Below are 70971 nucleotides of genomic sequence, written 5' to 3'. Positions count from 1 at the left end.
TGTTGGAGCGAATAGCGCATGTACCGAACGCTAAATTTACGTACAGATCGGTTTACCGGATATTGTTGGAGTCAGCCTTAGTAGGTATCAAAATTTAAATAATTGAAGAAAAAACTGGATTTGGATAGTTGTGGTTACATGACCAAAAGCAAATGGTGCACTTTTCTACCGTTCTTTGACTGTCTTTCTCTCCCCCTTCTCTCTAGTGTGGGTGATCAACGTCTGAGATGAGTTTGAGAGTTCAAAAACCGAAAAAGATTGGAGAAGTTAAAATCCCCTCCGATTTCATGCCTCCGAAACTAGCCCTTAGAGTAACGAATAACATCTCTTTATATCTCTCTGTATAGATACACATTTAGTGTCCGTTTAGATTTAAGTGACTGAATTGTAGTCACGTCACATCAAATGCCTGTATAAACGTATTAGGGCTAAACGGAAGACAGATCTATTAAGTCTATAATTAGTTCATATGATAATATAGTAAACATTTATTGATCATGAATTAATTAGGTTCTATAGTCTTATCGTTTAGTCTCCATAAAATTAACTTTATAATTATACTATATTTAATACTCATAATTATTATTTAAATATTTGATATGATATGGACTAAAATTTAAGTCACCGCCACCTAACAGTCTACATAGAAGCTGTATCAAAACAGTACATATGATATCCAACCAATCGAGACAGGGTCGCCTCCAGACGTAAACATCCCAACAGTAAGGCGTCATTATATCATTATTATTCGACCACCGAACCAAGAAATGCTGAAATCGCAACATGATCAGGACTGGTTTTAGAACGGGAAAAAAGTTTGGTGAAGGTTCGGGTTCGTTCTCTTGGAATCTGGACTGGAAACACTTCTGTTCGTTGGAGCCATCAGCCATGTCAGTCTCGTTCCCTTGCCTGAACGGTGAAGGGTGGTAGCTAGGGCTGATTCGCCACGTCATGGCTTGTCGCCAACTACCCCTACATATGCCCTCGGAAGCACAATCTATTTACAAAAAAGTCACCACTATGACGTCACCCGAGAGCTGTACTTACCACGATCACATGTGTGTGCGAACTGCGAACTAGGTCGGAGGTGTTGTAATCTACTCAGTAGTAACGAGATTGAGAGACAGACAAATGACTGAACTGTTGTCTTTATTGCAGGGAAGACAGGTTTATATACATATGACAGGGGTCATTCCCAAGGGGTGTGTCCCTTGGGGATGTGTTCGTCGAGCCCCTTGGATTGGTCACAAAATATTGTAACACTCCCCCTTGATCAATCCAAGTCCATTTGATCATCTGTAATCTGTCATCAAATACTTGATCTCCTCAAAAACCCTGTGGGAAAAATAAGGAGTATACAATATCCTTTGGATAATGAGAATAATCTCACATAGTTTCCAAAAGAAAATATGCTTTGTAATCATCATGTATAAAAACCCTTGTGGGGAAAATCAATGATGAAGCATATAGCTTAGTTGATATTACCTCGTTAAAAACTTTGGATGAGAAAACCTCAATAAGGCAAAACTCATACAAAGAAAAGAGTGTAATATGATGGTTCAAAACAGGTCAAATATCATGGAGAATTACTCCCCCTGATCCTTGCAAGTACTTAAGTCTTCTCGTACCAATCCCCTCAACACATTTCTGAAACGTGGAGTATGGTAGAGATTTTGTGAATAGATCAACAAGATTATCACAAGACTTTGTTTGCAAGATATTTATATCTCTATTTTCCTGTTTCTATCTGAACAACACAAGCTCAATTATCCTTATGGATAATGGTCAATGGTTCAATTGAGCCACAATACGACATTGTTCTCCAATGGACCTCTAGCCCAAAGAACAATAATATGTCTATAGCCATCATCTCAAAAACCCCCGTGGGGAAAATAAATGATGAGACATATAACTCAGGCTAATATTTCTCCAAGATAATCTTGCCAGAAAATCTGAGAAATCAACATATCAGCTGAGTCTCCTTAAAAACCCAGTGGGAAAAATAAGGAGAGTAGTCATACTCTATTGTTGATCCATTTGAACCCTAGGGATATAAACTCATATCCTAGTTCAAATACAACAATAACTATGTCATAATGTATCATCCTTGAAAACCTCTAGGGGAAAAATAGATGATACGACATAGGCCTTGTGTTGATGTTGCCTCGTTAAAAACTTTGAATGAGAAACCCAAATAGGTAAAAACTCATACAAAGAAAAGAGTACAACATGATGTACATACAAGTTCTTCCGATCAAAAGGGAAACTCCCCCTGATCTTTACAAAACACTAAGTCATCCCATACCTACGCTCAAACACATTTAAAAATGTGAAGTAAGGTAGAGATTTAGCTTGTAACTTGTTTTTCATCTAAACAACACAAAGTAATATTATCTCCATAGATAATAAGGTCAATGATATAAAATCATGACCACCACATACCCTCAGTATGTAGTATATCATTCTGTACAGAATGATTAGTGTAAGTGACCGTTAATCTCTGTTGATTGACATTTATCAAACAGTAGGTCCAACTTACCAGAAGTATGTCATTGATCTTGTACCTGGGGATCTTCTATAGATATCCAAGATCAGTATATCCAAACATAAGGAGAGCATGAGTACACCTGGAGATCATAACTCGATCTCATGTGCTGTTAGCTAGCAAATCACTGCAAAGCAATATCCGGCCGGATGCTCTTGCAAGATACAATAGCACATCTCATGATCCGAAAGAATCAAATAACCATGACTCTTTCATATTGAATTTCTTCAATATATGTTGGATATAGACAACTTTGTATCCAAGATACTTAAGATAGTTTACTTTGAATTGGAAATCTCTTTCAATTCATATCCTCTATCTTGAACTCCGTCGATAAGTAATGTATGTTTAAAATATGCTGCACATATTTACACTGAACATACCATACTTTGTGTATCCTTTCAGAAAGAAGGATTCACTAGGTCAAATGTACCATGTTTGACCAGGATGCTCTAAGTCACAAAGACTTTCCAAGCATTGCAAATTTGTGATTGGTGATTATGTATTTGGAATCCTTCAAAACTCCATAAATACCATAATCCAGTGACCACATATGCACATGTTGTCACTACATCTATCAACTGCACAGATAGATGATTTACTGCCCTTTGTATTGTATCGGAATTTTACTACTCATGGTAGAAGAGAATTTATAGCATTAAAATAATGCTTGAGTTTGCGTATAAACCCAATTGCTACTAGCCATGCTTTCTCACCACCTTATTGTTTCCAAGTCCATGAAAACAAACTTGTATCCACAGTAAGATACCTTGAAGTGAAAATAAGTTAACACTTCTTTCCGGTGAGCAAGGCTATCTCTGCAACATTGTATCACTCAACAAGATCCAATGTGAGCATACTCATGCTCTGCTATGGCCATAGTCTTTTAGATCACTTGGAGTGCATATACAATTGCTGAGATGTATGTGTCGACACTTGTAGCTTTTAAATAACACAATTCTCCAGTTGACATAAAGTCATTTTTATGTACCCTTATGATTCCTCGTGAAATCCCAAAACGAGAATCAAGGGCTTCCGATAACCTAGCCTCATCAGTGCGCACTGAGCTAGGTTGTGAATGTCTTCCATTCACAGGATAATCCATATCCTCTAGGTGTCTACCAACACTAGGTTGGTTACCAACGAATAGTTGGTCTGCATTTACTATCTCAGAAGGCCTAGCCTTCAGCTGCTTGCAAGCATCTTAATCCCAATTTGTGACCATACTTCTCCCCCTCTTATTTACAACAACGTTGCAATAGGGAGTTAAGTGGTTTTTCATGTAACCACTCTTTCTGGCACTTCCTCATAGGATTAATTTGAGTGACACCTCATAGTAAATGCACAAGGCGGTCAATTTGCAACTTCTTGCAAATCATTCGAACCCAAAGGTCCAGTTTTAGTACGTGATCCTGAGCCTGAATGCTTACTGCATTCATTATAATTTCCTGGCATTCATTTTGGTACTCGAAATCTCCCCCTAATGCCTGGAAAAGCTCATGATTCAAGCAAGCGTACGGGCCATAAATAGATTCTCATGAAGAGATTCTAAATCTTAATGATCGACGGAGAATGAATTCTCACATAGATCCCCAGTTTTCTGTGTGCCCATATATGTACGCTGCGGTGGTGAGATTGGGAACATACCCAATGTACGCATGGGAAATCTTTTACGGATTCCCACGTACTAAAAACCATAGGGGAACTTGTACATGCAGTACATGCAGTTAATCACAAGTCAGGAGCGTGCAAAACTTCCTGACTCCAACCATAACCAGTTGGAAATAACAATTCATTACTGATGGTCATTAATGATCTGAAATTTTCGAATCTATCACAGATTCATCATATCCTTTATGGATATCATTCTGAATATCAAGACAAACAATCATCATTGTAAGCATATTTGGTAGATTCAGTAGTCTGGAGGCTAATGTGCTCAAGCTTGAGACATTATTACTTAATGGTCATATGTTGTCCGAAGGACACACTTGAGGTCATCATATAGATGCACCAAAGAACCATATAAAGCCTTCAATGTCCATACAATCTCTGTAATGAACCACACTCGTTCCTTTGAAACAATTCAAAGAACTTAACCAAATTAGATCAGATTTTAAGATAAGAGGGACTTAAAATCTCATTCCCAATGATACTCATCAAGTATCTATCTTATGGGAAAACATGACCAATAGAATTGTTCATAACTTTCATTTCATCCCAACAATGGGATGACCAATTCAATCTTACCCAGCATGGTAAGTATCATCACTTGAAAAGTTATAACATATGCAACACTTTGTATGGGAGGATGTATGTAGAATACAGTCCATAAGAAATGTTTCTGAGAAACATATGCAATATCCATCACTATCACCTTGTGTTTCCACATGATAGTAATTTTATGGATATCTCTATAATATGGTAAGGTAAAACTAGGATAGATCAACACATCCTTGATACTACCATTACCAAAGGGGATATGATAATAACATATCATGATATCGCGCGAAGCGACTATTAAAATATTCTTTCCTCTTTCCAAAGGAATATGAGAATATTTTGTTTCCCCACTTATAGAGTTTGTGGTTCAATTCTCCACATTGCATTTTTCTTTCTCAATTGGAAGAATCCCTGTACAAGTTTGCACAACTCAAATCAATGAGTCTTCAACTCCCTTGATGAGTTGGTTCAACTCTAATTGATGAGTTTGTTCAACTCAAATCACATGAGTGATCAACTCCAATCGATGAGTTTGTTTAACTCAAATTCATATGAGTTTTTACACTCAAATCACATGAGTGTGTTCAACTCACATCACATGAGTTGAACCTATCACAACATCAATTATGAGATTATACCAAATCTCATGCATCATTTATATAGTACTCAATAGCAAATCATCTAACAAAGTGGTCTTCTCTTAGAAAAAGAAGTGTTGTTACATGATTATTCCAAATCATGATTTACACAACTAACCACTGTTATCATGTCAGATGGCAGATTGAAGTACACTTCATATCTTAGCTTTCATGAGTAGTAAGCATCTATTGGGATTCCATATACATGATTAGATGCTTAGGCATACAACACTATATCACATATAGTGTAATGACAAAAGAATTTGTCATACTCATTTCTCTTCCCTTTTTAATGTGCTTATATATTTGCTTTCAAGCAAAATATATGAATACAAAGTGTTAGTCTACAACATAATGTAGACACATACTCATAAGTCCACAAGACTTATGATTTTCTTTGCTATTCATTTTGCGCTTGCACATCAAGCCACAAAAGCACATAAGTTCTTTTCATAAGAACCATAAGAGAAAGAGAGCATCTCATTCCCTCAAAAACGAAGAGGTGAATTCCCATATGATGTAAAAATGAAATGAACATATCCAATGAACATTGAGAATAATTAAGCCCATTAGGCGAGTTCATCAAACTCTATTAAGTTATTATCCTTCAAATGGTTTAACCATTTTCTGATGTTGTAATATGCTGCAAAATATATCATATCTTCATATGTTGGAGAATTATAGGTATCACATACAGTGTACCAAAAGATTTTTGAAATTTGGTGGACACAACGTAGATAATCTCCATGAAATGAAACAATGGAGTAGATCTCCCAGTAGTGGGCAAACTTATGCTGCCTGAAAGCATGGTCTCTGGGCAGATATATTCAAGGAACATACCGCAACCAATGCTTAGGACTCCACTACCCTGTGCTTGACCAAATTTTCAAAAACAAAATGGTAATCACCATAAAGGTGAATAACCAACATCAAGTCTCCTACATATCTACTTGGGAGAACACATAGGTAATCATCATAACCATATGATGTAGACCTCTTATTGATGGGCAAATAACATTTTGCTGTCTAAAAGCTTGGTCTCAGGGCAAATAAATTCCAAGAACTTATTGCAGCCAAAGCCTAGATCTCCATCATGTGTTGAAATATCCCAAGTTCAAGATATGTGTCATATTTTGCAAGAATTCATCGTTTAATTAAGTAGAACTTAATTAAAAGAATTCTTTTAGCAGTCACCATGACTGTAGCGTCCAGCCTGGCTCCATAGCCCGCGACGCCTGCTTGGTCCGTGATCTTTTTGGGTTAGCACGTATAGGTAATCATCTCGAAAGATGTAGACCTCATAGTGATAGGCATTTCAAATGCGGCCTAAAGCACGGTCTCTGGGCTACTAAATTCTATAAAGAATTTAGCGCAGCCAGTGCTTAGGACTCCATCACCCTATGCTTTCACCCAAAAACTGCAACCTCATGTTGCATGTAGACCATTCAGTTTCGACTTATTATATGTGCTATGTTTTCCATGCAAACATAAAAGAATGCAAAAACAAAAGCAAGTCGAAACTATGTGAATTATAAATGTAAAAACAAAAAATAATTCAATAAGAAGTCTGCATTTTTCATAATAAAACAGACAACTACCACAATTACATATATCATTAGCAGTCTAAATAACGAATTTAGATGCCCTAACTCAAGTTAGAACTGAATTTTCATATAAAACATAGTCTTGTACTTAAAATTCAGAATTTAAAATAGTAAAATAGGTCATTTTAGGACCAATTTGGTCCCATGAGGGCGGCCCAGGCGCCACCAGGCCGAGGCGGCCCACGCGGCCAGCCTCTAGGCCGGGGCGGCCCAGGTGCGCCATCTAGGCCGGAGTGGCCCAGGCGTGCAGCCAACATGCAGGGGCGGCCCATGCGCTCGGCAGGCCCATTATAAGTGGGGCGGTTAGGGTTTTGAAACCCTAACCGCCCAGCTACTGTAGCCGCTGCCGCCAGGGTGGTTTTTGTGGCCGCCGCCATGGCGCGGAGGCGCTCTCCGGCGCGCGAGCGCTCTTCGGCGGCGCGGCCCTAGCCAGTCGGGTGCGGACCCAATGGCTTGCGGGCCCCGGCGGCTTGGCAGCCCCTGTCCCCGGCCTCCCCCGGCGGCTGTACGGGCGCGGCCCTGGCCGCCCGGCGCGCGGGCGCGCGGTCCTCCGCGGTGGCGGGCGAGCGCGGCCCCCCGGCGAGCGCGGGCGCGGCCTCCCCGGCTGCTCGTGGGTGGGGGCCCCGGCGGCGCGGGCGCAGCCCCCCGGCGCACGCGGGTGTGCGACCCCGGCGGCGCAGGCGAGTCCTCCCCGGCGAGCACGGGCGCGGCCTCCACGGTGGAGCAGCCCGGCTAGGCGCACGGGTGCGGCACGATGGCACAGCCCCTCGACGCGTGCGGGCGCGACCTCGGCGTCCCCGGCCCCGGCCACGGCGCGGGAGCGTGGGCGCACGGCCCCCCGGCTTAGCGCGGCGGCGCGGCCAGCACGGGCGCGGCCCCCAGCAGCGGCGAGGGCGCGCTGTGCGGCTAGGCGCGGCCAATACGGCGCTCGGCGCGGCCCGCCGTCAGATCGGCGTGCTCGGCCGGCGCACGGCGCGGCCTCGCACAGCGGCGCGAGCGTGGGCGTAGCCCCTGCCCGGGCTTGGCTTCCCGGTCGCGTCTCCGCCATGGAGCGCGCGTGGTGGCCCCTGGCCTCGACGGCCCGGTCGCGTCTCCGCCATGGAGCGCGCGACCCTGACCAGAACGAGTGCGCACCGCCAACATAATTCTTTTTTAGAAGATGAAGAGGAACTGTACATCGTACTTACGATTTTTGGAGATCGTAGCCCCTCTTTTTTTTTACTTCGTGTGAGCGGTATATTCTTCTTCCTTTCAACAGCCACTTCTCTCTGTTCTGCCCTTTCATTTGGATCCGACGTTGCTTTGAGAACTGCCAGCGCCATCGTTTCCTTCCAGCCCTCATCGGCGTTCATGGAATCATGGCACACGAAGAACTTGTCAGTGCAGGCTTCATTTCCAAAAACAGCGAGCGATTTGTTCTGTTTTTTTTTCTCTGCTCTCGCGAGCACGTGCTGATAACGTGTTGTAATCTACTCAGTAGTAACGAGATTGAGAGACAGACAAATGACTGAACTGTTGTCTTTATTGCAGGGAAGACAGGTTTATATACATATGACAGGGGTCATTTCCAAGGGGTGTGTCCCTTGGGGATGTGTTCGTCGAGCCCCTTGGATTGGTCACAAAATATTGTAACAGGAGGAACGGAGAAAGGCCGTCCATTGGGCAACTTGAATAGAGCTATAAAAAAGCTAGAGGGTGTTTGTTTGAGGAATCAATTGATTCAAGATGAATTGATGTATTATGAGTTCATTTCTAAAATTTAGTGGGATGACTTGATTTCTTATATTAATGTTAGCTAACTAACTATTACGAAGGAGGTGGTGGTGAATCAACCCATTGCATTCCACGAACAAAACAAAAAAAAAATAAGGAGTGAGAAAATAATAAATTAACTCCAAACATCCTATTAATAAATCACAAGATTGACGAATTTTAGAGAAGTTTAAAATAGGCTGACAAGAAACTAAAAAGGAGGACTGATCCATCCGCCACGTAATAATTTTATTTAATGTTTGGATATATTTTTTCTAAATACAAACATAACTAGCGATACCCGTTAAAAACATTATAGCCATTAAGTTACCCATATTCCTTCGGGTATAGAATCTTTCTCGTAGGTGTACCCATGTGGATAACTGTTTTACTCGTAAGGTAAACCTCGATTCACTTGTAATCTCATCTAATCTAGATATTTGTCGTTGTGTTGTATCGAGGTTACAAATGTTTATACCGAATCTTAATAATCGAACTATGGATTCGATCTTTGTAAAAGAAAAAAAGTATTTATATGTGAATTCAAAGTGAAGGATGATTTTGATTTGTATCGGACACTTGGAGAGACTTCGTATCACCGTACGTACAGACGATGAAATTACGTTTCCTTTCTAGAAATACCGGTGCTCGCTCATGGGCTATAATAACCAACTATCGCAGATTCGCAGCTCCCGTTGACTTTGATGTGTAGATCACGGTGGCAATCCTGCAAAATTGACGCAGAACTGGTGGCACCTTAAGATATGTACGACGATCGACGGTTGAAGTGTCGCTTCCCACAGCTAACCCTCCGTGCCCTTCTCTGGCGGGCCGTCCCCGCATATTTATCGCAACAACCCCGGCCTGCCAAGTGCCACAACCGTAGCCTGTAGCTTCATCCGTTGCGCTGCTCCCGGTTCCATCGCGCGGTGCGGAATTTAACATGGCCGTGCCGGAGGTGGTGGTCGACGGCGTCGTCTTCCCGCCGGTGGCCCGCCCGCCGGGCTCCGCCGGCTCGCACTTCCTCGGCGGCGCAGGTGCGTCGCGTTGCGTTTTGAGGGTCCATTCCCGTGGCCAGTCTGTCTCTAGTTCCTGTAGTACAAGGGAGGGGTACAACTGTAGTTGGTGGCGCAGAGTATGGCATGGCAGCTTCCGGTTGACCTGACCCTTCTTTGGCTTGGCCCGCCGCGCGTGCAGGCGTGCGAGGCCTCGAGATCGGAGGCAACTTCATCAAGTTCACGGCCATCGGCGTGTACCTGGAGGACGCGGCCGTGCCCGCGCTGGCCAAGAAGTGGGGCGGCAAGACGGCCGACGAGCTCGCCTCCGACGCCGCCTTCTTCCGCGACGTCGTCACGGGTGAGTGAGAGGTTCTCGCGCGTGAGTGATGGTCAACAGTCAACACTGCTGATGGTGTTGTGTCATTGTGTGCCCGTGCGTGTGTGTGCGCGTCAGGCGACTTCGAGAAGTTCACGAGGGTGACGATGATCCTCCCGCTGACGGGCGAGCAGTACGCGGAGAAAGTGACGGAGAACTGCGTGGCGTTCTGGAAGGCCGCCGGCCTGTACACGGACGCCGAGGGCGTCGCCGTGGAGAAGTTCAGGGAGGTGTTCAAGCCAGAGACTTTCGCGCCGGGCGCCTCCATCCTCTTCACGCACTCGCCCGCCGGAGTCCTCACCGTGAGTACCAATCTGCTGTCCCCTATCTTTCTCTCTTTTCATTTCCGTCTACTCTCAAGCTGCTGCTGCTCCGATCCGATCCGATCCGTCCCGTTCCATCCAGGTCGCCTTCTCCAAGGACTCGTCGGTGCCAGCGGCCGGCGGCGTGGCGATCGAGAACAAGCGCCTCTGCGAGGCCGTGCTGGAGTCCATCATCGGGGAGCGCGGCGTGTCGCCGGCCGCGAAGCTGAGCCTCGCCGCGAGGGTGTCGGAGCTCCTCGCCAAGGAGACCGCCGCGCCCGCCGACGCGCCGCAGGCGGAGCCCGTCTCCATCACCGCCTGAGGCGAGGAGCGGGCGGGCGAGCGAACGAACCGCGAGGAGAAAGAAAGCAACCAGACGGTTGGGCGGCACGGCGTCTCACACCTGCCGCCTGCGCTTGCGTGCTCCGGACCGGAGAGATGCCGCGCGGGTGCAGTGCAGCCGTCGCGTCATGTCTGTCCGCGCTCTGGCGTCGTGTTCCTGCCTTTCTGGTCGCGTAGTTGTCTTGTGTTCGCTGTTGGTCGTTCTGGGTAACATTTGAATAAAACAAGCGGATTTGTTGCACTTGCACGGTTGCACCCTCTAATTCCCCAGCATGTGTGGATCAATTGACTCTCAGCCAGAGACTTTCGGAGATTGCTTATTATGACGGCGAGACTAATGACGGTTCCTGCTCTACGTTTTCTTGTAACGCTAGGGATAATCTTCTCTGCTTACATCTGACGGCGACGAGAACTAGAAAAACCTGCCCTCCTCAAAAATTTACGAGCTAACTCCAAAAGAAGCACTAAACTAACACGCAAATCAATAGTAGAGGAGAAATCATGTTTTCCCCCAACAGCTCCCTCTTCTCCCCCACCCCAAAAAATATTCAGGTCCTGCATCCGTGTCTCCCCTTATATTTTGCGTGTCTTGATTGCTCCTTGAATCTGTACACCCACATTTGTCTCCCGTGTTTTTTTTTTTTGCCGTGTGCGAGGTGATGCCAGGCTGCGACACTCGAGCATGGTGCCCCCCTTTGTGGAGCTTTTAGCAGTGGTAGAGGTGTTTTTTTTTAATTTGACACATTTTCAGTTTTTAGCATTTGTTTAAAGGAACTGTTGGAGTGTGCACGTTAAGAGCACCCCTGAAATTTATTAACCTGTCACAATAATCATTTTTTCGGGGGAAACTTTTTGGCATGCTTTTGGAGCTGCTCTAAGACCTTAGGTGGAGTGAACTGTTAAGAAACCCTGATGAAGGGTTATGTGAGCAAATATTAATTATACCTCTGATTTTTTTGAGGGGTCTCACGTTTGACGTTTATATATATATATATATATATATATATATATATATATATATATATATATAGAACATGTACTCTCTCTCATAATGAATAAGGCCGAAAGATACCAGAGGCCCAATCCTACATCGTGTCCCTCATGTGTATTTCTCTATCGTGGTTTTGGAAAGGGAAACAAGTCTTCCACAACTTCTCGCGCTTGATCTGTTGATGAGAGGCAGGAGGCGGATTTGGTGATCCGTGGTAATATAGTTATCCAACATGAACTTCCCCTGTTGATGCCGACTATGGTGATGCCACGGTCTCGAATCCCGATCTAATATTGATTCTTGTGATAGTTGATTGTGTAACATTGTGTACCATTATTTGTTACTAGTCGTTTTTATTAGCTCTCTAGTGTGTCTAGGTTGTTGACATTTTTATGTGCTTAAGTGAAATTAAATTAGAGATATAGCAAATTACTTGGTTAACTAAGAATTCAAGCTAGAGAAAATATTTGTGTTCGTGCCGCCTCTTATACTAATTAACTTCACTCTTGTATCTTATGGCTTGGAAAGAAATCTATATAGGGTGAATCACTCCCCCACTATCCATCTAGTTTTTATCACTCTATATATCACATCCTTGCCATGTTATACCATCAAAGAGCATGTAGGTGTAAGAAGGGTGCTAGGATAGTCACCATGTAGGTGCTAGCCTCCCGGTTAGGTCATATAATAACTAGCTAATTGTGCACGAGCTATGATTCGTCGAAGATTGGTGCTACCACATGGGATCGTAAGTTATGGGATTCATAACCAACTTCATCATAGATTGTGTATGCCACTCAAAAGTGAGAAGGCTTATCAACCATCAAAAGGATCCACACACCCTAAGTAACCAGAATTTAAAAGATTTGATAGACTCTAGGGTGAGTCAACATGTCTTAGATGTATGTCCTCAATGTTGTGGTCTTAGTGCCACCTTATTTTCCAATATGCTTATTTATGAGTTGAGGCAACAAAGTATACTCACATCTGCTACTCGCGGAGGGGCTAATTTTGCTATTGGGTGATGGGCTTAGTAGTTTTACCAACATAGTTTTTGGGTGTTTTCGTATGAGATCTTCAATTTACATGTTATGAGTCTTTTAGATTTGTCGTTTTCACTCCAATTTATAGTATGGGGTTCATGTAGAGATGGAACACCCTTGTGCTTACTAGCAGTATGAGGTTCATAGATGTGTGTGTCAAGCTAGCAACCTTGAGATTTTTGTTTCGTGATGAGAGCTATGAATCCCAAAGATAAATAATAGAGTTAACCTTTTAAAGCGTGCATAAGATATAAAATACAATCAGAGGACAAAAATAAATATATAATGATTTTTACCAAATAACTTTTTAAGTGATAATTTAAATAGCGTGTTACAAAGACTCAGATACTCTAATCCTTACCTTATTGGAGTGTTGGTTGTTGCTGAAGCACTATTCATGGATATGGAGGTTCAATTTGTTTCAATCTCCATTGCATTTTCTTAACGTCCTTTATCACATTTCTAACTTCCGTTGTCCCTCTCTTGGGGTGGACTTATATATGTAAGATTATAAAGAGCTTGTTCGGTTTGATGGTAATCCACGTGGGATTGGGTGAGATTGAGTCGGTTTAAATCCATAACAAGTCAAAATCCACCTCAATACATCTCAATCCTCTCCAATCCATATGTAATAGAAATAAACGAACAAGGTGTGAACAACAATGTGTTGACATGGATTCTAGCTATATACTTGCAAGGACAAGACTAATCGGACTGTATACAGAAAAAATATGCAGCGAAGAACATTCAAACGACGGGATCACCATTTTTTCGTTCAACAAACTTTTACGTCGTTCACGAAGATTCGTTCGAAAAACGCAAGTCGGGGGTAGCCTAGGTAGCCTAGATCAGTAAGGCTACCTTCTATCTTTTTTAGAATACAAATGAATGAGTGTTCTAGTGGTTAGAAGTTGTTAGGGGTGGGCACTTTTTACCATAAACCGAACCGAACCGAATCGAAATTTCGTTTTTTCGGTAGTTCAGTTCGGTTTCGGTTTTTGTATCTCAGAAGTTCGGTTTTCGGTATCATAATCGGTTTTCACCGTATACCGAACCGAAATACCCACCAAACTTTATCAATTCTAAAATTTGAATTTTCGATTATATGAAATATGTGAAGCAATTAAATTGTTATTCACTTATTTATATGTGATGTATGATGTATCTCTAAATATTTGTACCTATATAATTTTTACTTTTTAAAATTATGTGTAATCTATCATATAAACTTGTTGTATGTGTTGTCTTGAGTATAAGTTTGGTACTCGGTTTTTACCGAAAAAACCGAAGTAAAAAACTGAAACCGAAGTTCTCGATTTTCATTTTCTAGAAAACCGATTGGTTTCTAATGTCTAGAAAACTGAAAAACCGAACCGAAATTTAAAAAAAACGAAGCCTAGAAGTTGTATGTGGGAGGAAGAGGTTGATGGTTCAAACCCGTGGTTCCATACTAGGAAGACGCACAAAGAAACTACCACATAAATACAGTTGAAATAAGACCCCCTTTTTTCAAAGAGGTTAGCACTTGGAACTTGGAAACTTCTAACTTGCAAAGAGGTAAAACATAATAACTGAAACAACGGACGTGAGCTCAAGCTAAATATTAATTATATTATTAGGCAAAAAAAAAAAACAAGAACCTTGCCTTGTGCCTGCGGGATTTATGCCTTATTATAGGCTGGCCGAATCGGGGTGTTGGATATTGGGCCTATCCGCTTGAACTAGCTTAAACTTGATACTAACAGACATGGGCCTGGGCTTTGTATTTTCCGTATTCGTTTTTATTTTAAAATTTGTTGGTCCGAGCAGAGAGAGAGAGAGATCAGAAATACACTCTGTTAGGTAGTGTTTGGTTGAGGAGCCAAGCAGAACGGAGCCGTTCCATCCCTGATTCTAGGAACGGAGCCGCTCTGTTCTGTGTTTGGTAATCTGGAACGGAGCGGTTCTGTTTTTTGTTTGGTTGCAGAGTGAACGGAACGGAGCGTGACTGTGAGAGCGGGATTGGAACGGAGCGGCTCCGTCCCATTGATTTTTTTGAGCGGAATGGTTCCGGATCTGAGCAGAATATTCCCTAATTGGAGCCATTCCGTTCTAGTTACTTTGTAACCAAACAACAACAAAACTAGGACAGAACGGTTCCGTTCTACTTGGCTCTTCAACCAAACACTACCTTAAAGTTCATGTTGGCAGGATGAGTATATTTGTGCAAGTCTTTTTTTTTATCAGTGCATTTATTAAGAAAACATGCAGTAGCTGTTAAAACTATGAATTGCTAATGTTTTAATAAAACTATGAATTCCTACAACGTTTTTTTTGGACAGAGGGAGCGCTCTAGTGGTCAGCGGCCACACGCGCTCATCGGAACGGAACGGGGTGCAAAAAAAAAATCAGCCTGGCCCAGCAGCAGTCATCAGATGTAATAAACGCGCATGTATTTCTGGGCAGACGCCGTTGGGAACTGGCACCTCTAGGAGCCGAGCCGAAACGGCCGTTGGCGGAGCGTAGAGCGTACGACGATCTCAAAGTTCTGATTTCTGAACGAACCACTAGCCAAAACGGCAAAACCAGGCATGTGTCACTACTCACTAGTGAGTAGCAGAGTGACCACCAACACCAACCAGTGCCCTGGCCCCGTTCAGGGCGGAGCCTGCCAAAAAAAGGCTGTCAGACCGGGGCCCTGCGCGACACAAGACGACGACGCTCGTCACGTGCACGCTGCTCGGCTCGCCCTCTGCAACTTGCCACCGCGGCCGCCGCTGCAGTCTGGCTGACACACGCAACGGCACCTTGCTGCATGCATCCGCAGCGGACTACTGGTGAGTGACGGACGGCTTGCTGCCCCGCGCTGACGCGCAGCAGCGAGGATTTGCTAGGGTATTCCGCCTAAACCATAATAAACACTAGACCCTAAACGTAGCGGACGAGGAAGGAGCTGCCGGCCATGGCGTTGGCGAGAAGGCGGCAGCCGTGAGGCCATCGCCTTAACGGGTCGGTGTGAGGCCCATCCCCATCTCTACCCCCACACCCATGAGAATAGCGGATCATGCAATGCAATCCCAACTCTTGCATCTGTGTGATTGTTGTGCCATAGAAAAGTCGCGGCTAGCTGTGGACTCTTCCGCTACGTGCGAAATGGACATGCATGGAGATACGAACGGTTTCTTCCGTCGACCAGGACGCTGGGGTTCTTTTCTCGCTGCCCGTCTTGCATTGCGGGAATGCGGGATGCTTATGAACGTTATCTGAACCAACCCTTCCGTTTTTTTAGGATTCCCTGGATCATTAAGGACTTTATTTATGACCGCAATATAATCGCATGTTGATCTCTCTCTTTCCGGACGAAGAAAAAAAATCGCAATCGTTTCATACATTTATCACGTATTTGTTCCTGCTGAAAGAGCTAAGAAGGTTAATGAACTGATGCTCCATGCAAACGGTTAGTCATAGCCGTGCTGGCAGTTGAGTATTCAAATCCGATGGGAGTTATTATTAGTCGCAGACTCTTCTACGTCTACCAACGTAGCAATAATTCAGTACCGCGTGTTACATCAACGTTAACTACAATATTAATTTCCTGAAAGGCCTTTCTGTGGTGCAAATACAGACGTCTGAACCTCACCGCAACGTGGGCGGAAAAATCTGAAACACGTCAGGACTTTCACGGTGGCCTGGCAGCAATGGTTCCGATTAAAAAAAATGTGTCGTTTTCCTCCAAGCTACTTGCTTACTACTGTGACAGCTCTATCTACTTCTTTCTGGGTGAAAAGATACTGGAGATCCCGGCCTGCTACTGTGCCTAACTCTGCATTTCAATCTCTGTTATTCACGAAAGAACAAATGAATCAGGTAGTAACACTACATGGGTTGGGGCTGATGTGAGCGCTAAACACAGGAACATGTTTGTTGCATACCATCACTGAGCTATTTTGTCTGATACTCCAATACTACCCGTGAATTCAACCAGCAGCACTTTCAAGAAGACCTGTTTTTCACCCATAGTTCTTTTTTTGGGATGGATTTGAGAGGAGTTTATTTGAGATTACTCTTTACTGGCATGTAAAGCAAAGTTGTGCTCTCTTAGTCTCTTGTATATATAAGGCAGTATTTCCTTACCCCGTAGTCCACTCCACATTTCCACTCCACCGTTTCAGCAGCACCAGCAACACAGCCAAAGCCCAAAGAGGCGGCAGCAGCACAGCAGCTCGGCCTGTTCCCATGGCTCCTCTGCTGTTCAGGGACATGAAGGGGCTGTCGTGCTCGTCCCCGGCGTCCACGGCGATATGCCCGAGCCTGGAGCGGCAGCCGATGGTCCGGCCACACAAGGCCATTGCCAGTGCCAGCCCCCTGTCTCACGTCCCTGCCGCGCCCAGGACACACCGGCACGACGGTAAGAAAGGGCGGCAGCAGGAGGAGCAGCAGCAGCGAAAGGCTGTCGTCGTCGGAAACGCCGGTGGCCTCGTCAGCCCGGCTGGCTCGTCCCGCTACTTGCTGAGCGGCCGCTTCGCCGCCACCGAGGAGATCCAGGAGGTGGAGTCTGCCCCGGCCGTCGACGTCAAGCCCAAGCGGGAGGAAGCAGGTGAAGCTGCTGCTGATGCGAAGAGCGCGCAGGCGCAAGAGCAGGCGCAAGAGCAGGTGAAGTTACTGAATACTCACTAGTATGAGTTATGACTAGCGTGCAGTACTTGTGTGATTCCTTTTATTATTGTTATTTTTAGCTTTTGGCCCTACTCTTCTTGATTAGAAAATGATAAGAGAAATCAAAAGTGAGATGATGTGACCAGTGACAACAATCATATCAGCGTGGGGGCTTTGAGATTATGTGATAGAAAAATCGTAGCTTTATGGCTTACAGGATCGTTATCAGAACTTGATAAACATAGCGTCTCTGATTTTTTTTAAACAATAATATGTAAACAAAGGCGCTTCTTAGGTTTCAAGCCTGCTGATTCGTTTCGTTTAGTTCAGTAGTACCTGTGAAGGAAACATATGCCTCCTGCTAGATTCGCCTAGCTAAGAAAGCATGCATTGGCATCTTAGCAGGTGGTTGTGCTCAAGGTATCCCTGCACTGCAAAGCATGCGCCGGGAAAGTGAAGAAGCACCTCTCCAAGATGGAAGGTGAGCCTGGCAGCTACTACTGTATTTCTTTCAGGATCTGAAACTTCTGTTCGGAGTTCATAGATCACAACTAATCATTGGCCTGTGGGATGCAAGCAGGCGTGACGTCGTTCAACATCGACTTCGCGGCGAAGAAGGTCACGGTGGTCGGCGACGTCACGCCGCTGGGCGTGCTCAGCAGCGTGTCCAAGGTGAAGAACGCCCAGCTCTGGGCGGCGCCGCCGGCGATAGCCGCCTGAAGGAAGGACGAGAAGGAAACGGGGGCCCGGAAACCGAATCAGCAGCCTTTTAGGCCCCCCTATCCGTTGCGGTTGGCCGGCCGTGGCTGGTGGTAGGGGGAGGAAGAGGAGTGCGTGCGTAGGCGTAGCTGGAGAAGGTGTCCGTACGTACGTAGCCAGGCACGGCACGCGTGACGCGTGTGGGGGCACTGCCGGCCAGCACGCTGGGCCAGTGCGACACTGTGAGCCTGCGCTGGTGTGTCTCCTCGACCAGCATGCGTCCACCGCGTGTCCGTGTGCTGCCACTTGAATGCAGATTTGGTTCTTTCCTGTGGTCGTCTTGTGAGTTGTGTTGTGACCCTCCTTTCCTCTCCTTGTTTGCTGTGGTTGGTTGGCGACATGCAGTGGTGGTGGTGGTGGATGCGATCTTGCTTGCTGCTGCTTGAGTGCTTTCATCTGTTTCTGTTATGATGAACAGGTAACTCTGCCTTTTTTTCCCTTCTATGCTGCAAGCCTGTAATTAATATAAGAATGCATGGCACTGCATTGTTGTCTGTTCTTCATGGGAAAATGAGTGGCATGTAGTTGGTGTGTGGGAAACTGAAAAAGATATGAAATCAAGAAGTTTTAGCTCACACATCATGAATGGTGGCAGAGACGGATAATTTCTCTTGTCTCGAATCTTAACTCAAAGAACACCGAAAAGAGTTATGATATCTATGCGCCGAATACGAATGTATAAATACGGAGTAGGATATGAGATTCGAAAAAATCTGATAAATAAAAAGACCACTATTGTTTCTCTTGTTTAAGATCAATGCCCATTGACTGTGTCCCATGCACGCAGAGGATAGATATGAAACGGAGGAAAATATACAAAATAAATTAATTAATTAAAAGGGCGTAAAGGAAAAAACCCAAAAATCGAGAAAGAAATATATGCGAGGAACAACGACCAAGGCCCGTGCGGGTGCGCTCTCCCTCGTCGAACAACCAAAACTGGGCCGGCGTCAGCCCATATCCTTTACTTTCGTTCACGGACTCACTGTTGATCCCGCCTGGGTTTTCTGTCTCTCTCGCTCCCGTCTCGCTCTCCGACGACTGCTGGCCGCCGCCGCCGTGCTGAGGTCTTCGTCGATCACTTTGCCGGCGTCGAGCACACACCAGATACTCACCTTCTCCCTCTCTGCTGTGCGAATCCGAGCACTCAAACCCCAACGCTAGACCTAAAAGCTGTTGGACAAATCCTAACCTAAAAGCTGTTGCACTATTTGGCCCAGTTCCTCGAAGCAAACGCACCGTCGTTCTCTGTTCCTGTCGCGCTCGCCCACAGCCACGCTCAGACGCGCCGCCGCTTGCTGATCCGCTTGACCGCCAAGGCGTCGACCCGCTCGGCTGCGCCGTCGCCCGCTGCCCGCCACGCTCGGCCACGCCGCTTGCTATCTGCTCAACCACCAAGGCCGACCCGCTCGGCTGCGCCGTCGCCCGCAGCCGCTGCCAGGAGCCCCCACCACGCTCGCTGGTCCGATCGACCACGCCGTCGCCCGCGAAGGCGCCTACACCGCTTGGCCAGGCCGCTGTCCGCCACCTGCTTGCCCAGGCACGGCGGCACGGCCGCATAGACGCCCGACTCCTGAGTAAAAGCAGTCGAGCAGGGCAGCTCCCATCTGACGGGTATTTGTCTAATTCTATCTTAATTTCTATTTCTAAGTTTCCAGCCCTTCTATGGAGTGTATAGTTGTTTATATTCAATTGGATTGAAAACTAAAAATTAGGAGTTATTGACGAGGAGATGGAATATGCAAATGCATCAAATCGTTACTAGTTATTTATTGTTGTACTCTATGTTTCACGTTATGTTCTTAGCTATTGTATTGCACAAGCATGTAGTGGAAGAACATCTCGGTTTGTAAACTTCCTTTTACAATATTTTTTCAATGTTGTTTTCGGCTTTTCGCTCCAAGAATTTTGCCCTAGTCTTCACCAAGTCCTGGGTCCGCCAATGTGCACATGATTACAACCATGTCCCTAAGTTTTTTTGCCGGGTCCGCCCCAGTGTTTATGTTGTCTAGTTTAGTCACGCTATCCTTTGTTGGGTCCGCCTCTGGTGTTTACATCGACTTGTCAGTCATGATATTCTCATTGTGTGCAGTGTGCAGTTTTAATTTCTTTTATCAGGGTGAGATAGATGAATATTAGTTCACCAGTACAGCTGAAATTTCATTAAATATGGGACACAACCTTGAATTCAGTAATCCACTAAAACAAGGACAATCACACAATGTAGCTGCTAGAACAAAATGAACAATCTGATCACAGTTTTTACAACCTGCATATTATAATACCATGACCATTGGTGGAACTGAAGTGAAGTGAGTACTGTTTGTTGTGTCTCTCAAATCTCAAGGTGTAGTTTTGAATGAAATTGTTGTTTTTATATTTTATTACCTCCACTTGTTTGATACTTTGATGTTCCTATGCCATGTTCTAGCTCTTTTTCTTGTTTGTTGTTTTATCGCAACAATTATTTTCTATCAATTAATTTTAAGCAATGATCTAAGATATTGTTCTGATCAAACCGATGCTGCCTCCACACTGATAATTGCAACTTCGACATTTCATGATTATGATCCAATTTACATTTGAAGCACCAAACAGGTCAACTGCTGTCTTTGCTTTTGCAGAGTTCTATCTTAATTGTACTGCTAGATATGCTTGGACATTAGTGCCATGGCTCCTCAATACCAAGCTGCGACCTTGATTGCCTCTCCATCTTATCCAAGTGCCATTGCTTGGTCAAGCGACAATCTTGTGGCTGTTGCATCTGGTCATATTGTAACTATTCTGGTAAATACAATCCAATCACTCTGAGATGATCGCATATATGTCATATTCTTAGGGTCATGATAGTTTATATATGGAATATGGATAAGCTTAACATTGCACTAACGATGCCCATTTTTTATATTCAAGAATCCATCTGCGCTTGATGGACCCCGTGGATTGGTTGGACTTTGTCGCAGTGACCCTTTTCCTATAGGACTGGTTAATAGAGAAGGTAAAACTGGTCTTTGCATTAGTCATCTCCCAGAGGACTTGCTTAACTTGAACATTTTTTAATTATTTGGTACAATGAATGAAGACTTAACATCAAGGTTTTAAAGTCAGCTAGTCGACTCTAGTCGCCTGAGCACCGATAAGGTGACTAATCGCGATTAGTCGTCAATTTGCTCGATTAGTCGAGCCTAGTCGACTCCTAGTCGTCCTATAGTCGTCCACCTATAACAGGACCATATGTGTTGGTGTGTGTGTAGTTGTAGCTGTCTAGCTGGACTGCAGGACTGCATGAATTGTGCCAGTGCCACTGTCATCGTTCTGGGGCTGGGGCAACACAGATTCTGGGGAAATGGCTTCAACATTATTACGCTGCCTTTTATTCTCATCTACAGCGGCACAACAATCAAGTGAAGCGCAACTCAAGAGGCCAAGGCGGGCACAATACTGCTCAGTAAGTGAACAGAGAACACTGAACAACCAAAACATTAGAGCAATTACAGTTTGAAGAGGTGATCATCTCGGTCTCTGAATTCTAAACAGATGAGGAGTGGTCGCCTACTCACCTGTTCAGCCATTGAACAGACAACAGAGGAGGACATTAGCGCGCTGGAGGGGGGTCTCTGTAGACTACATCCGTCGCGTGATGCAGGGGGCGCAATTGCTGCTCGAGGAGAGGGCCGGACGGCGGGAGAGGAGGGCGCGACGATGGAGAAGGGGCGGCGACACAAGAGAAGGGGTGGCGGCGCTGGGGAAGGGTGCTCGTGAGACATTGTGTACTGTATTGGTACAGGTAGAAGCGTAGGGCAAAACAGTGTTTGTGTTGTGTACAGATGGTGGGTCGGCCCACATAATAGAGGCCGAATTAGTGGCCCAAAACAGGCATAACTAGTCGACCATAACCCCTAGTCGGACGACTAATCACGATTAGTCAGCGACTAGGACGACTAATCACTACCTAGTCGCTCTAGTCGAGTTGGAGACCCTAATCGAGCTCGGACTAGCGATAAGACCGACTAATCGTGACTAATCGCGATTAGTCGGACGGCTTTAAAACCTTGCTTAACATCTAGATGGACCCCGTGGATTGGTTGGACTTTGTCGCAGTGACCCTTTTCCTATATGACTGGTTAATAGAGAAGGTAAAACTGGTCTTTGCATTAGTCATCTCCCAGAGGACTTGCTTAACTTGAACATTTTGTTAATTATTTGGTACAATGAATGAATACTTAACATCTAGAAGGCTTTTGACACAATTAATTGAAGCTACTTGGTTGAGGTCCTATGGGCCTTTGGCTTTAGTGCGAGATGGTGTGGATGGACCTTCATTCTGGTTGGCACGACTACTTCAAGAGCCGTCTTCACGGCCTGCAAGGCGAGAGCTTTCCATACAGACACATGGTACGTCAGGGGGATCCTCTTTCCCCCATGCTGTTCATCCTGGCCATAGAGCCACTTCAAATGATCCTAGACCTTGAAACTCAATAGGGGTTGCTCAGACTGTTACCGTTGTCAGCAGTCTGAAAAACCGCGATGGGAAGAGGTTCGGGCCGCCGGAACGTAATACCCTACGTCCTATTTGTGGGTTGTTTTGTATTGCTTGAGTTGCAAAAGCAACCAAGTGTTGAGCGGGAGAAAGTCTATCTGAGGAGAAGTCCTTAGGAGCAGCCTGTGTGTGTGAGTGTTCGAGTGGTAGTCTAGGAAGAAGTCCATAAAGATAAAGCCCCCCTAAGGGCCACCCTCTTTCTTTTATAGGCCAAGGGAGAGGGGATTACAACAGTCATTTGGGGTTAGCCTAGCAACCTTACCTAGCCTATTTTATTGCAGAAGTTGTATATGTCAGCCCACGGTTCTGTAGAAGCGCGACCTGGATGTCGCGGATGATTTAGGACGTCACAGCCTCACAGGGCGTGGCGCATGTCGTCCACACTCCTACATTGGTGCACTGGTGCCACGCCTGGAATATCTGGTCCTAACAACCAACGTATCAGGGCCCCTCAGGTAGGTTAGATAAAGATAAGGTTAGTATGGGATAAGATTAGAATTAGAGATAAGATTAGATCTAGTGCTTAGAGATCAAATAACCCTCTCTATATAAGGAGAAGGATTGTATCAATTGAAGGTAAGCAAGAGATTAGAAGGAAATCCCCTCTCTCTTGCCGGCCATGGGCAAAGCGTTGCGGCCGGCCTCCCCAGCACCCCTAACCCTAGCCGTCGCCCTCTAACCCTAGCCATCACCCTCAAACCCTCGCAGCCATCTATTGCCCATAACACAACGAGTGGGCATGATGCACCACAATTACACCTATTCCGTCGCACATGCACAACAAGTGTATGTCTCCACCAACTCTTTGACCAGCCACGACGTGAGTGGCTAGTACACGTGGCACGCCGGTACCAGGAGCCCTCCTAACCAGGGGCGTCAGGAGCCCTCGATGGCCAGGGGCGTCATGGAGCCCAGGGGATACATGGCATGCCAAAGATAGGGACTTGTCGGGGCCCTAGACGCGTGGCTCTCTTGCCCCCCCCCCCACCCCCTCCCCCACTATAGTTGGTGGAGCGGGTGATTGTGGGAGGCCTCCCAGGAGCCTGACGAAGACATGCACGACAGGCCCCCCTCACGTTGACTGATATAGCCATAGTTTTCAAGTCGCCTGGTCGCCAGATCTTTGATGGTGACCGATTAGGCGATTAATCACGATTAGGACGTTGACCAGGCCGATTAATCGGTGACAGGTCGTCCACCTAGTCGTCCTAAACGTCCTGTACTAATCAGGACATATATAATTATACATAGTTATATACACTAAAGTGTATAGTTATATACTATATAATATACTTTAAACAACAGTAAGTAATCAAAACTACAGCTGAAACCAAACTGAATCCTAAACTGGACAAGGAGAAAAGGTGGATCCAATAATTCTAAACTGAAACCAAACTGTGATGGTGTACTACATTCTTGACCAGGGACTAGGTGCTTGATTAGGGACAGGGATCACGGTACCTTTAGATGAGGTACTCATGTTCCTGAGTTCTTGTCTTCTTGATCATAGAGGAGTCGCCTGCCGGAGTTGGTCAGGGAGGAGTGAAGGAGTTGCTGGAGTTGGTCAAGGACTGGAGGAGCAGGCGGTACTTGTCTTCTTGATCAGGGATTAGCCACCGGAGTTGGTCAAGCTGGAGGAGCAGCAGCCGGATGTTTTCTCAGGGAGGAACTGAGGAGTCGCCAGGAGCCCAGGAACGATGGATCAGCAGCCGGCCGGCCAAGGAGAAGAGACAGAGAGAGGGAAAGCAGATTTGGAAAGCCAACCAATCAACTAAATGGTTCCTTTATTATCCCCAATAAATAAGGCGCCAGAAAGGAAAACGAGGCACCAGATTTGGACCCAGCGTTGGCTTTCCATGTTCACACCTTCTGGTCGCAGCAAATACCTAATCGAACGATTAGTCGCAATTAGGCGACGATTACTCGGACGACCAGACGACCAGACTACCTAATCGGGTCGGAGCCCCTAATCCACTTCATCTTACCGACCAGGACAATTAATCGGACGATTTGAAAAGCATGCACGTAGGCACGTAGCAGGGGTCCCGACCACACATTTCCTTGTCTCTGCTGCTAGGTCTTGTTGACTTGACCCCCCGCTGATGGTAGGGCCCATGACTTGATCCCCGCTCACTCCAGTTTGTTGTAGCGCACGGGATACCCGTACCCAGGGACTCTAACAGAGTGGAAAACAGCAGGAAGTCCAGTGAGACCATGTAGGTGTATTAATTCTGCTTGATCTAAAATTTTCAATTTATCTATATTTGCAGATCTCTTGGAGCCATGTTTATTGTCCACTTCCTTAGCGCGTGAGACTGAACCATGTGCCCGATCGATTTCATGGTCTCAACAAGGATTTGCACCTAACTCTGGGTATACAAATCTTTGACATTCTAAATGATCTTCTCTAGGTGTAAGTTTTATGTACAAGCTCATCTCCGTCCTACTTTACTTACATATGTTTATAATATGGATGACTAATATAGGTGTTTGCTGGCTGTTTGCACTATGGATGGTCATGTGAAGCTTTACAGGTCACCAATTTGGGAGCTATGTGATGAATGGGTTGAGGTGAGCATTTTCTGTGCTATTTAAGCAACATTTATTTTATGATGAAATGATTGATTATAAGAAATTTAAGAAGTTGGTCTAGATACCAACCAAATGTCTGCTACAGTGATCCTTATGCTAGATTTGGTTAGTCCATTGTTCCCATGATCCACACATAATGCATATAAGTAATATAACTTTTTTTTTCTCGAACGACGCAGGAGAGCTGCGTGTCATTTCATGAAGAGGGAAAAAATTATATTACAACAGCTAGGTTAGAAAAAAGCCTATAAACTGAGTACACTACCAAAACACACAAAAGGACCTACCCAATGTCTGGCAGCACAGATCGCCACACAGGCCCGGGAATAGCGACCAAGAAAAACACTAAACTGTCAATGCCCTATCTAAGAGAGCCTGTTGGTTTGTAGCACTGGCCATACACCACAAACTACACTTATTTGACACGGTGTGGAGAAGAATTTGAGTGTTAGGCTGGGATCCTTAAAAAATAATTGAATTCCGATGCTTCCAAACTTCCTAAGCAACCAGAATGATAATAGAATTAAGTCCCTTGCGAATCTCCCTAGGCACTCATCTGATGGCCCCCTTCCACTGCCTTGCAAAGCTAACAGCTGTATTCGAAGGTGCCACAGTGACCAAGCCTAGGTGTTGTAAAATCAGGTTCCACAATCTACAAGAGAACATAGGAGATCAGGAAATGCTGTATAGTTTCCTCTGCCTGATCGCAGAAACATGGAACCGAACCGAGGAACCGAATGCCTAGGCTTACTCTTAACCACCCTTTTTGGGATCGAGTTGTATAAGGCGGGTGCCAATTCAGCGATAGTCTTGCCATTTGTCCACTGATCTAACCAGAAGCGGATAGGTTCACCATTTTCCACTACAGACACCATTGCCACATCAAAGAGGGCCTGAGCGTTTTGATGATCTGTTCTGTTTCTTGCGCTCAAAGCCATACGTAACGCCCATCCAAGGGTCTCAAGATTGTGTATGCCAAGTCCCCCATACTGTGAAGGTCTCTGTACTTTTTCTCAGGAGATTAGACAATTTCCAACATTGACTTTCTCCTATCCCTTCCAAAGGAGAATCAGATGAACATTAACTGCATAATATAGTTTTCAGACAAAATTTTGTTCTGTACCACATTCTTATTCCTGTTTGCAATTTAACTTTGTTCTTGACTTCTTGGTTCATGGAATAGCTTTTGTTTGCTCTTAGTTGTCTGTTATTAATTTCCAGAATAAGTTTTTTTGGTCTTTTACTGCATTTGTTTGTTAGGAATGATTAGTGATCACCTGTTCTAGGTCACGGATATTTTGGTGCTTATTAACATTTCACCTGGCCTAGGTCGCAGATATATCACAGTTGCTGTTTAACTACTATAAACTTATAAACTTTGGAGAGGATAATGGTTCTCATTTGACTTCTCTGGTATGATAACTTTTACTCTAGCATGTCATCATACTTTTATCTGAATATGTGGCTAAAATTATGATTTTTATAATCAGAAGAATACAAATACTGGGGAGACAGAGGTTTTAGGATCTGCTTATGAATTGCAAGAATCTCTTTATTTCAGGTGTCCTGGACAGAGAAAACTAAAGCGATCAAGGTGAATTTCGTTTCTACTTCACATTTGCCACCGAGAAAAGTTTCCACATTTGAAATAATAAGATGATCTAAGGGAGCACCATTTAGCCATCATGTAGGATGTCAAGTGCTGATATGCAAACACTTTGTACGAATTCATCCATGAATGTCACGAATTTTTCATTTTAATTTATTTTGTTGCAAGAAGGCAACATTCTTAGCAATCTTTCTGACATCCATATACTGTACCTGAATTTGTTTTCATTGATTTTTTATTGAATATAGAGTTGATGGTTTTATTTATGACGTCAATGAAGTTGATTTAGATGCATCAAAGGATGCAGACTTCTCGATCGAACCATGTTCTAAATCAAAGAAGAAATATTTGAAAAAGGTAGAGATTTTTACACATTTATGCTGAAGTTTTGGTTTATTCTTTTAATTTGTAATAAAAGGGAAACTTCGTTGTTTCATAACGAAAAGGAAGAACGCGAAAGGACTTCTAGCTGAGTTGGTTAGATGGTCTGAGTAGCACTCCTCAGGTCCTGAGTTCGACTCCCCATAGGAGCGAATTTTAGGTTGTGGCTAAAAAACCCCCCTTGTTTGTCCTACGCCAAAGCACAAGTCTAAGCCCCCCAGTTGCGGTCGTTCTCACATGGGCTACGGTACCACTGTGTATGCGTGAGGCAGAGGTTCGAGAGTTTTCTCGACCTGCATGAGAAAGTCTTCTTTTTAATATAATGTCCAGGGTTGTCTTACCCCTGCAGGTCAAGTTTCTTTTAATAAAAGAAAGAACCAATTATTTCCTCTGTTTTTAAATGACACCGTTGACTTTTTAAATCCATTTGGCTTTTGGAGTATTAGTCTTTCCAAAATATTTGTGCTAATAGACAGACATACAAGGCATGCTTAAAGTACTTTGAATGACATATCTAGTGACACTCTTCTCACTTTCCTTAGCTACTAAGTAATTGAATAAATATTGCTGGTCGAAGTCTGAGAAAAAAATTGTGTTTAAAACAGAGGGAGTATCATGCTAAAGGTGTTTCATAGCATAGTAATGACTGTTTTGTGTTTTCTATTTAACATTACTGTGTTTGTGATTCCAGACTGTAAAACCCAGGCATGAAGTAGTTGCTGTAAATGAACGAAACAACACAGGAAATATTAAAGGATCATTGTCCTCCAATGGAGAAAACAAATCCCTTCCTCTTATCACGGCAAAACAGTATGCTTGTCGTGCTGCACATTTGTCTTCCCTTGTAGTTTCATGGTCTCCAGTTGTGTCATCAAGTGATAAAACATCTTGTTTATTGAGGCATTGGTGCATTATTGCTGTTGGCTCTAAATCCGGAAATCTTTCTTTTTGGAAACTACCTAAGCCAGAATATTACACAATAGATGCTGGCGTGGTTACCAGTGATCCAATGCTCATCGGGGTTTTGCAAGCTCACAAATCATGTGTCAGTGTCATAGCTTGGCAAGTTCTTTCTGCGGGCTCTTCAAAATCCTCGTTGCTTTTAGCTACTGGATGCTCAGATGGAAGGTAATCGTGATTTATGTGTATTTCTGTAAATGATGATGTGCTTTCTTCAGCTATACTATCTATAGTTTCTTGTTTGCTTACATGAATTTTTTAGCTCTTCTTGACTCATGACATGGCAAAAATGATACATGGGGATGATCATAAACATAGTTTTTGCTTCTATGCTTGGTGGAACAAGGTCAAAGTTTGTCCATAAGCAGCAGAATGGCCTGTATAGGCATGCACTGAGCTTTTGGTATCCCTGCATTAATATTGAATTGTATAAGTGGATTGCCTACCTTATCCCAATAACTTAAGCTTTTGGGTTGAACTGGTTAGTGCGTCCACTCTTACATGGTTTCAAAGCTAGATGTCTCGATTTCGAATTCTAGCAGATGCTTCATTTGTGCCTTCGTCCCTTTATTTCCACGTTTGCGCCTTTCTCTTTGGCTGCACGTGGGTGAGTGTTGGAGTGTATAAGTGGATTGACTTTTGGATTGAACTGGTTAATGCTGTGACTAACCTGGATTAGGCGAGATAATAGCCGGAGAAGGAGAAGGAGCTGGCCGCGAGGGCAGCACAGCGACGGCGCGCCGCCGCCGAAAAATTGGATCAGGGTTGGGTTTAGACGTAAACCCTAACCTGCTCTGTTACCATGTGACTAACCTGGATTAGGCGAGATAATAACCCCCTCGGGTACTGTAGCATATATATAGGCAGTCAATAATATATGGGCCTTATGGGCCTTAACAAGTGCATCCACTTTAACACTTAATAAATAAAAATAAGAAAGCACTCCCACCCCCCATTTATTTTGCTAATTGCTCTGCTTGATGTTAAACAATCATGCAGCTCATTCGCTGCACTAGATATCTGGGCGGTGGTGAAAATACTCTACTCATATGCCTTGAAGATTCTCATTAGTTTTCTCATAATTTACAAACTTTGGTTATTCCTATAGTATTTATTGCCTTTGGATAGTTATTATTAGTTTCTTTTGTAAACATTATTAGTTTCTTTTGTAAACATTACATATCTAATGTTGAAGATTTGGTATGTTTTTTCAGTGTTAAGATATGGTTAGGGAATATTGAAGGGTTAAATCAATGTGCAAGTGGAGAAGTGCCATTTGCGTTAGTTGCTGTGGTATGTAATATATACCTAATAGAATTCACACTTAGCATGTATAGTTTATGTGTTTTTTTAGACTGCGCATACCTTTAAGTTTCGTCCTTCTGAACTTTGATTTTCTTCTGGCTAAAGTTTTAATTCCAAATGTTTATTTGGCCAGGTCGCCACTGATTTATCATCTCCAGTGTCATCAATCTCATTAGCCATACCTGCCCAGTCTCAACACGAGGTCAGTTTGGCAATTGGAAGAGTATCTGGGTCACTAGAAATATGGATATGGAATGCATCTAGCAACAAAATTGAGATTTTCAGTGCATGGCATGCACATGATCAAGTGGTAATGCTTCACATTGGTCGAGGATATTTTATCTTCAGAAATTTTAAAAAGAAAATGTCTAACAACTAACATCACCATAGGTAACAGGTTTACAATGGGCTATGGATGGCTATTGTTTATTCAGCTGCAGTCAGGTTTGTTGACTTTTTGTATTTTCGCCTATTTGATTGCTGCGCCTTGAATTGTATATTGCATTTTAGCATCAAAACTTGTTCCCGAACATTGGGTTGATTGAAGCCATTGGATTGTTGAAAGTTGGAGAGTCTAAGTAAAACATCAAATAGAGATGCGGGATGTGTGGTGAAAACCACTCTGAGATGAAGTAAGAGTTGACCACTTTAGGCAGCTATGCTCAGCCACGGATCACTACCTTCCTTTCTTTCATATTCTTTCCATTATCTTTTTCTTGTTAGACAACCTTGTTTTTTTATCGAGCACAGAAGAGAACTGTGCATCATTTCTTTAAGAGAGAAAAAGAACAGTAAAAAGGAGGTAGAAGACCCCCCCCCCCCCCCCCCACCCCCAAACAAAAAACACACACACACAAGGGAAACAAAAGAGCAGAGCAGATAGCCTTCGCAGGTAGCATGACCTGCAATTAAGCGACAAAGTGCACCAACAGAAACTTAGGAAAAATCAAGTAATCAACCCCCAACAAGCGATCCAGCCAGCAGCTCTTGGAGTCCTTTTGCACCAGCAGAGCACCATAGAATGTATTCATTTGTGAGTGTCTGCAGTAATATTGTGATGCTTGGACTTGCACCATTAATGATACACTCATTTCTGTGCTTCCAAATTTCTCAAGCCACCAAGGTAATGAGTGAATTAAGCCACCAATGTTTATTTGGATAAGTTGTGTTTCTTAGTCTCAAGTGCACAAGATTAGGAGAGTTGTTGCTGGCATATAGTGTGCTTATAAGCTGAACCGATGTGCTTGTGCAAAGTTAAGCAATACACGAACCTTCCTTCTATCTCCATTTTCTGCCTCTACACTTCCCATTTTCTCAACATAGGGTGTTGAGGTGAACAGCCTCCTCTCACTCCCATCTAGGATCACGATTAGCTCCCACCTCTTACACATATGAAAAAGCTAAATACTTGTCGTGCTTATTTGTTTCAGGAGTAAAATGCACCATGGGTCCTCAAACTTGGTTCGAGTGTTGTCCATGTCCCTAAACTTACTAATCATGTCACATTAGGTTCAAATCACCATGACTTGAGGTAATCAACTTGCATAGCACATTGAGTTCACGATGACATAGCACCAATGTGCTCACATGCTCGGGAGGGAAGAGATGGGACTCGCATATAGGCCCACATGTGTGCCATGTCATCATGTAGTCAGCGTGTCAATATTGAGATGGATCTTCTAGAGGCGCCCCATTAGTCGAACGAAGTTGCAGGTGAATATCCATTGGTGTCAACAATGCGAGCATCGGTAAGACTAGCACGATCAAGATCTTGTATGTACTTGGACTGGGAGTGGTAAAAACTGTTCGGAGTCTGAAGATCCTCAATTCCCAAGAAATAACTAATAGGACCCAAATCAGACATATGAAATTCCTTACTAAGGTGCTTCTAAACATGAGAAATATGCTTTGAATCATCACCCGTCATCAGCATGTCATCCACATATAAGAGAAGTGAAGTGTGTCTTTCAGATAAGTATGAATGGATAATACATGATCATGGTCATTAGAAGAAAAAACAACCTCCTTTATGACAAAAATAAATCTTTCAAACTAAGCACGAGGGGCTTCTTTCAGACCATATAAGACATCACGAAGGCGACATACCCTGAGGGAGCATCAACACCAGGAGGTGGATGTAGGGATGACAATGGTCACATTTTACCCGCTTGCCCACGGGTAAAAACCCTATAGGGTGCGGGTTTGAGTGTGAGCTTATACCCGCGGGTATGGGTGCAGATTTGATTCTCAACCCGACAGGTTCTCTCTTGCGTGTATGAAAATGTTGTACCCGTGTCCGCAAACTGTGTACCCACAATGGCGATATATGTGTCGGTATATATGTGTATATATGTATATATTTATTATACACACACACACACACATATATATATATATATTTGAGTATAAATATATGTGTATATTTTTTTCTCGAAAGCGCAGGAGAGCTGCGCATGTATATAGATGCTATACATAAAATATGTGTGTATATTTATGTGTCCGTGGGTATACCCGTGGGTTTATGATACATGTAGAGCTAGTTTAGGAGCCACAAAACCGGAAGGGATTGGAGAGGCTAAAATCCCTTCCTTATTCAATTTTGAATAAGAAGAGGATTTTAGCCCATCCAACCCCCTCTGGTATTTGGACTCCCAAACTAGCCCGTAGAGGGTATGAGTAGCATATTGTACACGTCGCGGGTAACGAGTACGGGTGCGGGTTTGATATTAAACCCGCGGGTGCGGGTTTGTAAACTCTCTACCCGCGAGTTTCAAACCCATTGCCATCCCTAGGTGGATGCATATAAACTTCATGTAGATCACCATGAAATGCATTTTTAACATCCATCTAAGAGATAGTCCAAGAGGATGAGGCTACAACAACGATCAAAGTACGGACATTAGTCATATGAGCAACCGGTGCAAAAGTTTTATCATAATCAAGCCTTTGAGTCTATTGAAAATTGCGAGCCACAAGACGAGCTTTATATCTCTCAATGGAACCAATAGATTTTGTTTTAACTTTGAAAACCCATTTACATGTGATTGGCACAACATTAGGGGGTAAAGGAACAATGTCCCACGTACCCGTGCGATTAAGAGCAGACAATTCCTCTGTCATAGAAAGCTGCCATTAAGGTATATGTAAGATCTAGGACACCGACTAGAGGGGGGTGGGGGTGAATAGATGGTTTTGACTAAAATCAAGTAATCAACAACACTAGAGAAATTTAATCAGTGCGACAAGAGGGATAAATTCTCTAGCCTATGTTGAACTAAGATATGTTGGCAACCTAGGGTGAACAAGTAATCAAGGTGTCTAGTAATGAACTATGATTCAACTAATCGCAAGCAATTGCAAGAAACAAAGTAATGGACAAGAGAGACGCCGAATTTTTCCCGTGGTCTCGGTGATTTGCCGATCACCCCTAATCCACGTTGAGGTGGATTCCAAGCTCTCACTTGCTCCTCTACCAAGACACCGCTTGATCTTTAAGCCAAGTGGATAAGGAAACACTCAATACCTCGACTCCACAATTGTCGCCTTTGCCGCTCCAGGGAGGTAGGCGCAAACCCCACACAATCTCCTTTGCGGCTTCTTCACAACCTTCTCAAGAGCTCAATGGAGTCACCACCAAGCCGTTTAGGACGCGGCAACCTCCAAGAGTAACAAACCGATGATGATCGCTTGATGTTCCACCTAGTGCCTCAAAATCACATGGATGATGCAACACACTAGGATCACTCAATCACTAACTAGAATGCAATCTCAAGCAATGTGTGTGAGAGTGTTTGGAAAGCTCAAATGTGCTCAATGTATACTATGAATGGCCAAGAGAGCTGCTATACATGAGCGCCACTTCTACTTATACCCCCTCCAAACACTACTAGCCGTTATGGGCAAACATGAACACCTCGAGCTCTACCCACCTGACTTTAATACAGGCGGACGGTCTGCCGATCACTGCTGGACAATTCACAACCTAGAAGTTTGTATTGTCCGAGCTCAAACCTCGGACAGTCCGTAGTACAAACCACTAAATCCACACAGTTCCCTCCTCAAATCGATTTGAGCTCTTTGCGGACGGTCTACCGACCTTGGCCGGATGATCTGCACAACTCAGGGACTTGAGCAAAACGGGACCCTTCCTAGTCAATGCTGCGGACGGTCTGGCCACTAGGCCAGGACGGACTGCAGTACATATACTTTGGACCACTCTGAAGAACATCAATCTTTGGACCTCTCTGAGTTGATCGCGGATGGTCCGGCCTACTGGGCCGAATGATTCGTGTCACAGATGTTAGAGTATATGGATTAGGCCCATGAGGCTAGGCCCATGTGGCCCGTGTATGAACTCTATATAGCCACCCTCTCTAGGGTTGGTCCTATTATTCTATTCTACTTTAATATGGTATCAAGCTAGGGTTTCTTTCCCTTCCCTCCCCTGCCCTCCAGCCGCCGCTGCCCCTCTCCTGCCCTCCAGCCGTCGCCGCCACTCAGCTGCGCGCCGGGCCACCGTGCTCTCCATGGCCGGCGAGCAGCAGCTCTCTCCTCCCCCCTCCTATCTCCAAATGTTTCCTCCCCTTTCCGACTGACGCGGTGGTCGAGCCACCTATACTTCCTCTTTCTGCAGGTACTCGCTCGCCGCCTGTCGGTACTACTCCCGGCCCGGTGCCTTGCCTGGGTCCGGTGGTGTCGCCTACGATGGTGTCGCCTCTCCGTGGGGCCCCGTCTCCGACCGCCCCCGGGTCGAGCGGGGGTGGCGGGACTGCCCCGCTTGCGGGGCCGTCGGTACCGACCCCTCCAGCCCGCTTTGCACAGCCGGTGCGGGTCTACCAGCGCCGACCCCCGGTGACCACGTCGCCGGCCGCGGGACCGCCGCAGCCGGTCCCTCCGGCACGCTTTGCCTAGCCGGTGCGCGTCTACCAGCGCAGGCTGCCGCCGCCGAGGTTCGCACCACCGTCGCCGCCGTCGCCCCCACCGCCGCCGTCCCCACCGGTGACTTCTCCTCCGGCGGCGTCGCCGGTGGCCCAGTCCCCGCTAGGGACACCTACACCTCCGCCGCGGCCACCCGCGACACGTGTCGAGACGCCGGTATACCACCCACCGCTCCTTCACCGCGACCCGCGGCACGTCCACCCGATGGTGACGCGGCACGCGGCTGGTACCCTGTCGCCCCGGGTCCTGGCGGCCACGCCCGGGGACTCGCAGGTCTCTCCGGTACCCTCCTCCGTCCGCACCACTCTGCTGGACCCCCACTGGTGTCAGGCGATGGAGGAGTACGCGGCGCTCGTCGCCAACCAGACGTGGGATCTGGTGCCCCGTACGCCCGGTGCCAACGTCGTCACCGGCAAGTGGATCTGGACGCACAAGCGGTGGGCCGATGGTACCCTGGAGCGGTACAAGGCTCGCTGGGTTCTTCGGGGCTTCACTCAGCGCCCCGGAGTCGACTACGACGAGACCTTCAGCCCGGTTCTGAAGCCGGCCACCGTCCGCACGGTGCTCTCGCTTGCCCTCGCTCGCTCCTGGCCAGGTCACTAACTCAACGTCAAGAACGCCTTCCTGCACGCGCCCTCACCGAGACCGTCTACTGCTGTCAGGCGGCGGGGTTCGTGGACTCCTCTCGCCCTGACATGGTCTGCCGGCTCAACAGGTCCTTCTACGGCCTCAAGCAGGCCCCCCGGGCGTGGCACTCCAGACTGGCTTCGTTCCTTGTGACACTGGACTTCGTGGAGGCCAAGTCAGACACGTCTCTGTTCATCCACCATCATGGAGCCGAGACTGCCTACTTGCTTCTCTACGTGGATGACATCGTCCTCACTGCCTCCAGTCAGTCACTTCTTTGCGCCTCATCGACGCGCTTCAGCGGGAGTTTCCGATCAAGGATCTGGGCGTGCTTCACCATTTCCTGGGGGTCACTGCCGAGCCTCACCCCTCTAGACTCCTACTTCACCAGCGGCAGTACACTCTTGACATTCTGGACCGGGCCAATATGATTGACTGCAAGCCCTGCTCCACCCCAGTCAACACGCAGGCGAAGCTCTCTGAGGCCGAGGTGACCTTGTCGAGGACCCCACCGGGTATAGGAGTCTTGCCGGTGCCCTTTAGTACCTCACCTTCACCAGGCCGGACATCTCCTATGCTGTGCAGCAGGTCTGTCTCCATATGCACGACCCCCAGGAGCCCCACCCCCCGGCTCTCAAGCGCCTCCTCCGCTACCTCCGGGGCACCGTCGACTACGGGCTGCTTCTTCACCGGTCTACCTCCTCCGAGCTGGTCGTCTACACCGACGCTGACTGGGCTGGGTGCCCGGACACTCGGCGCTCCACCTCCGGCTACGCCGTTTCTTAGGCGGCAACCTGGTGTCCTGGTCGTCGAAGCGCCAGCCGGTCGTCTCCCGCTCGAGCGCCGAGGTGGAGTACCGTGCTGTGGCCAACGGCGTGGCGGAGGCTGCGTGGCTCCGGCAGCTCCTCGCTGAGCTCCACAGTACCCTCTCCAGGAGCACGTTGGTCTACTGCGACAACGTTAGCGCCGTCTACCTCTCCACCAACCCGGTGCAGCACCAGCGGACCAAGCATGTGGAGATCGATCTACACTTCGTCCGAGATCGGGTCGCCGTCGGTGATGTTCGGGTCCTCCATGTCCCGACCACCTCCTAGTTTGCCGACATCTTCACCAAGGGTCTTCCGTCCTCGACCTTCGCCGAGTTTCGCTCCAGCCTCAACATCAGTAGTGGCTAGTTGAGTCTGTGGGGGGATCCTATGGTTTGATGTACTTCTTCTTTTCGAGTCCAGTCTGTGAACTACGCTGCGTCGGAAGTTCAGACTGCGGAGGTGTTAGAGTATATGGATTAGGCACATGAGGCTAGGCCCATGTGGCCCGTGTATGGACTTTATATAGCCACCTTCTCTAGGGTTGGCCCTATTATTCTATTCTACTTTAATAACAGACACTTAAGCCCCTTTTCAAAACGCTTTTTGAAAAGATTTTCTTTCTCGCATTGGAGGCGTCGTTAGTCCTCATGCAAATGCAACATCTATATGCTCTGTGAGGCACTAAGTTTCACACAAGTAATCATCATTGACCCCTCTTGATAGTACGACTATCTAGCCTACTAATCCGGTCAATTTACTTCTCTAATTCCCCTGTGACCGACAAAAGTAAAACCCTATGCAATACCTTTGCCTTGAGCCGATCCACAATCAATACTAAAGTCTCCAAGACTTTCACTATAGCTCATCTTTCCGTGGTCCAACCTGCATTCTTATTTCTCCAAGAATCTGTTAGTCCACATATAATTGTTATTAATTACCAAAACACTACTTAGGGGCCTAGATGCTTCACAGTATACTAGAAGCCTCTTGATAAGAGGATGGTTCAAAGTTACCACACCATCACGGGGAAAACCATAGCGGTCTGGAGGTTCAATTGTGCCATGATCACGAAGACGATATCCCTGATTAAAAGCAACATGTGACTCATTATTGTTTGTTCAAGTGTCTTGCAATAGGTTCAACATCAGGACTAGCCGTGTGAATGGAGTGTGGACAACGAGTGTAGGTCTGGATAACAGGTGGTTTAGAAGAGTAAGACGAAAGTGATGTGGAAGTGGAAGGTGGTGTAATGGGAATGAGGACATTAGGTGTGGGTATGGTAGAAAACTAGGTGTGAACCATGTGAGCAAAGAACTTGTAAATATAGACCAAGTCAGAACGATGTTTTATGGAGTAAATCCAAGTATAATGAGAATGACCGTCAATAAAAATGATATGATATTTATGACCTTTTGAAACAAAAGGTGTAGGACCCCAAGCATCAGAGTGAATAAGATCAAAAGGTCTAACAGAATGAGAATAGCTAGTAAAATATGAAAGTTGTATTTGTTTTCAAAGATAACAACCCTTACACTGAAAACTAGACTCAACATGTGTGTTACCTAAACAGTTTGACGTTGTTAGAGAAGATAAGTGAGACCCACACAGATAACCAAGACGATGATGGCATTGGGCAAAAGACGCATCAGAAGTCGATGCAACAGAAAGCACATGAGCCGGAGCGGAGAGGTAGTGGATGAAGGGAGACGCAAGGTGTCCAAGATGCAGAGGCGAGGGGCAGTTTTACAGCGATGGCCAGTCCTAGTCACATCCTTGTGTTTCTATTCTGTGCAAAACAAGATGAGTCATCAAATCCAACAAAGCAACTGCGATCTGTAATTTATCCCACTGATAGCAGATCCATACATAACTTAGGTACAAAGAAAATATTAGGGACAGTAAAATAAGGATAGGAAAGAGAACATTGGTGATATGGCATAAATTACCATCAACAGTCTGAACAGAAGCACACTCGGTGACATGCATAGTAGATGCCAACTGTGACTGATCAGATGTCACATCAAAGAAGGCTTCAGACTCAAGAACTCAAGATGATGACGAAGCACCGACAGATGAGGTGGTAGCAACAACAACTGGGCCTCTAGGAGATGGTCCTATACCACGACCATTAGTAGCACGACATGCACAAAAGTCAACCAACTTCTCCAGGAACTTAGCAAAGCAGTTCTCAGAGTGATGAATGGTCCATGCTCACAAGGCTAGGAAGAGGTGCCCCTTGCTTCTGAGCAGCAGCCACCATACTATGAGACCCACACCAGTAGTAGAAGACATAGACTTAAGACGAGTCTCTTCAGCAAGTAATTCAGACAATGCCTTAGCCATGTTGAGTGTCAGAACCATGAAGCAATCGAGCATGAAGTGAATCAAATTCATCTCGAATTTGCATAACAAATTTGTGGGTGAAGAACTTCTCAAGAAACTTATGAGTTGGGCATGAAGCAGTTGTACAGACAGGCACTATAGAGGTCAATGCACCCATTAGACGAACAAAAGCTAAGTAGTACTCATCAATAGGCATATCATGTTGCTCAATGACATGAGTTTGTTCCATAAGAGTTTGTAAAAGAGCATCGCTATCCTGAACAAAAGAGGTACTAGAGTAACGAATAGGAACCAAAAGCCTGATGCAAAAACAGAGATACCAGAGCCAACTGGAACAGAAACCACCAAAGAATCGTCATCAACAGATGATGTAGCCAGGAGTCAGAGAAGTGAAGCTTCGTCACAAGTTGGAGCAGAGGTGTTCCGAGGAGGTTCGAACTAGGGGATTGCAGCAGGAAGCCGCCTCTCACGAACACCTGATGAAGTCACCGTCGTGTCTGTGGAGGAACCACAAATCCACGCAATGGCTACAAAGAGTAGAGGAGAGGGTCGTGAGGAAGACGATAGGTCCTGGCCACGAGGAGCGTCGCCAACAATGCAGACAATGTGATCGGTTGAAGGCGTGGTGCGGTCAAGCGGGGATGGCGAGGCGTAGACTACGACGACGGAACGCGTACAGGGATGGCGAGGCATAGACCGCGATGGTGGAAGGCACAAAGGCAGGGTAGGGCAGCCGCAACATGCCACAATGGCAGAAGACGACACAACGACGACAGAGAAGCGCAGTCGTGACAGGGCGCGCTGATGGAAGAGGCCGCAACGACGGCGGTGTGGTCACGCAGGTGGCATCGGAGAAGAGGGCCGCGATTGCGGTCATGGGGATAGCCACGACGACGGCAACAGAGGACTCACCGCAACAACGGTAAAAAAAATTGCGAGTGGGATTATATGGTGGGTTGAAGCTAACCCTTACCTGCTATGTTATCATGTTACTAATCTTGGGATTAACTGGAGATGATTAGTCCATAGGGATTGTAGAGAATATATAGCCAGCAAGTCTTAGCAGTAGTATGAGCCTAATGTGCCTTAACAGGTAGAACATCTAGTTGAGAGGCTGGCGATGCAAGCTTCAACCCAGGTGCTTGCAAGTCCTGGTTGCTTGATGTATTCTTCATGTATTTTTTTATTTTTTCTTCCATGATAAATTTGAAAGCTGGAACGTTTCTCGATTGTAGATTAATTTGCTAACTCAACATGGGGGAGAGAGGATCTCCTTGTCGAAGATCTCTCCTATGCTCAATGGAACCTCCCGAAATGCCATTCAGAAGCACCTAAGTGCTAGAGGAAGATAGAAGCCCACAAATGATATCCCTCCAAGCTTGTCCAAAGCCTACCGTGGATAGAATTGCTGATCAACTCGTAGGATGGAAAGCACATTTGATGACAAGGGATGTTAGAAAGGTGCAAGTTCAGTATGTGCTTACTAGAATGCTTATTTATCTCGCTATGGTGGTAAATATCCCCCTTGGGCTGTCAAGGCTATCGACAAAATTAGAAAATGTTTTCTATGGAGGGGGCGCGAGGAGATCATAGGAGGGCACTGTCTGATTGCTTGGGGCAGAGTTTGTAGACCTCTCCAGCTGGGCGGTCTTGGCATTTCTAGTCTTAAAGAGCTCAGTTGGACCCTGCGCATGCGGTGCCTATGGCTCCAAAAGGCTGAGCCTAACAGGCCCTGGTGCAGTTTACCCATCCAAGTGTCGGACAAAGCAAGGGCTTTCTTCTCGGTGGTGTTGATACCAAAAGTTGGTAATGGGACAAATACATTGTTTTGGACTGCTAAATGGGTTCATGGGCAGAAAATTGCAGATCTATTGCCTAGATTATTTGAATTCATTTCGAAAAGAATCACTAACAGAAGAACGGTCCAGGAGGCGTTGACAAATAGAAGATGGATTTCAGATATCACAGGAACTCTATCTTCATCTTTGGGATCTGATTTCAGATTTTGAGTTGCAGCCCGATGTGGAAGATAAACATATATTCAATATTGCTGCTAATGGGGCTTATTTTGCAAAGGCTGCATATGAAGGGTTGTTCACTCGGTTTGTTCACTTCGGTAACTTTGAAAGTGTTTGGACCCCCCCCCCCCCCCCCCCCCAAAAAAAAAATACTACTTCCTTTGGCTCACGACTCTAGATAGGTGCTGGACAGCTGATAGGCGGTACAGATTTTTTTATGGGATGGTGGGAGAAGGTTGACAAAAGTTATGGAGATATGGCCATGAGGGGTCTCGATTCTCTTATTCCCTTGGGGCCTGGATTCTTTGGAATCACCGGAATAGAATCGTCTTTGATGGATTATCCCCGTATTTCTGTCGCTCTTCGTCAAGCAAGAGAGGAACAACAGTTGTGCGAAATGGCTGAACTAAGGGTCTATCCTTTCTTGCAACCACCACTTTAGGAGGGAATTCTCTTAGTTGCTTGTTGTAGTGATGTAATTGTTCATGGATATTTACCTCTTTCTTTGCTTTAGTTCTCCTTAGGAGGGAATTCTTGTATCTGGGTCCATTTTGGACCATTTTATTTCTTCTTAGGGGGTGTTTGAATGCACTATAACTAATAGTTAGTGGCTAAAATTAGTTGAGACATCCAAACACTCTAGCTAATAGTTCAGCTATTAGCTATTTTTGGTAAATTAGTTAATAGTTAGGTAGTTATTTGTTAGCTAGCTAATTCCACTAACAATTTTTAGCTAACTAACTATTAGTTTTAGTGCATTCAAACACCCCCTTAATATAATGATGCGCAGCTCTCCTGCGTGTTTGAGATATATATATTGCTAACTCAACTTGTATACAATTCAGTATGTTCTTCCTCCTGAGAATTTGTATCACTCAGATTTTGAAAGTTGCACTTTTCAGACTGATGCTTTTCATTTTCTTCTTTCAGGACAATTCTGCACGTTGTTGGATCTCTCACGAAAACCACCTTGAAGAAATTTTTATGCATTCAAATTTTCCAGAGCTAAGGGAGTCAGCAGACGTAAAACTAGTAGATACTTAAATGTTTGTTATCCTTGATGTCCATTTTCTTTCTCATATAATTGGGTTTTCAATGTGCATGCAGCTATCAGAACTCTCTGATCGATGCTATGGTCTTACACTAGCACCTGGAGAACAGATGATTGCTGTGGTATGCCTTAGGCTTTTGTATCCAACATCTTTTTGTTCAACTGAACTGTTGCTGTCGGTGAAGATATGCATAAGCTACAATTCATGGCTGTCTTCTTTTCAGGTCCGCAGTTTGGATCTGAACCTTCTGAACCAGATGTATCAAGTCAGGTATTTTTTGCTTATGCATTGTGAAAAGTACTGGGGTTCTTGTGCTACAAAATCTCCTTGCTTTAATATAATATTTAGAATTAATTTCGGTAATCAAAACAACAGGACACAAAAGGCGGTGGTTGAGTTCATTTGGATTGGTGGCCAATTTGTTGGTATTCCACTAGACAGGAGCATTGATATTTGCAGTTCACAGTCCACAGACTTATCCTCAAGTAATCTCATGTGGTGGGGATCCAACATTTTGTGGTCGCTGAAGAAATACGAAAATGTAGAAAAGAGGCTTGTGATATGGGATGTTGTAGCTGTGCTGCAGGAGTTGAAGAAATCCGCACCTGCCTTTCTGGAGACTCTAGTGCATAGTTGGGTCTCAGTGTTACTTTCGGGCGACCCCCAGTGTGTTTCTATCGATGCTCCATCACGTTCAATGCATGACATGATGCCCTATGTCAGCACGCGGAAGCTACACTTACTGAACATAATGTGCAGAAAAGTAATGGTCAGCATTCACACACATCATGGTCCTGGTGCTGAAAACGGCAATGAGGAAACAACTGATTTCTGGAGCACTCTTTTGGTGAGGAGCGAAACAGAGCTGCGAGAGAGGCTGGTTGGCTTCACCTTTGCTGCAGTCCTGAAACGGACAGCGTATTTGTTCAATGGTACCTCTACTGAAAATTGCTGGTTTCCTGTTGGGGTTGCCCAGATGGATTCTTGGGTAACCATGAATTACGACGGACAAGTGCATGACCAGCTGCAGTCTATCAGATCAAAGATCAAAGATTTAGGAAGCAGGTGCATGCATTTTTCCATCTCGATTGATCAATCATCTGCCATCCAGTTCCATCTAACTGGTTCCTCCTTCAGGATCGACGGATACTCTGACGTAGAAAGCTGCCCCTACTGCTCTTCGCCGGTCCATTTCGAGTCGCCTGACGTAGCCATCTGTGGGGAAAGGCACACACTGCCGCGGTGCAGGGCGTCCATGATCCTGTGCTCCGTTGTGCAGCCTTTGTGGCACTGCGTGTGCTGCGGAGGCACGGTCAACAAGCTGTTGCCGGAGTCGTTCTTCACCATGCAGGCGTCCACCATGCATGATGAAGGATCGCTCGATCTGTCAGCAGCCTCCGTCCCACTTTGCCCCTTCTGTGGCATCCTCCTGCAGAGGTCGATGCCGGCGTTCCTGCTCTCCACCTCGCCGGCATAGAGGCTCTCTGTGGATGCTAGTAGGCATCCACCAGGTGTAGCATGCAGTAGCAATGTAGTACTAGTAAAGTTTGTTCTAGTCGATGCTGCTTACACTCAGTTACTCTTACCAAGTATGGCTGGCAGAGTGTCGGTTACTGGTCATTTTTTAGGTCCCTTTTGAATGAATACGATGAGTTCTTTTGTTTGGTTTCTTTTGGACCCTGACGGTGGCAGATTACCAGGCCAAGTTCAGCTATCTCGAATTGTCTCATTCGATTGTTGCGGACATGCAGTTCTGGCAGTTCCAATTGGTTGTTGCGGACATGCAGTCCTGTCAGTTGACTCAGTTCCAAGTGTACGTATTTTGCTTCGAGGCTTTCCCAGAGCAGAGCACGTGTCGATGGATGTAGCGGCCGGAGAACGTGAACGAGGCAAAACAACAGCGAAAACCAATCCCACCTGCGCCCTCGGCGACGACGTGCTCGACTGCTTGTGCACATCCTCGACCTGGGTCACCACGCTCTTTCTGTACGCGCACAACCTTGTCGCGCCATGGCGATGGATCACCTGGAAATCTCGCTTTTATCGCAATTCGCAAGTCGTAGGGGGATCAAAAGCACGACGAAAGTGGGCCTGTACAGGTTGGCTTCACGGCCCAATCAAGGAAGCCGGACTGTTAGCATTATCTACAGTTTTAGCCAGGTCTAAACAAGAGTATTCAGAAGAGGCTAACCATTTTCCATTAGTGCCATATTGCTTGCTCTGCATAGGTGAGCAAAGGCTCTGGCGTTCTTAGTGGCCGGCAGCTACACCGTTTCAGCTCATACAGCTGCGTGACGAGCGCAGAGCGAACTATTCTTTCGCCTTTTACTAAAGAATACCGTGCGCTTGTCACATAAAGCAGCATACACTTATTTTTGAAGGGTGCTGTCGTCCTGTACGGTGCCCAACAAATTTAATTAAATTTGTTTTATTTTTATCCAAACTTATTCTACTGTAAGTGTGCTCTCTTGCAGATTGAAAAAAAATCAGAATGACCAAATTTATATCAATTTCTTTAAAATTTACTACAGTTGGCTAAAGTTGGGCACATTATTAAAAATCAGGGTGATCCAAACGTTCATTGTAAACAACAGTTATTTAGCATCTGGCTCATAATAAAATACCAGGAAGCAGAGTAAAAAAAATAGATATTAAGCTAGACTCATCATATAAATCAAAGTAAAAATAGATATTTAAGGCTCATCGTAAAATTAGCATTATTAAGGCTTATATTAAAACTAGTGTATTTTGCGCGCCTTGCGCGCGTGCTGGGTCCATTAACATGGTTTAATGTAAAGAAAGTGTACATGAACATGTATAAGAGATGTTATGAAGCAAATAAGCATGGAAACAAGCTATGACGTAAGCAAAAGGCGCCACATGCTTATGAAATTTATAGCTGAATTTGGTTGCTAACTGCAGTTGTAGTGTCAAATGAAATTACAATATATAGTAAGTAGCATTTAAGTAGCGTACTCAATATGCAGTAATAGTGTGTTTCTAGAGGTTGCATAAGTCAATACAGTTTTAGAAATGCTCCAACAGTGGGTTCATATGTACACAAAAGGCTTTTATATTAAAAAGTGCTGGAGCTCTTCTAATGCTTGCAAAAAACCAATACCTGTGCATACATGAGAAAAGGAGTAAGATTATTTATGCTGAAAGTGTGTTAAATATGTAACAGGTGCAAAGGAGAATAAGAGGAAAACATGAGGATAGTATGCAAAGGATTGTAGACGGTGTTATACCTTCAAGTGCTTCATGGTGAGCTAGCAGTCTTCATTTTTTGAACCCATAGAATACAGCAGCTCTTTTGTTAAGCTGGGTATGCTTCATCATATATGCATTGTTATTGTATTAGTATGGAATAGAAGTCGCGGCTGTGAAATTGACGGGTAGACGTTGTTCTCATTTTCTAAGTAATATCTTGCAACACTTACTTTTTTGGAGGTGATGGTAGTTCGAGCTTGGTCAGCTGATCCATGTCTTTGTGGACGACTTGTGAACGATAAGATAAACATTGCTATCTTACTATGGTAGTCCAAAGTGGGATAGCACTTTTGTACCGAGGAATTTGTAGGTGTTTAACATGGAAAACATGTTTTTACCATTTGTTGTAGAGGCATTAACAGTATACAGATATCTATCTTCATTAGTATATATAGAAGTTAAGCATGTAAGTACACTGAATTTACCTCTGCACTGCGTGGCACATCGGAATGTGCTAGAACGCATCGAGCCTATTGAATATATTTCATTAGGTTGTATATCTAAGAGTTGATTTGTTATAGTTACAAATATTTTTAAATAAGAAGCTCTGTATCGTATTCTGTACACTAAATCACACTTTAAACTAGCAAGCGTGCATAATGCAGTATATCCAATGCACGGATAGATGGCAGGTTTAAGTATGTGCTAATTAGATTGTTGGTGGAACACATAGACGCACTGGTAAGAATCCTAGGGCCGAACACGACATCAAACATTAGTTTATTAGTGAACAACCAGCACGAAGGAAACTAATGCTAATTACCTCAGCAACGAAGCCTCGCCGATAAAGCCACTGAGGTGCAGAGGTATCACTCCACGTGCTTCGATAAAAGAGCAGAAACAAACAGTACCTATAAGGCGCAGAGCATTTAAACTTAGTTCGAGAAAGGTAACTGTAAAATCACTACTCACCATGTAGCGGACAACCAGTGCGAATGGAAGCAGCTTAAAACTAATTTTAGTTTACCTCCTCAACGAACATATAATCAATTGATTCAATTCTTTTGTAGCCACAAAGGATTCTAGCAATTTATGTAGAACATATAATCAACTCTTTTTTACACATCAATAGCAATTTAAAGTGACAAAGAATCAATAGCTTGATGGTGTAAAAAAACATACCTTTTCTGTACCATAAACACTAAACCCAAATTTGTAAAAGTTCCAGTGAGACATATGCCAGGGGGGCTGTCGAAAAAAAAGAACAACAGATCCTACATGTCGAATAGAAGGACATGGTAGTAATTCGAACAGCAAGTAACTGAAAGGATTTGTTTCCTTCTTTTTTTTACTCGCTTCTTTCCTATGTAAGTTTGGCCTAGAAACCATACTTTGGATAATGGACACCAGGGAATAAGTAGCAAACATTTCCTTACCGTATTGAAAACCGTGGAAAAAGGGTCAAAATCTGGAAGCGAGAGCATGTGGACGAAAATGTGGCTGCAATCTAATAAGTAGCAAACATTTCCTTACCATATTGAAAACAACTGTGAATTCAAACTAAGTTAGGCATAATCGAGTGGGATTGAAAACAGGAACCGAGGAAAAGCAGGGAACCGAAACCAGTGTGGGTAAAACCAAATAAAATAGGACAGAAAAGGACTTGAACACTTACTTTTTTGGAGGCGATGGTAGTTCGAGCTTGGTCAGCTGATCCATGTCTTTGTGGACGACTTGTGAACGATAAGATAAACATTGCTATCTTACTATGGTAGTCCAAAGTGGGGAGAGCACTTTTGTACCGAGGAATTTGTAGGTGTTTAACATGGAAAACATGTTTTTACCATTTGTTGTAGAGGTATTAACAGTATACAGATATCTATCTTCATTAGTATATATAGAAGTTAAGCATGTAAGTACACTGAATTTACCTCGACACTGCGTGGCACATCGGAATGTGCTAGAACGCATCGAGCCTATTGAATATATTTCATTAGGTTGTATATCTAAGAGTTAATTTGTTAAAGTTACAAATATTTTTAAATAAGAAGCTCTGTATCGTATTCTGTACACGAAATCACACTTTAAACTAGCAAGCGTGCATAATGCAGTATATCCAATGCGTGGATAGATGGTAGATTTAAGTATGTGCTAATTAGATTGTTGGTGGAACACATAGACGCACTGGTAAGAATCCTAGGGCCGAACACGACATCAAACATTAGTTTATTAGTGAATAACCAGCACGAAGGAAACTAATACTAATTACCTCAGCAACGAAGCCTCGCCGATAAAGCCACTGAGGTGCAGAGGTATCACTCCACGTGCTTCGATAAAAGAGTAGAAACAAACAATACCTATAAGACGCGGAACATTTAAACTTAGTTCGAGAAAGGTAACTGTAAAATCACTACTCACCATGTAGCAGACAACCAGTGCGAATGGAAGCAGTTTAAAACTAATTTTAGTTTACCTCCTCAACGAACATATAATCAATTGATTCAATTCTTTTGTAGCCACAAAGGATTCTAGCAATTTATGTAGAACATATAATCAACTCTTTTTTACACATCAATAGCAATTTAAAGTGACAAAGAATCAATAGCATGATGGTGTAAAAAACATACCTTTTCTGTACCATAAACACTAAACCCAAACTTGTAAAAGTTCCAGTGAGACATATGCCGGGGGGCTGTGGAAAAAAAAAGAACAACAGATCCTACATGTGGAATAGAAGGACATGGTAGTAAATCAAACAACAAGTAACTGAAAGGATTTGTTTCCTTCTTTTTTACTCGCTTCTTTCCTATGTAAATTTGGCCTAGAAACCATACTTTGGATAATGGACACCAGGGAATAAGTAGCAAACATTTCCTTACTGTATTGAAAACCGTGGAAAAAGGGTCAAAATCTGGAAGCGAGAGCATGTGGACGAAAATGTGGCTGCAATCTAATAAGTAGCAAACATTTTCTTACCATATTGAAAACAACTGTGAATTCAAACTAAGTTGGGCATAATCGAGTGGGATTGAAAACAGGAACCGAGGAAAAGCAGGGAACCGAAACCAGTGTGGGTAAAACCAAATAAAATAGGACAGAAAAGGACTCTTCACGGTAAAGAAGTTTTAAAAAAAATATGTGGGGAACAACGGATTGACCAACCACGAATTTGTAACAGATCATGTGAAGCATGTGCCGGGGACCAAAAAAGGAAAAGGAGGACACAAAATAAGACGACACTGCAAGTTTTACAATTTGTTAGCAGACAGTACGACATTGCAAGTTTTTACACTTGATGTTGCCAAATTTATTTGTTATAAAAATGTTCATATATCTATTATAAAAAATGTGCATATGGAGTAATTGAACATGTGAAGGATGGAGTGAATTTAGTTTAGGTAGAAGAGGAAAATCCTACAACATTCTCTAAATCATTGCAAATCAGTTATGTTCATTGTTCAATAGTAAAGCATGGAAACACAGGAGTCACAAGGACCCTTTGACTTAGTGAACTGTATAACATGAAGAACAAAGTGAAGTAATGTGTATGATTTTGAATGGATATTTAGATGTTTTTAAAAAATAAAAGAAGCAACTCGTTCGTGAAAGAGGACTTGCAAGACAACACATATTCTTGCTCCCTGTTTTCGGAGCCTGATCCCTTTCACTGCCATCAAAGTTCAAAATCTCAGAGAATCGAAAGTTTGGATGTCCGGTCACCCGGCGTGCGGATATGCATAGTCAAGTAGTTCGTTATATCCTGGTGCTAGAGTTATAGAGAAGGGGTGCCTGCATATATCGGAAAACTGTAAGAACCACAGATAAATTACTTCTTGGATATGTGTGCAATAATTAATAGAAATGATACCAGTCGAAAGGCAAGACTTGGTATTTTACAAAAAAAAGATGTGGTACACTCTTGTACTTGAAACCCTGTGGCTTCTTCATGTGAATAGAGAGCACATCTCCTAGATAAATTGCTGCTTGCATGTACATAATAGTATTTGATTAATAACTGACAATCTAAAACTCTGAATGAGCCAAATCAATATAGTTCAATAGCTTACCTCACAATACCTGAATGGTAGTTGTTCTCATGAAATTACCTGATGACTCTTTCACAGGCATAGAAGAGGGCAGGTAAAATCGGGTGCATCCATGTCTGAAACGAACAGTTTTTTCCAAAAATTAAACATAAATATTTAGAGTACACAGTAAGTATCATAATTCATTTTGGACCAAATTTGAGCTCCATGACCAGACCATCAACTAAAGATATTCTTGTGTTCAATTACAGGAGGAATATTTGGGAGGTCTGTGTTCAATTACAGGACAGGAATATTTGGGATGCGCCATATGAACACTAACAGTCTAACACACAAGATCAAGCAAAAGTTGAGAACTTAAGAGATTTTTTTTTCTTGTATTTTTCTAACACAAATGCTACTCGTACTTGCTAGCAAGCCAGACCCAAAAGACAGCAATCCCAAACAGGTTTGTAGTTGCTACATGCCATACTACAAAAAATATGTCGTATGCCTCAGAATCATTGATACCTCGAGGTTGAAATGTAGAAGAACCAACCCTAAACCCTAAATGGCAGCAAGGAAAAACGGATGAGGGGGGAAGGGGAAGAGCCATCGCCGCCGCCGTGTCTACTCCAACCCCAGCACGACGAACCCTAGCAATGGGGAGAGAGCTCATCGGGAAGGGGAATGAGGAGGGGACGACGAACCCAAGCAAGGAAAACGAATGGGGGGGAAGGGGAAGAGCCGCCTCCGCTTACTTGGACCTTTGGGGCGCTGGCGCTGGGATCTGGAGCCCGAAGCGATGGCGGCTGTCACCGGAGCTACGGATGGACGGGGGAGGATGGGGGTGGAGGGGGAGGGAGCGTGCTTGCCTGGACCTTTGGAGCGGCGGTGGAGGGAACTGGAGACCAAAGCGACTGTCGCCGGGGCCGTGGGCAAGCGGGGGCGGGTGGGGTTTGGGAGGAGGATGGAGCGCGAGGTATGCAGGATCGAGACGCGGAGACGATGCGAGGAGAGAAGCACTTGGAATCATCTACACATGGTTGCACGGGAGAGAATGGGAACCACTGATCAACGATCGAACGACCAAAAAAACTTTCGCTGACGTGGATGTTTGTGGGAGCGGCAATCCTTGCTATTTTACAAAAAAAAGATGCGGTACACTCTTGTACTTGAAACCCTGTGGCTTCTTCATGTGAATAGAGAGCACATCTCCTAGATAAATTGCTGCTTGCATGTACATAATAGTATTTGATTAATAACTGACAATCTGAAACTCTGAATGAGCCAAATCAATATAGTTCAATAGCTTACCTCACAATACCTGAATGGTAGTTGTTCTCATGAAATTACCTGATGACTCTTTCACAGGCATAGAAGAGGGCAGGTAAAATCGGGTGCATCCATGTCTGAAACGAACAGTTTTTTTCCAAAAATTAAACATAAATATTTAGAGTACACAGTAAGTATCATAATTCATTTTGGACCAAATTTGAGCTCCATGACCAGACCATCAACTAAAGATATTCTTGTGTTCAATTACAGGAGGAATATTTGGGAGGTCTGTGTTCAATTACAGGACATGAATATTTGGGATGCGCCATATGAACACTAACAGTCTAACACACAAGATCAAGCAAAAGTTGAGAACTTAAGAGATTTTTTTTTTCTTGTATTTTTCTAACACAAATGCTACTCGTACTTGCTAGCAAGCCAGACCCAAAAGACAGCAATCCCAAACAGGTTTGTAGTTGCTACATGCCATACTACAAAAAATATGTCGTATGCCTCAGAATCATTGATACCTCGAGGTTGAAATGTAGAAGAACCAACCCTAAACCCTAAATGGCAGCAAGGAAAAACGGATGAGGGGGGAAGGGGAAGAGCCATCGCCGCCGCCGTGTCTACTCCAACCCCAGCACGACGAACCCTAGCAATGGGGAGAGAGCTCATCGGGAAGGGGAATGAGGAGGGGACGACGAACCCAAGCAAGGAAAACGAATGGGGGGGGGGGGGGGAAGGGGAAGAGCCGCCTCCGCTTACTTGGACCTTTGGGGCGCTGGCGCTGGGATCTGGAGCCCGAAGCGATGGCGGCTGTCACCGGAGCTACGGATGGACGGGGGAGGATGGGGGTGGAGGGGGAGGGAGCGTGCTTGCCTGGACCTTTGGAGCGGCGGTGGAGGGAACTGGAGACCAAAGCGACTGTCGCCGGGGCCGTGGGCAAGCGGGGGCGGGTGGGGTTTGGGAGGAGGATGGAGCGCGAGGTATGCAGGATCGAGACGCGGAGACGATGCGAGGAGAGAAGCACCTGGAATCATCTACACATGGTTGCACGGGAGAGAATGGGAACCACTGATCAACGATCGAACGGCCAAAAAAAATTTCGCTGACGTGGATGTTTGTGGGAGCGGCAATCCTTGCTGCTTTCATATTAAGGAAATTTGCATTCGGCAAACTCGTAAAATTAGCATTTTAGAGTAAAAGGGTAAAGAAATACATATTTAGCATTTGAAAAAACCGTAAAATCAGAATTGCAAAGTAAAATAAAAGATATTTAAGTCTTGTCGTAAAATCAGCATTGGTCAAATCAAAAGTTAGGATCATCATAAAAAGCACATGATTATCATTTCAAAAGTTACAAATATTTAGCATTCGACGAATTGAAATTTATGCTCATCGTCTTTTCACAAAAGACAGATATTTAGCATTTAGCTCATCGTAAAAAGGTTGGCTCATCATAAAAAGCAGATATATTTAGTGTTCGACAAATTAAAAGCTAGACTCATCATAAAAAAAACAGATATTTATCATTTAGCTCATCGTAAAAAGGGAGTCATCTAAAGTTAGACTATAATAAAAAATTAGAAGATTCATCGTAAAAATAGAACATTCGACTCACCATTAAAAATAGTCATCTAAAGTTAGACTTCTCGTAAAAAATACAACATCTTGTATTGTAAGAAGAGTCGTCTAAAGTTGGTATTGTAAGCCCAGTCGTCTAAACAAGAGTCTTTTAAATTTGGATATTGGGTTATAGATATCTAGCATCTATGTATTAGGCTCATCATAAAGCAGATATCTAGCATCTTGTATTCTAAGCAAAGTCGTCTAGAGTTGTATTGTAAGCAAAGTCGTCTAAAGTTGGACTCATAGTAAAAAGCAGATGACCAGCATCTTCTGTTGTAATCAATTGTCTCTTCTTGCATTTATTATAATCAACCATCTATTTGATTGTCTCTTGTATCATAATCAATCATCTTTTGTCTCGTAATTGATCGTCTAAAGCGTCTCTTCTTGTATATAATTGATCATCCCTTATATCATAATTAATCATCCAGTTGTTTCTTCTTGCATCATGTAATCAATCATATAAAGTCGTTGTAATCAGTCTAAATCGTCTCTTCTATCATCATTTAAATCTATCATAATCAAGCATCTCTTTTACCATAATCAATCCTCTAAAGTCATGTTCTTAGTAAAAAAATATATATAGCATATTTTTCTTCTTACACCACGAGCAATTTCATATAGTATTATTTGATAGATTGGATCTAAAAACTCTCATACATCATCAACATTTCTTATAGTATTCCCCTTTATATTGGATCTATAAAACTGTCACACACCACCCAAAAAATTATAGGAAAACTCTCATGCACCACCGAGAAAATCACAGAAACCCAAAAAAATCACACAACATTCAGGAAAATCACATAAACTCGGTACCACTAAGAAAAACACATAATTCCAGAATTTATTGAGACAAAAGTATCATCATATATTTGAAGTCAGATTAATGCATATTATGTTGCTTTCATTTGTATATCCTCTTTAAGGTTCTTCCCTTTTAATTTTTTACTCGCTTCCTTCCTTTACATCTAGTGTTAGGTATTTTAACAGTTTCAGAAAGTTAGAGATTTTTTTTTTCAAACACACAAGAGAGCTACGTATCATTACATTAAGAAGAAAAAAGGGCAGGCGTCCAAACAACACATATACACTCCCTCACATCCTTAGCCAAACACAAACACGCCTTACAAATGAAAAACAACATGCCCATTGAGGAACTATCAAAGTCTATAGGAGGGCTGACAGGAGAGAAATGCCTTTGGCCCCAACCATCTTCCACATTCTACGCTTGTAACTAGCCTGAACCAAAGCCAATATCATGCAGGGATAAGATTTATCAAAGACACAATGATTACGATGCTTTCAAAGAATCCAAGCATCGAAGATGATAAGAGAGTTGATTCCTTATCTTGTTGAAGCATTAGCAATCTTAGTAGTATCCTACCACCAACTTGTCGTAGCCATTGTAACCAAAATTCTCGTGCAAAGACACACAAAACTAGTATTTGGTGGAGTATTCTCCTACCATCAACTATCCAACATCAATTATGAGCAGCCAACCATAAGAAGAATCGACATTTTGGAGGGGCCCAAGATTTCGATAATATCTCATACGACTCAAACTGAGTGGAGCCAATAAAAAAATCCTTCATGGACGTATTTGGTGGAGTATTTGCCATTCATAGAGAGGTGAAAAAATCAATAACTTTCAGTTGCAATTCCACATCAGTTGTAAAACCCTAACTTTAAGTGCTTAATCATTCATCTACCATTACCACTTCAATTATGCTGCATATTACCTTGTTCTTGCTTGTGTTCTTCGATTTGAAGTAGAGATAAGCCTTTCGAGCAAGGTCATCCGGATTGTGACATACTTCAAAACTAGAGGAGACTGGTTAGCAACCCAATTCTCAGTTATATGATTAATATTTTTGGGTCTCTATATGTAAAACAAAGTAAATAATTCTTCAAATGATTTTAGCAAGATAACAATAAAAAAGATGATGAATAGTATCATTTTGATTACAGTAACTGTAAGTCAATCCACCTCTCCACCCGTGCTTAGCTAGGTTTTCTTTAGTGAGGGTAACACCTCTCCGTAAATACCACAAGGAAGTTTTAGTTTTGAGAGGGGGTTTTAATTTCTGAAGCAACATATTCTGATTTAAATAGTAGTATTTATTAAAAGGAAGTATATTGATCGAACTAAAAAAAGTCCATCTCGGTGCCCCCCAAAAGAATTTATCTCCCGATTGTCCTGAAGGATCTGTTGCCATTAAATTTGATAACAATTGCCACTCAACAATTTTTACCCCAACAATAGTTCTATAAAAAGATGTGTGGGTTATATTTCCATTCATAACATCTTTGACTAAAGCGTTCTTTTTACGCATAAAATTAAAATATTCAAAAAATGGTCCTTAAGTGGTCTACCAGGACCCATTTGTTGTCCCAAAACCTGGCTGTTTGACCATTGCATACCCAAAAGCTCCCCCATTTCAAGAATTCTTACTTAATATTCATGAGCCACACTAGAAATGCGAGTCTCCTAGTTTTCTCACGACTTGAGTAAGTGATTTGGACCCGAAGTATTTATTTTTAAGAATTTCATGCCATGTACCATCTTCATTCAGTAACTTAAAGAACAACTTGTTGTGTAAGCAATGTTCTTAATGGCTAGATTGGCTACACCGAATCCACCAATCTCCTTAGGTTGACAAATAACCTTCTATTTTAGTCTATATTTATTTTTAAAATGACCACCTTGCCAATAGAACTGTGAACAAATGGCATCTAGTTTTTCTAAGACCCCCGTAGGCACCTCAAAGAAGGACATCATAAAATGGAAAGGCTGGTAAATACTAAATTAATGAGCACTAGGTGCCCGTCCAAATGAAGTAATTTACTTTTTCATGTATTTATTCTTTTCTGGAATCTACCAATGACATATTATCACTCGTTGTTTCGTAACCGACGATAGGTCATGGGAATCCCAAGGTATTTGAAAGGTAGTGAACAGATCTCACAACTAAAAATATGGGAGTAATTCTGTTCATATTCCTTAGCTAAGCCATAGCAAAAGAGGTTGCTTTTGTGAAAGTTGATTTTCAAACTCAACATTTTCTCAAAAATGGTTAGAAGAAGTTTTACGTTGCACACATGTTCCAAGCTTTGATCTATAAGAACAACCGTATCATCCATATATTGGAGTATAGAAAGTCCCCCCTCCAACAGGTGAGGAACCACACCTACGAATTAGTTATTTTCCTTCGCTTTTGAAAAGAGTATCGCCAACATATCCACAACTATATTAAAAAGAATCGGAAAAGATGGATCACCTTGTCGGAGGCCCTTATGAGTAGTAAAGGACCAACTTCATTAAATTTAACCGCGACCTCACCTACTAAGACAACCGATTGAACCCAATCATACCACTTAGGCAAGAAACCTTCCATTCACATAGCCCGTTGGAGGAAGTGTCATTTTACTTTATCGTATGTTTTTTTTTCAAAATACTACTTTAGTACCAGTTAGTTCATTTTTCCCGTCTAGCTCATGTATAGTCTCATGGAGCACAGTTACACTTTCGAGAATGTTGTGACCAAGCATGAAAGCTATTTGTGAGGGATTATTAATCTTATCCGCAATAACACTAATTTTGTTTGTGAGAACTTTAGTAATTATCTTAAAACTAACATTAAGTAAACAAATAGACTGGTATTTTTGGATTTTTTTAGACATTACATTTCTTAGCCTCTTAGGTAGAAGAGTAATTACCTCAAAATTCAGGCTATACACCGGAAGGGTAGCATTGTGAAATTACGCGAACAAGGCTAACAAATCATCCTTTATTGACTCCTAGAAACCCTGATAAAACTCGGCCAAAAAACTATCCGGTCCTAGAGCTTTAGTGTGTTCCATTTTCAGAACATCCTTGCAAACCTCATTCGAGGTGAAGGGTGCGATCATAATTGCGTTTTCGATATTAGAAATCTAGGGGATTAATCGATTCCTTCATAGTTAATGTGTTTTGTTTTAGCTTCCCAATCAAACCTTTATAATATTTATTGATATGGCATTTGAGGTCCTCTTCTCCAGCTTCTATTTAGAACACACCACCACACCAGCAACATAAACGAAGTTTAAGACAGACACAAAAGTCGTAGCTACTATTTCATGGTTGTGGTAGGTTGTACGTGAAGCTAGAAAGGCACGCGGCCTCCCTCGTCGCCGTTATTGTCGAGTCCGCGGTGTTTGCACACATGATCACCATCACGCAAGTCATTAATTCTTTTTATTTTCGTTTATGTTATATAATGCTATACGGAACCGTATAACAACATCCGTTGTAGTCTAGCTGGTCAGGATATTCGGCTCTCACCCGAAAGACCCGGGTTCGAGTCCCGGCAACGGAATTTTTTGTTTGTTTGGGGTTTTTTTTTTTTTTTGCCTGAGGACATACCGCCTTTACAGTTTCTGGCCTAAAACGGTGGAGCATTGCAGGTTGAAACGCAGTACACAATGATCATGCTGAGTTCATTGCCAAGCTGCATGTTAAGAGTGGCCTTGCAAACCCAGGACATACATACCTCAGGTACTACGGTTTCTGAGTCTCTACATATAATATAATATTATGTTATCAAAGATGCAATACAAGCCTCAAGTTTTTCCTAAGTTTCTTTTCCAGAGCAGACGATAATTTTATGCGAAAGAAGCAAACTGAGCAGCAGTCACCAGATCAAGCGTGAATCGCCAAGCAAGAGTCTTGGCTTGCTTAGCTATGCTTCGACAAAATGGCCTCCGCAACACTTCGAGCTATTGGGTGGTAGAACTCTTGAGCCTCCGAGAATATCCTCTGGGCCAGCATCTTCTCCTCGCTGGAGCACTTGGCCAGCGAGCTGTAGAGCGGGCGGAGGTACTTCATCCTTCCCACCTGCTTCAAGCATTTCTCAACCTCGTTGAAGTAGCACTTGCACCCGGTGGGGATCGCCAGCTGGAGGAACGCCACTTTGACCTCGTAGTCACGGCTTTCAGATAGCTTGTACCGCTCGTCGAGAGCAGTGACCTGCATGCAGAAGAAGATATAGGCATGCATGTGGTCAGTCGATCTTTAAATCACTCATTGAGTTATTGTGATGTATATATATATATATATATATATATATATATATATATATATATATATATATATATATATATATATATATATATATATATATATTAGTTGTGTTAGAAAGAGAAGAGCTGGTGCACAACAATAGCATGCTATATGTAACAGCTAACAACACGCCAAAGCCTTTCATATAAAGTGATGGACACTGGACAGCCCCACTTTACTTTGTACTACGTCATTATAGTGAAGAACAGGCTAACTTTAAACTTTCTTCAATCAATCAACTATATGTTACGGGATGCTCAGGTACGAAAAGCCAGCAATGTGTTGGTATTTGCAACTGAGAAATGAACAAAAATACGGGTTATATAGATGTGACCATGTTTAGTTTGCTAAAGAAAGAAAGAAACGATCTAGTTACTCAAGTCTCTTCATGACTAAATGGTATTCTGCAATAGAATCTCCAAACAATTTTTTAAGTGCAACGCTACAGGAAAACGAAGAACTTTCGGTAGTCGGATGCCAGCCGCTGACAGCAATTTTTGGCGGTAAAGCCTTATTTTCGGTGGCCTTTGGCCGCCAGAGATTAAACAGATTCCTGTAGTGCAACCTACCATCCAAATAGTGGGGAAATTGGGGAGGACAACGTAATTTTCAGTGTTGATCTACATAGATTCTACAACAAAACCAGAGCTCATAATATTCAAGTTAAAGTCGTAAACAGAAGAAAAGACGGAAGTACAATCTCCGCCGCATAACTGATATTTGATCTTTCAGCTACCTAAGGCCAGCCCCAGCGCTACACGCTAGCTGGGAATTTCAAGCTCCACGTCTGTATTGAATGTCCAGATCGACTTGAACAGTAGCCTTGCCGAGCGTCAGAGTGACTTGCAGGGGTAACGAGTGCTCGTTCTGACAGATAGAAAAGCTACTGCACGGGCGATGGAGAACATGGGAATCCAAGTCTAGGACCGTGCGATTCTCGGGTGGAGAGAGAAAGAGAGAGCAGGTGCAGAAGAAGTCAGGAAGGTGCACTGCAAAGCAAAAGTAACGTTTTTGGACAGGCCAGAACTTAGCGTTGGGCTGTGATTGTGATGGAAGGATAGTTGTTTCAGAACTCCATCTACGTGTGCTGTCATTTCTGTCTGAAGCCAACATCCATATTAGCCTGGGCTGGGCTTGCTCTAACTGATAAAGTCAAAATAAATCAACAATATCTAACAAGCACAATGCATATAAGTCCCAAGCAAGTTGTGTTAGGCCTACATGCCTTTGCCACTTGTTCAAGTAAAATCCAGTTCAGTACAATTTCCACTTAAGGGCTAGTTTGGCAACCCTATTTTCTCAAGTGATTTCCATTTTTCCAAGGGAAATTAGTTCATTTTCCCTTACGCCCCGTTTGGATCATTGGAATTGAATTCCATTCTAATAATAGTAATTTATGCATATATCAATTAAGCTAATTCATTTTTATACAAAATATATTTATATACTATTATTAGCAAGATGTCGGAGATATTTATGTGCTGTATTTTTACTATAGAGGAGTGAGGAGAAGAGTGTCACGTAAGTTATAGAGTAGAAACAAATTCTACTACTGTATAAAATCATTTCTCATCCCCCACCCCATGAATTTGAGATAGACTAATATCTGAACTTTGGAAAACGGTGGAATGTCAAATTCCAAACTAAATAAGTTATTTTATTGAGTGAATTCTAATTCCTCTAAAATGAAGGGATCCAAACGCCCTGTTAGGAAAATGAGAATTCCTTGAAAAAATGGAATTGCCAAACTAGCCCTAAACAGTGATGTATCAATAAACATGGATGCTGTCTTGCAAAGTAAATTACGCAACTCAATTGGAATAGATAGAAAACAGATGCTATGAATGGAGGGATTCTGATTCACTGGAACAGGCGATGCAACAGTCTGCAGTGCACAACAGCCCATGATAGACCTGAAACACACATGTCAAAGCCTAACAGTTTGTACTATGGGAGTCATCATATTCTGAATAGAATCATCATAAGCACCAGGGTAACTCTCAGACAACAATAAATGAGAGATAACGTTGGTATTTGATAAGAGCCCATACCTGTGAGGCTTCAACATCTGCTGGTAGATTTTCTAAGTAAAGTTCCCATTCTTGCCCACTCCACTTTGCTACCTCATCTTCACTTGGAAGTTTTCCAGATTTGAATTCTGCAGCTAAGGAGCAGATCTTTTTGTAAGTAGCTGAATCTGGTTCCATGGCATCAGGAGGGATACCAGTCCCCTCAACCCACAGGTGAAGGTCAATTTTGTTTTCTATCCCAGGTACATTGGTTTTGAGGAATTCAAGAAATGTCTCTGTATCTATCGATTGGAACTTGAAGGTTGCAATGTACTTCTTTAAAAACTCGTCGAAAGCAGGCCTGCCAATCTGATACAAGCAACATGCATAAGACATCACGTTAGAAATTAGTCCAATACTGAAGTAATTTTACTGAAAGAATGTTGCAAGGAAGAGTAGAAGAGTTGCCATGTTCCATACTTCCACCCACCTCACGCTCAATTCTCCAAAGGAACTGGAAACCTTTCTCATAGGGCACTTCAGAGTAAACATCATCAGGGTCAATCCCTGCCATCTTCGGCTTCAACTTGGTGAACTCCATGTTATCCTTAAACCTCTCCATCATCCTGTTCAATCCCCTCCATCCAATCCCCATGTTTAAGGCTGCCCGCTCCTCCCCTTGCACAACCTCAACAATCCTCCTCTCAGCATATGTTGTGAATCCCTGTATCAAGTGACAACAATATGAGACTAAAATGTCAATATACAAGTATACAATATACATATTAAGTTGTTAGGCACTTAGGCATGATAAACAGCATCATCATAGCCCAGAAAAGTTGCATGTTTACCTCTGTTTCCACACACGCCAACTGCAAACTTGCCCTTAAAAAACCAAATTCAAATTTGCCACTGAAGACTGAACTATCAAAATTCTGATTTGACACTGCTTTAACCCGGTCATTACTTCCTATTTTTATATTTGCAAGCAAAGGAAAACACTACATGAGGTTAAAGACCCCTTCTCTTGTTTCTCCATCTTCACCTACCTGCCTACCAGCTTTATTATTACTGGCCCATGCTAACTCAAATCCAACCTTTTGCAGCTCTCCTGCTACTCCCTATGGTGTTCCTCCTACCCATCTTCGTCCGACAGTTCTGGTACCATCTTCTTGCTCATTTTGGGATGGGTCATCTCTTTTTTTTTCTCGACAAGCGCAGGAAAACTGCGCCCCATTATATTAAGAATAAAGAATTGAAGGTCTAAACCAGATCAGGTACAAGGACTTCCTTACCGAGGTCGAAAACTCAGCGGCCTGGGAAGATCCATCTAAACAAACTATAGAAACCCACCAAACTATCCAGCCCCCCTTTCCAGAACTTAGCCTCAGGAATAGAGGCCGCAAGGTAAGAGAGGCCCTTGGCCCCAGCCATCTCCCACATCATTCTTTCTTCCCTAGCTAACTAAAAAGCTAGAGAGACATTGGGGGTTCAGCCATCAAAGATACATTTGTTGCGATGATCCCAAATAATCCAAGCCCCCAAAGCAATGAGAGAATTGAGCCCCTTCTTAATAGGTCCATTAACTGACCCGGAAGCTTCTTCCCACCAAGGGCCGGTGATGTTTCCTTTGTGGAGTTGGTGGAAGAGGACCAGCAATAGCGTAATGAAAGATAAGAGAAAGGGGTTCAACAATGCTATCATTTTGGGTGCTTGGTGTCTTTGGCTATAGAGGAATCAAGTTGTTTTTTATAAGGATCGTCCCTCCATTCAGAAAGTGCAGCATCAATTCCTTGATGGGCTAGTGTGCTGGATCATGGTTGGTGCTAAGCACCTGAGTGAGCTAGATCTAGCCAACTTCAGGAGAAGGATCGGGTCAAGTCGTTTTGCTATAATGTAACCATGTCTGTGGGTCCTTTTCTTTTCTTTCTTTGGCTTTTGTCTTGGGCCAGGCCCAATGTGTAAGACTCTGTTTCGTTCTCTAATCTCTACTATACTTAAAGCACCAGTTTCAACGGTCGTCCCGCGTCATTTTTTACAAAAAGTCCATATATTTCTTCCAAATCAACTCAGCGTAAAATGTTAAAAATCGGTGCAGGATGTGTGTTATGTTAAAAAGCGGTGCAAGAGTTGGGATTTGAACCCACACCCCTGATGAAAGAAGGGTGGTGTCTAAAAAGCGGTGCAGGAGTTGGGGTTTGAACCCACACCCCTGATGAAAGAAGGGTGGGAGACACTGGACGAAGCTGTCTAACTAATACAACATCATGCTCAGGTGTTTATAATATTGAATATAAATTGTACATATGTATATACGATTTTTTGTAAAATAAAAAAATAATCGTGTCGGGTCGGGCCAGCACTACGGGCCGAGGCTACGGCCCAAGCATCGCACGACGTTCGTGCTGGGTTGGCCCAGACACTATTAAATGGGTCATGCCTCGGACCGGCTCACCAGACACGACCCATTTGGCCATCTATACCTCCCCACGATAATGATGGTCCTCGCCTCAGTTGCCACCACCTCGTTCGTCATTCTACTTCTTTTCCCTCTCCCCTCATGCCTCCACCTCCGCGCCACCCCATTCTCGGCAGAGGGCGTAGGAGCATGCGCCTCCTCCCCATATTCGTCCGACACCAGCCCCAACACCGACTCGCGCAGTGGCTATTGCACGTCCACAAGGACGTTTCACATCACGCGTGCACCATTGTTTTCGTCGTCGTCGTCGGACGCCCCGTTCGTCTTCCCAGCCTTCGCCCTGTTCTTCCTCCCCAACCTGCTGCCCCCGCCCATGGTCGCAACCGCGAGCCAACCGACGCGGGTACGGGGCGAGTCAGTCATGCTCCTGGCCTTTCTCTGTGCGTGCCGTCGAGGAGGACATGGTGGCGCCTTTCACGCTTAGGTTAGCTTGGCGATGAGGAGTCCAGGTCTGAGATATTGGACAACCAAGACCCATAGTGTGGCAGCAGTCGGCATATGCTACGGAGTTGGTGGTGGTGTTGTGTCACTTCGGCGGGTCCAGGGCTGGGAAGACACTCGCATTCTCTCGCCCTTCTCGAATTGACGCCTGGTGCGGGTGCCTAACGGTTTGGAGCTGCTCCGGCTGAGCTACTTTCTCCGCTTGCGTGCTCTCTCCCTATATATCTAGCGGTATACTACCTATGTCGCCTCCAGATGCCCAGGTCTTCGTCGTGTCCTTCTCTGGCAATGAACAGGTATGTCCGTCTCTTCCCTTTCCCTCCTGCTCTACGAAACCTTGGAAGTGGGGGAGGCGAGGGACGGGGGTCTCTGATTTGCTGCCTATGGTACCCGTGCGTTCATAAAAAATATTATGCGAAGAGCGGAGACAATCAATAAAAAATCTTGAGATCTTTTTGGTGGATAATTTACGTGGGTATTGTTGTGAGCCGTCGCAACGCACGGGTAACCGACTAGTATATAAAGATATGCGACTCTGGTGCGCGTTCGAGAAAAAAATAAAGGCAGAATGTGGAGGCAGAGAGCCAAATGGTGATGGACCTCGGTTTGTCGGTAGAGGCAATGGTGGTATCAGTCCAGGATGGGGGTCATCAAGGAATGGGGTCAAGAAACATGGCACACTATTTGCAAAAGGTTTTTACAAGGTAGAGCCAAAAAGAGCCCCACATACCTAGGGAGGCAACGATGTTCCAGAGTCAAGGAACACCACCTTCGGCCCTATTTTATGTGACTGTAATCTAGGGGCATGTGCCAAAAACCACATTAGTCAAACCCGTCATTCCAGTGCCAAGAATGGTAGGGTCCAGTACTCCAGTCCATATCATTCTGACGGCAAGTTTGCAGCTCCACATTTTTAATGGCAGATGTGCAATCCTATTCTAAGTAGAAGCAAGACGCAACTGTATTAGAAGAGAAGAAATCATGATTTCACAGTTTCAGAAAAATAAGCTCTCTAGCATCTCCCACCTAACATTTCACACACTGGTCAGAGAAACGGTAAAAGCATTAGAAGATCTTTTCTCGGAGTCCTGATGACGTGGTACCCAGTGTAGAACCAGACCCTGGTTACTGGAGTGCGACCAATCTAGCAGAAAATGCATACTGCTATAAAGAAGTATATATTCTCTGTCTATATTGGTAAAGAGATAAAGTTCTTGTAGAGTAAAATTCTCCTAATCTAAACTAGGGTTCTTACACTTCAGATCCATAAATCATACATAAGCAATTGGCTAAACTTGAGTCACACAAATATTCAGTGACATTTGACATGGGAGACTATGGTAGTCGAAAGGTCTATATATCGGCAAAGAGACGGAGTTCTTGTGGAGTAAAATCTCCTAACCTAAAGTAGGGTTCTTACACTTCAGATCCATAACCCAAATCATACATAAGCTACTGGTTAAACTTGACTCCACAGATATTCAATGCTATGGGAGACTAACATGTTTGGTAGAGCTCCACCAGCTCCATTCAACAAAAACAGATTCAGATCTGAGTTTTTTAGCCAAACGCTTCCAGTTTCATTGTGGATCTGATCCACCAAAATAGTGGATCTGCCCCAAGATTCATCAAACTGGTAAAACCCTATCAAAGAGGGCCTGCTCAGCTGTGCTTTTCAGCAGCTGCAAGGGCTGCTGCTGTTTTACTTTCTAGTATTCTTTCCGTTCTTTTTTATCTGTCGCGGTTTAGTTCAAAAATGAACTAGCGGGCTACAAATATTCGAGAACGGAGGTAGTACAAGCTACAGGAAACACAGGCAGCCTTGCTGCAGCAAGCAGTTCCAATCGGCTGGTAAGCTAGTAGCAAGGTCAGATATTCCACATAAACATGAATATAAGAGACGTGCGGAATATACCATATCGATTCCTACTACATTGAATTTTGAGGAAAACTACTGATTGCATAGTAAAGGGCTAAAGGCTGACAGCGACAACATCAACAACAACGTGTGTTCACTCACCTCGTTTAGCCAGAAATCTTCATTGGTTTTGTTAGTAATCAGATTGCCAGTCCAGCTATGTGCGAGCTCATGGGCCACAACCTGAGCCCCTGCAGCATCCCCTTTGATGACCGTGGGAGTGAGGAACACCATCCTGGGGTTCTCCATACCTCCATAGGGGAAGCTCGGTGGCAGCACGAGCAGATCGAACCTCTCCCATTCATACGGCCCAAAGAGCCCCTCCCCAACCTTGACCATCTCCTCCACCCCCGCGAACTCCCTGGCCGCCTCGTCCAACACCGTGTCCCCTCCCTCCGCGTACACCCGCGTCCTCGGGCCGAGGTCCCTGAACCCGATGCTGCCGGCGGCGAACGCGAAGAGGTAGGGCGGCACGGACTGGTCCATCTGGAACTCCTCGACGATGCGGCCGGGCGCGCACCAGAGCCCGTCGTCGCACGCCCCGCGGTGGTCGGAGGGCAGCGGGTCCCGGCGCGCGACGTGGCGCGCGGCGGCGACGGCGGAGAGCTGCTCGGGGACGTTGAGGAGGAGCGAGAAGGTGATGCGCGCGGCGGGGGTGTCGTGGCAGGGGAAGACGGAGCGGGCGTGGATGGACTGGCACTGCGAGAAGACGAAGGGCTGCGCGGAGGCGGTCTGCGGCGGGGCCAGCCACTGCAGCGCGGAGGCGGCGGGGGAGGTTGAGAAGGTGAGCCGGAAGGAGGCGGTGTCGCGGGGCAGGGCGAGGGTCAGCGCCGTGCCGAGGACCGGGTCGGGCGCCGCGGCGAGGGAGAAGGGGATGGGCTCCGGCGGGTCGGCGTCGGTGGAGGCGGAGTGGACGGCGAGAGCGCGGGTGTCGAGGAGGAGGTCGCCGGAGTGCGGCGCGGAGAGGGTGAGCACCGCGGAGGCGTGTATGGTGGAGGCGGCGAAGTCGAGGTAGAAGGCGAGCGCCGCGCGCGAGACCACCGGGTGCGCGCCGTCGGTGTAGGAGTGGGGATCGACCGGCGCCATGGCTGCTCGCTCGGTCGCTCGCTCGCTCCTGCCGCGGCGAACGAGACGGGGCTGGACACTGGAGGGTTTGGTTCGAAATCGAGACGAGGTGTTTCGGTGCCGTGCCGGTGGATCGCCGAGGCCGAGGCGTCCAGGTTGAGCAGACAAAGCTTTTTGAGCTCTTCTTGGAAGGAACTGATTCCTCCCCCGAACTGATTAACGCCTAAAAGGAAAAAAACACACTATCAAATTACAGATGCCTTAAATTCATTCTCACTCCACGTTACAAATATTCTCACTTTACAGTACAATATATTCTACATCTCCTTTGCCAACTCCAGTCAGTTTGCGTACAACGTAAAGTTAAGTAAGCAAGCTTAAAAATATGCACATAAATAGATGGAATGAACTCATGGCTGATCTAAGGCCCTGTTTGGTTCCTTTAATTACTAGACTAAATTTTAATGACTAAAGTTTAGTCGCTAAAGTATCCCGTTTAGTTCTAGTGACTAAACCAGACTAAAGAGCATTAATTGCTGTGAATAATGAATGTTTTACCCCTATTAATTAATAGATGTTTGCTATAAGAAAAAAGTGCAGAGGACAAATAAGGTAAAAATACTACTTTAGTCCCTTTTAGTCACCCCTTTGGTGACTAAAGAACTAAAGTTTAGTCACCTCACTTTATCAAGTATAAAAATTCTGCAAAATTCAAACACGAGCTACATCATCAAGAAGACAAAAACACAACCCCTGTAATGTACCAACGGTATTCCATCTTACTGCTCCTCCAAATGATTGGAGTGTGCCTACAAATAAGATCTTGGAGTTCAAAGAAAGTACCTGCTCACCATCACATATCTATAACACAATATAGTAATATGATCCTCATATACGGCATAGGCTACTCTTCGCCTACAAATTAGTCTAATGACAGCTCGAATTCAATACACACTAGGCTACATGAGCTATGAAATTACCTACTAGTAACTTATCAGTGCAGTTGTCTTCCACATGAAAACATGAACTAAATCCTCTTCATCTGGGTCAGATTAGAGTATATATTGCACTCCATACATAGCCAAATTAAGGACATGTAGACAAACTAGAGCATCCATTAACTTCAACAGAATTGTGCGCATACATGTAATTTCACAACCAGAGAAACATAGAATTTTGCTGCTAAAGAACGGTACCAAGTCGTTATCAATATAAGGCAACATTAGGTCCATGACACTAGATGGAACCAGTGGTTCAAAAACAATTTCTTCTATCTATGCCGAAGAAAGTACTACATGATTTCTCAGCTTCCTGCACCTAGGTCTATATTGTCTTCTCATGATTGAGATACATAGGTCCATGTTGCCTTCTCCCAACCTGAATTAGAAAGCACTACACTGTCAGCTTCCTATGCCTAGGTCCTTAGTTGAGATACAGGGAGCGTTCTCCTGACAACACAACAGATCCGATCCATACAGATTCCTCAGCCTCCATTGGATAGGGACGTGATGGCCTAAACGGTTGACTCAGGGCGAGGGAAGAAGGCGGCGTCGGTCGTCGGGGGTTGTACACGACGGTGAGGTCGGGCACGGGAACCCAAGCGGGAGGGCGCGAGATGTCCATGGCGGTGAGGTCGCAAGGGTGCGCGCGCAGAAACCAATCGGGGGATGTACACGACGGCGAGGTCGGGCATGGGAACGCGAGATGTCCATGGCGGGGAGGTCGCAGGGGTGCGCGCGTAGAAACCGAGAATCGGGAGGGCGTAGGTGCGGGAACCAGAGCGGTGCATGGAAACTAGATCGGGAAGGCTTATGAGGTTGGGAGAGCGCGTCGGCCGGGAGACGGTGAGTTCCGAGCGCTAGGCGAAGATGCCGAGCGACGGAGAGGCGATGCCGAGCGAGATGCAATGGCGAGGTCGAAGGCGATGCTGTTGGAATCCGTTTGCACGAGGATTTTCTTTTTTTACCGAGCACGATCTATTTACCTAGGCTGTTGGAGTTAAGCAATCTAGTTTTTATCTCTAGTTTCTAGAAACTACATGCTCGCTGTCAATCTTCCTCACTGATCGATCGCCATGGCTGAACGTGAAGAGGCTCTCACCACCACACCACTCTTCCCTTGGGAAATCTACACTCTGACCTTTGCACTGGCCGTGGCCGACTGCCTGGCAAGCACTCGCATCGGTAAGGAACTTGTCATATCGCCAGTAGGCGAAGCAGATCCCCTCGGGCCTCGGGCCTCTAAAGCCGCTTCTATCATCGTGGGCCGGATGCCTGGTTCAAAAAATTTCGGATTCAAGATTCGGCCCGAGTCAACTTGGTGGGTGACGTGCTATGGATCGCATTCATGTGGTGCTCCTACCGTCCTACATCTACTCCCCTTCCCCTTCCTTCAAATAAGAATACATTTTTTGCACTTTGTTTCAAATAATAATACCCCCTACATTTTAATTTATAATTCATTTAATTTTTTAAGTCCTAATACTCACCTTATTCAAAAAAATTGTGGAAAAACAAAAAAAAATCATTGTGGTTTTGTTTATTATCAAATATACTTTACCTATAACTTGATTTTTTTTTTATTCTTGATTTTTTGAATAAAACAAGTGCTTAAAGTTAAGGTTCAAAAAGCCAGTCGAATTATATTTTAAAACGGAGGAAGTAGTTCGTTTTGCCCTATGGTAGTCACTGCTTTCTAAAAAACACTTGAGGACATGTTTGGTTTGCTGCTTCACTTATCACAGTTTGCCACGTCTAAGATTAGGTGTTTTTTTTTTCCCGAGTTAGACATATTTTTTATTTGTAGCCATAGTTGTGGCAAAAAAATTGTCATACTACATAGGTCCTGTTCCAATGATTTATAAAAATGTGGTGAGTTTCTCTTAAACGTTGCAAACTGGGACGTAGAATTTTAGCGCATAACTTTTGGCAAGTCTGGCATAAATTATGTGGCAATTTTTGACACCTTAAGTATACAACCAAACAAATCCTTAATTGTCTGAAAACTCTACAATATGCTTTTGAATGTGTTTTATGTTGCCTCGAGAGTGATATATATAATTATCACATCCGTTATAAATTATAACTCACTCTAGTTTATATCAAGTCAAACTCCTCTAATTTTAACTAAGTTTCTAAAACAAACTACACGTACAAGTCCAAATGAATGCATTAGCGAAACATTTTTTTTAGAATTCTGAGAAAACATATATCTTGAAGATTCTCTATATCCTGCTACTCCATTTTCCACGAATACAAGCAAAACGATAAGTTTGACTTTGAATGAATGGAATCGAAACGAGCTATGATATGAGATGGAGAGCAACACGTTTCCGAAGCTATTTTTGATGTGCCTATGATCTAGAGCCAAGTGTTTCCCCTTCTTTTCCTTCTGATAACTTGCCGTGACGCGAAAAAATTAGTTGAATTTATCGTGTTTCGGTGTAATTTTAAGAAAAAACGATATAAGAAACTGATTATCACTACACATATAGGGCTCTGGGCTCATTTGGTAACCAGAGATCACACAGGATTGGAGAGAATTAAGGGGAAAATCCCTCTCAATTTCCTCTGATCTCCGGTTATCTTCTTGTTACCAAATCAACTCTTAAGGCTTGTTCGGTTAGACCGATCCAAAAGGAATTAGAGGGAAATAAATTCACTTCTATTCAATTTTGACTAGAAGGGTACTTAATCCACTCTAATCCCCTTCGATTTAGATCTAACCAAACAAACCCTAAGAGAAAAAGTTCGTTGTGGTTGTCTAGTTGTCCCTCTCTCTCCATGCATCTAGCAAAAATAAAGCATGTTCCTCCCTCCGTGCGCCCAATAAAAATAAAGCACATCAAAGAATCAAATTGTGGTTAGCTGGGTTCAGAACAAAACCCCCTCGTCTAACCAGCAGAGCTCACTATTAAATAGGTCGTGCATCGGGTTAACCCGCTAGACATAACTCATTTGTCCATCTATACACTGGTACATATTCCTTCATCGTCCCTGGTATCGCAAACATGGAAAAAATGAAAGAAAAAACTTCATCTCTTCCCATCCCACACCATGTACATCATCACTTGTCGTATGCGTCTCTCTTCTCGCCACATCACTGCCCGACGTCCCGACCCCCCATAGCACGCCGTCTCGTGTTCAGATCCACGTGAGACGCATCGCCGAATACGTCATGCCGACTGCTGATGCATGTGCTGACCCTGTCTGGTCTCCGGTTGTCTCACTTTTGTGTGATCTAATAATGTATGGTTTGAATCGTATTTGAATAACTATCTCATTTAAACAAAGCCTGCCTATATAATATATAGAAAAATCATAGCAATGCACGAGCAACTAACTAATATTAATAATAGAATTATCTTGTCGAACATTCTCCTGTTTATGAGTAGCTAGAATACTAACATTGTATTTTTATGTGAATAATGGTTGCTTATAGCTATATGCTTGTGATTGCAAAGCCGTACGAGGTCAAAACGAGAGAGAAAAATATTTTTACATGGCTATACAAATAGTTTATTGGCAACTCTATTATGCACTTGTATAAACAATAGTAGTTAGTGCTACTCCAATGGATATTCATTATCAAAACAAGTCCTTAGAATTTGCAGTGTTCCTCCCAACATCAAGTTAAATAAGATGCATAATCAGTATAGGCCTGGTTTATTTCGGCTTTTGGCCATATTCTAGCCATCATAATCGGCTTGTGTAGCTACACTCTTTATTTTTGAATCTGTTTCTGTAAGAATCGTTTATATAAAAAATTCGTCTAAATTAACGTGAATGCAAAATCCGTTGAGTTGTCGCGACGGTAGGAATTCGACGCTTCCTAAACCCTAAACCATGCGGACTTTATCTTTTTTCACACGCAAGCCCCGAGATATATAGATTTTGTGACACCTAGATTATATAGAATCTAGATTCTCAGGAAAGCTCTTCACAAAAAACTATCCCAAACATACCCTTAATGACACATGACACTCAAAATTGAACTAGTAAGGAAATTTGAATTATAATGAGAGAACATATGTAAATATTAGAAGACCAGTAAGCCACATAGCAAGTCAGAAGCTGATTATAATGAATCCATGTGAAGATGTGAAAGTGCATGGGCATCGTAGGAAAAAGTTTGTCTCTTCATCTTGTGAGGAATAGATAACCATTCATAGATGACGACCGAAACAAATCAAAATCTCAATTGAACTGAATCAAGGATATAATTAATTCGAAATGGAAATTGTGGTGGAAGAAACCAAGAGAAAGGAATACAACATAAGGAGACAATTTATTGTTCTCATCGGGTCTACTCAGGATAACTGGATTAGCGAACTACAGGTAAAGTTGGTAATGGATCACGATCCAAATGTTTCTTCACAATTTATTTGAGTCCTTAATCGATTTTAGTTCAGAATTGAATAGAAATAGAGTTCGATCCCAATTCGATTAAATTCTTAAATTTTATAGTGTACTCCCTCCGGTATCCTATTAGTTGTCGTTTTGGATAAGGTTCGAGTCAAACTTATAAAATTTTGACTACAAATAACTATTTTGTTATTTAGTTTTGGAACCTAATATTTATATGCACCAATTTGTCATAAAAAGTACTTTTATAAAAGTATAAATGTATTAAGAGTTCATTTGTATTTTAACAAAAAAACATTGGTCGAAGTTATATTTTGGAGACCGTGTTGTTGTCCTAAACAACAACTAATAGGAAACCGGAGGGAGTAAAGTTTAGAGCCCATTACCACCCCTAATAACATGAATGTAGATTAAGCACAATGGTGGACTTGGTGCTAGAGAAAATTTCTATAGGCTGGCAGCGAAAGGGAAATGTGCCCTTGGGCCATTTCTAGTTATTTTGGTGATTAAATGCTCAACACACTACTTTGAACTAACTCTCCTTATATGAGTATGAGCACAGGTTTAGAAAAGGCAAATTGAAGACACAAAGTCCAAATGAGTTGAATTGGACGGCCAAAAGTGCAACTTTGATCAAACCAACATAAACATCATGAGGTTTAAGTGTTTGGATAAGTTGCACACACCATACTCTATGTCTCTAGCACTTTGTTTTGGCTATTAACTCAATTTTGCAAAGAAAGTGCCTTTTGGACTTAGTTTTAGACATATTGTAAATTCGAGTGGAAATGAGTGAAAAAGGTATGGTCCCAACACTTAGTTTTAGATATGAACTTTGCTGGAAGCTTAGACCGGATTTCAAAGATCTTGTCTGGAATAGTTGGTCTCTTCCGGTTAGAAGCCAATCAAGTATTGATATTTGGAAAGAGAAATCTAAGAGGGAAAAAACTTTGAAAGGATGGAACATCAATGTGGAAGGAAGATATTCTAGACTTAAAAAATATTTGCTTCAAAAATTGATAGTCTAGATAAAAAAGTGAAAGTATGGGTATTTCGGTCTCGGAAAGA

At 43.9% G+C, this 70971-nt stretch overlaps 4 protein-coding genes, 1 long non-coding RNA gene, 1 other non-coding gene and 1 pseudogene across 24 annotated transcripts; 5 read left to right on the top strand and 2 right to left on the bottom strand.

Moving 5' to 3' along the window:
* Window positions 1-9630: 9630 nt before the first annotated feature.
* LOC100276821 (chalcone flavanone isomerase 1) lies at window positions 9631-11020 on the top strand. Its single transcript, NM_001150530.2, has 4 exons — window positions 9631-9799; window positions 9960-10118; window positions 10215-10438; window positions 10542-11020. The coding sequence occupies exons 1-4, from the start codon at window positions 9706-9708 to the stop codon at window positions 10758-10760; spliced, it is 696 nt and encodes a 231-aa protein (NP_001144002.2). The 5' UTR covers window positions 9631-9705; the 3' UTR covers window positions 10761-11020.
* A 5912-nt stretch (window positions 11021-16932) lies between these two features.
* Window positions 16933-18645, top strand: LOC100282516 (uncharacterized). The gene is given in 3 exon segments (NM_001155424.1): window positions 16933-17446; window positions 17855-17930; window positions 18030-18645. Coding segments are annotated over 3 exon segments (633 nt in total). The 5' UTR covers window positions 16933-17029; the 3' UTR covers window positions 18170-18645.
* A 529-nt stretch (window positions 18646-19174) lies between these two features.
* Window positions 19175-43114, top strand: LOC103644250 (uncharacterized). 19 transcript variants are annotated; one of them, XM_008667452.3, is made up of 17 exons: window positions 19175-19822; window positions 20833-20995; window positions 21122-21206; window positions 25019-25121; window positions 25235-25319; window positions 26670-26753; window positions 26831-26934; window positions 27198-27306; window positions 28022-28458; window positions 29505-29583; window positions 29729-29905; window positions 29986-30039; window positions 41261-41353; window positions 41438-41503; window positions 41606-41652; window positions 41758-42447; window positions 42520-43096. In XM_008667452.3, exons 2-17 carry the CDS (start codon window positions 20879-20881, stop codon window positions 42857-42859), a joined length of 2670 nt encoding a protein of 889 aa, XP_008665674.1. In that variant the 5' UTR covers window positions 19175-19822; window positions 20833-20878; the 3' UTR covers window positions 42860-43096. The 19 variants fall into 19 exon arrangements, with proteins under 19 accessions (XP_008665674.1, XP_020402613.1, XP_020402612.1 ...); XM_008667453.4 differs by having other exon boundaries at window positions 19703-19822; window positions 26834-26934; XM_035964431.1 differs by having other exon boundaries at window positions 19703-19822; window positions 25019-25159; window positions 25283-25319.
* A 553-nt stretch (window positions 43115-43667) lies between these two features.
* On the top strand, window positions 43668-43778 carry LOC111590673 (uncharacterized; annotated as a pseudogene).
* Window positions 43779-44317: 539 nt separating this feature from the next.
* On the bottom strand, window positions 44318-50026 carry LOC103644249 (uncharacterized). The gene is made up of 2 exons (XR_002266595.3): window positions 44631-50026; window positions 44318-44503 (listed from the first exon to the last, which is right to left on the bottom strand). It is a non-coding gene; the product is annotated as an uncharacterized lncRNA (long non-coding RNA).
* Window positions 50027-55812: 5786 nt separating this feature from the next.
* Window positions 55813-55885, top strand: TRNAE-CUC (transfer RNA glutamic acid (anticodon CUC)). The gene has a single exon. It is a non-coding gene; the product is annotated as a tRNA-Glu (tRNA).
* An 82-nt stretch (window positions 55886-55967) lies between these two features.
* Window positions 55968-64737, bottom strand: LOC100382637 (M1 family metallopeptidase). Its single transcript, NM_001175361.2, has 4 exons — window positions 63578-64737; window positions 59128-59361; window positions 58680-59006; window positions 55968-56535 (listed from the first exon to the last, which is right to left on the bottom strand). The coding sequence occupies exons 1-4, from the start codon at window positions 64559-64561 to the stop codon at window positions 56245-56247; spliced, it is 1836 nt and encodes a 611-aa protein (NP_001168832.2). The 5' UTR covers window positions 64562-64737; the 3' UTR covers window positions 55968-56244.
* Window positions 64738-70971: the final 6234 nt, after the last annotated feature.

Source organism: Zea mays, chromosome 1 (assembly GCF_902167145.1).
Source record: "Zea mays cultivar B73 chromosome 1, Zm-B73-REFERENCE-NAM-5.0, whole genome shotgun sequence".
In the NCBI taxonomy this organism is placed as follows: Eukaryota; Viridiplantae; Streptophyta; class Magnoliopsida; order Poales; family Poaceae; genus Zea; species Zea mays.
The sequence above is the reverse complement of the archived record's forward strand: the minus strand, read 5'-3'. Positions and strand labels throughout refer to the sequence as shown.

Excerpts from the sequence above, each read along its gene's own strand:
- LOC100276821 (NM_001150530.2), top strand. The coding sequence starts at position 9,706 with ATGGCCGTGCCGGAGGTGGTGGTCGACGGCGTCGTCTTCCCGCCGGTG. Across the intron at positions 9,800-9,959 it reads GCACTTCCTCGGCGGCGCAG|GCGTGCGAGGCCTCGAGATC; the intron begins GTGCGTCGCGTT and ends CCGCGCGTGCAG. Across the intron at positions 10,119-10,214 it reads CTTCCGCGACGTCGTCACGG|GCGACTTCGAGAAGTTCACG; the intron begins GTGAGTGAGAGG and ends TGTGCGCGTCAG.
- LOC100382637 (NM_001175361.2), bottom strand. The coding sequence starts at position 64,561 with ATGGCGCCGGTCGATCCCCACTCCTACACCGACGGCGCGCACCCGGTG. Across the intron at positions 59,362-63,577 it reads AAGATTTCTGGCTAAACGAG|GGATTCACAACATATGCTGA; the intron begins GTGAGTGAACAC and ends CACTTGATACAG. Across the intron at positions 56,536-58,679 it reads CAGATGTTGAAGCCTCACAG|GTCACTGCTCTCGACGAGCG; the intron begins GTATGGGCTCTT and ends TTCTGCATGCAG.
- LOC103644250 (XM_008667452.3), top strand. The coding sequence starts at position 20,879 with ATGGCTCCTCAATACCAAGCTGCGACCTTGATTGCCTCTCCATCTTAT. Across the intron at positions 26,754-26,830 it reads GTTCTCATTTGACTTCTCTG|AAGAATACAAATACTGGGGA; the intron begins GTATGATAACTT and ends TTTTATAATCAG. Across the intron at positions 41,354-41,437 it reads AGCTAAGGGAGTCAGCAGAC|CTATCAGAACTCTCTGATCG; the intron begins GTAAAACTAGTA and ends ATGTGCATGCAG.